We start from the raw sequence: 72,089 nt of genomic DNA on the forward strand, positions 1-72,089 counted from the left end.
CATACACGTACTTACATGCTCCAGTAAGATGTTGAATGATCATGAAGGGGCTCTTGCCTGGTGCAAGCTTCAAGTTCTAACTCCTCTCTTGTGGTCTGATCTTCTTTCTCTCCTCTCTCTTCTTCTTTAATCTTCTCTGTTCTTGTCCTTTTTTTCTTCCCTTTTCCTTCTGGTTGTCTCTTCTCTCTGTGTGGTGTTAATGTGATGTTATATGGTGTGTTTCTGTACTGCTCATTGACAATCATGAACCCACGGCTAAATCATGTAGGTATGCCAAGGTAACCCTTACAATTGTTTTTTGACACATCTCAGCAAACATCCCCTCTGCTTTGAAGCTAGAAGTGTTTATTCTACCAGGTGTCACAAACTTTAAGAGACACTTCCTGATCACCTATAGCTGTAACAATATTTTTAGATATTTTCAGATGAGCTTGCCAGGGTAGGCTCCGGATCCCCCATGACCCTCTATGGGATAAAGTAGCCAGAAAATGGATGGATATGTTCAGACATTCTTAAAAAACCCCGTTGCTTATCCTTTATGTGTAAGTCAGAGTGGCTGAATACACATCAGTTAAAATGGGTAAGGTGTGAAATTCACACATAGAAATGAGTTTGACTAAGACGAGTTTTCACTTTTCTTACGGCCTCTATAATTGCTATTTAAAAATGTTTTCTGCTTTCAGATTTTTTAAGAATGATCAGACAAGATTCAGGCAACCCCATTCAACAGGCCAACGAATAGCTGAACAAAGACATAAAGTCCCTGTTCAATCAGGAGATGTTCTGCACATACCCGACTGCAAAGGAAACTAAAACACAGGATGGGAAGGTACTGTACCATGAAAGAGTATCATGTTCTACATCTTTTACACAGTTGACCTGAGCATTTACAGTACATGATGGTTCAGAATGTTTCTCATCAAGCTTCCAGGGTTTTTCAGAACTAGCAGGGATGTAGAAGCCCAGTAATTTCCTCCAAAGGCTTTTTTTCTAGATGCCCCACATTTCCAGTCAGATGTGCATGTGCATAACTGTAACCAGCCCACACTGTACTTTGGGAGGAAGTGTGCGCATATGCAGCACTTCTCAACATCACAAAGCATTGAGGACAATTGAGACACGTCAGCTATTCCCTTCCCAGGTGAAAAACTACTGCGCTGCTTTCAACTGAACATTGTGGTAGGTCATGACCGTGGCACTGCATGCTTTCAATTGCAAAATCAGTGGCATTCACTTCCTTTACAAAGGAATATATACTTATATCATTTAAAAACAGTGACACAACATTAATTGTGTAAAAATATAATTTGACACCTGAATAATCAGAACAGTGCTATTTACTTTCTTTCTACTGTTTAGTATGATATACTACTGCTATGATTTTCACATTTTACTAGAGTGCTTTTTATCTATAGTGATATAAAAATATTTCAGTACAGACTATTTGAAGTGGCGGGGCTGCACTCAAACCGAGGTGTGCAGGTGTCAGAGGTCTAAGACCAACATGGCCAAAACAGCAGTGTTGAAGTATGTGTGTTAACTTCCCCTTCACTCTCTGTGACAATGGGACTAAGAGAAAAACAACTGTTTGCTTGATTTAATAAAAACACAGGCATCTTTCACACAAACGGGTACAAGAGCAGAAGTGAACAGAATTCACAGTTCGGATGAGCCCTGTTACCTAAAGGCAAAAGAGAACACCTAAGAGCATCTTGGTTAAAGGAGGGAGGCGAGGAATACAGGGGGAATCCTGATAGTCACTTTGAGACCAGCCCTCTACGAATGTCGTCAGACCTTCGCAATCAAAAATGTGTGAAAAGGGAACAAAGCTAGTAGGTGAAATAGGAAATGCTACAACATCCTGCACACAAATGAACAAGTCAACAAGTTTGGAGACAGTGCATTGAGACTCTTAACTCAGGAAGCCTATTGAAGGCAATGCAATGCACATGTAGTGAGACGTCAACAGACACCAGCCTGCGGACAAGATGACCACAGTTGTTGTACTTCACACAGCAGAACCAGCAGTTTATTTTGAAGAAATACAATGCAAATTTCTATTTAGAAAAACTGTAAATATTCTGTGTTACAAATTAAAAAGAGTAAAGCATATGGCTTACCCCAAACATCTCTTCCCAGGTGTGTTAGTCAGTTTATTAAGGCATCTACAGCTTTAGTGTAGTATATTTTTTTAACATCCATCATCCAAGGAAACAAAAAAAAACATGCTACTTTCATACAGTAAGGTGCTTAGTAGGATGTAAACCACATGTCTAAACATCTTTAATATCTTTCTGATCCCACATTGGTGGACTTTCCAATAATCCTCGTTTTCATTCATTCCTGATCACGAAAGGGATGATGGAACACCCCCACATACACAGACATTTTTAAGGCTTCATTTTCAACTGTCTGAAGCCGGTCAGTCTGGAGCTTGTTGCATATCTGCACATTATCAGGGTGAGTTAAACACAGGCTGAACCGTCTTTCTGTTCTGACCCACTTCCTGCTTCTGTGAACTTCGGGTGGCCAAACCTGCCACTGGGATTAAAATTTGAGCACTTCTCTTAAAGGGGAGCTCCAAGTGTCTGAAGCCCTTCATGTTATCTATTATTACTCACGGGGTACACAGATATTCTGAACACAGCCCAGAACTTGTGACGTTACTCCCAAAATACCATACACAATGTTTGGACACCCTTCTCTCCATGAACTCTTGCACTGAATATATAAAAACTATGCAATAAATGTTTGTCATCTGTCAGATCATAATGGCAATATTGTTTTTCTTCAACTCTTAACTGCGTTTAGTGAATGAGATGGAGAGTTGAAGTGCTGTGTGCTGTGCTCTGAGGGTGAGGCAGACACTGTTGTGAGCCAGCTGAACTCAGGCTTCACACATTAGATTTCTTAAGCTTTAAAACTGACCGCTGGCGTGGCACAGGATATCAATACAAAGAAATTAAGATGATATTTAAATGACTACAATACAATGCCTTTTAATTGACCACTTTACTTTTTACCAGAATAAAGTGTGAAATTATTTTAAAAAACGAATACAGTGAGTTTTTAAGTATTTAAGTACAAAACAGCATATAAAGAGCTATGACTCTTTTGTAATGTAATGTATATAATATATACTCTTACTTACATTCCAAACAGCATAAATCCAAAGTCTGATACACAAAATGCAAATAAAAACAAACATACATTCATGATTCCTCATAACTAATCTATCTTCTACATGAGAGTAGAAATAAACAAAAAAATACAAAACACTTCAGATGTAAACTACTAGAAAGTATTTGACATCACTACATGATATTTTAATTCAATTTTAACACATCTAAATATGCTTAATAAATATATGCAAACATTCAAATCCAGACATTGAACCAAATGCATGCTAGTTGCACAAAGATTTATTTAAAGTAAAAGTTTAAATAAAAACAGCAAAGATAAAGGCATAAGGAAATGCCCCACCAAAGCACTTAGCCGAAGAACAAAAAAGTTAGTTTTCTTTGTACGAAATCCAACAAACTGAAATAATAAAATGAGTCAAAATATCATTGAACTAGACATTTTATCGTCATCCAAAAACTGGAATTGGCATTGTGGTAGCCTGGGGTCCGATCTGGAAGATCAGGGTGCATGACTGAAAGGCATCTTGGGCAGGATGTAAGTCCATCACAAAGGGCACGCAGGCGTGTATATTTTGGCATGTGCAGTCCCTAGACCTAAACTCCACTGAATGTGTGTGGGCTGTTGTGGAATGTCTTATCAGATGTGGTTCACTGCTACCCCTGTCTGGTTCAGTGCTTTACCAACTGATGCTGGCTGGGTCCCATAGGATGTTCGAGGACATCTGTGAGACCACAGTTGGAAGCCACGCTACAACATCCCGCAGTTACAAATGCAGCTAGGCTAACTGGACTGGACTATCCTAATTTCCATTTCTAGGAACTGAAAGGGAGCAGTTTTTAAAAACTGGACACTGTGCATCCTGAAAATCTGGTGTTATCAGGTGTTCTTCTAGGATCAGTCCTGAGGCCAGTTATATTTGTTACTTATACTCTGCCAATGGGTCATATTTTTCCTAAGTACAGTAGATCAGATTTCAATGCTGTGCCAGCTGCTTTACCAGGTAGATGCACAGAATACAGGCTTTTGTATTTTCTGAAACTGCTGCAGCACCGTACATTTGTGTTTAAAAACAAAATTTCCTTGCCGAGTTGAATGCGTTCAGAAAGTATCAACCTGAAATTACACCAAAACCATATAACACCAATCTTAGCCCTTTTGCAGAGACAAGCGGTGGAGACCTGCACCAAATTCAGAATGCTGCCTCTGACATGTAAGACTCTGAATGGTTTCACATCAACTTGCATGTGAGACCATCTGTCACCAGGCATCCCTCCAAGTTACTTCAATCACACCCGTGCCTGTACCTCAGTTTGTTTTTACATTTGCACTTACTAATTTTTATTAGTTTCTTTTTTCTCTATTTTTTATTTCATAGTCTAATAATAATAATTAAATAATAATAAATTAAAACCGTGGGGTGATATTTTTTAGTTGTCAGAGTGGGACATCTCGCTGAACCTGTAGAACACACCGATGGAGAGTAAATGGCACCAAGAAAACAGCAGACTGCAGAAGAGAAAACAAATTTGCTATAAAACAATAGGATACAGAAGAAGGAAGCTATTAAATAAATAAAAACAGCACACTATAAAACAGTTTCGGTCAAACAACCCATTCATTTCATCAGGAAAAGCAGAGGTTAATTCTGTGATGATTAGTAGAAAAAGACACAGAACATTCTGGCCTTCTTTAACGTGGGTTTGAAAATTAATTTAATTAGTTCATATACTGTATATTCAACCAGAATAAATGTAGGGTGATTTTGAAAATAAATATTTCTATTTTCATGTCTGAAGCACACATTTTTTCTCCTAGACATTTAAAACTTTTTTGCTTGCGAAAATGTCCAAAGTGCTCATTGTTAAAGCCATCAGCTTCAATGTCATCAGCAGCCTCTTCGTCAGCTTCCTTCTGTATTCATCAGTTAAATCAATCTGAGAAAAAGCAGAGAAGAAATCAAACTAAAAGAAAAGAATTTCTGTTTTACACTAAGACACTGAGCTTTCTGCAATCTGCAAGATGTCAAACCTCATGCTTGGATCAAAAGATTTCTTAACAATTCCTTCCTGGACAGTCCATGAAAAAGATCTTAATTCTTATCAGAACAAACGCATGTCTGGGATCCTTTTAGTCCAAATGCCACCGATTCACCCCTACAATTTTGCCAAAACATTTTCTTCTGTTCATCTGTTTCACATCTGTTTCTTTAAGAAAAACTCAAACATGGAAGGGAAGTGTAAAGGATCACACTAATAATGAGCTTCATCTACAGAAAATGTAATAGCTTTAATATTGTATTATTAAAAATCCATTTTATATTACAAAATATTAAAATATGATAATACTGTCAGCATTAAAAATAATAATTGACACTAGTACTCTATGTATTAAATATACACATTGCATATATGTATCTGGTCTTGCATATTGACTAATTCTTTAAAAAATTAAAAAAATAAAGATAAAATAATTCAGACACTTTTATGTTTGTCTCTGTGTATTTTTTAAGTACTCAAGTACATAAATTATAGTTTCACATTTTTTGAATGTAACTTCCCTGGGGCATGGAGACATGCACTGTTGCAGTAATAATAAATTAACAATATAAATAAAAAATTAGATTGGACTAAAAAGGTTATTTTCGTTTTTTCTAAAATAACAGTAACTTATGCAGAATTTCACCAGGTGTGAATCCAATTTCATTAACGTGTTTCCCCAGTATATAGCTATATATACCTGGCCTATACAACAAAAAAAAGCTTTAACCAAAAAAGAACTTCTCGGTTTCTGTCTTTACAGTTCCATCTTGCTTTATATAGTGTGCTGATTGGTCCTGATGGACTGGCCAATGAGAAGGTGTTATTCCTCACACTCAGTCACATGGGAGAACACTGGGCACATCATAGAAAGTGAACACACTACACTGCGCGGTATTTGAAACGGACTGACAGTGGTCTTGCACACTTTTCTGTTCCATGCAGGGTGAGATTAAATGTAGGCTCACTGCGGAATTTAGCTTGGTCATATTGGTGGTATTCTGGCATCCCTTGATTTAAAATCTATGGCTTTAAATTCATCTCCTAGCATTTGTTTTTCATTTAAATGGCTTCCCAAATTGTCTAGAAGATGTGAATGATGTGTCAATATAAACACATTTTTTGCAACCCACAAAAAACCTGCAGCTGTTTACATACAGCATCAGTGATCTATTTGGTTGACACTTTCATCCTACATAACTTCCATTTGTACCCATTGATACAGCTGGGCATTTGCCTGAATCAACCTGAGTGAAGCAACTGGCTCAAGCACATACCAGCAGAGCATCTAACCTTCACCTAGGAGTTCATCCGGAGTCCTGACCACCACTCCACACTGCTGCAAACACCAGGTCACATGAATAAACCTAGTTACTATGAGAAGTCCTTTGTTCGTGATTTTGCTGAATATCTTTAAAAATCAGACCAGGAAACTTTCACTCCAGGACCTTCAGGACATCAGAGTTCAGAGTGTTTTATGTGCGAAGGCCCTCGGAGCTATGCTGCCACAAGCAAGCATCTTCTGCATTAGGGTGGCAGTGCTGGGATAGCATCCCCTGGTGGTTATCCATAGTAACGCTTACTCATTGACAAATGAAATATCCTTACGCTTATATAGTGCTTTTCTGGACACTTTACAGGTCATGGAGACACTACCATTGCCAATGTGCAGCCCCATCCGGATAACGCTACGGCAGCCATAGTGCACCACTACACTCACCAAACACCAGCTATCAGTGGGGAGGAGGACAGAGTGATGAAGCCAGTTCATAGAGGGGGATTATTAGGGTCCATCAGGAGACTGGGGAAGAAATTTGGCCAGGATACCAGGAGATTTTTCATGAGAGTCAGGAACTTGGTTTTACATCTCTTTCAAAGGACAGCACCTTTTTTACAGCATAATTTCCCCATTACACAGACTGCAGGGTGAGGTCTCATATCCAGGTACTGGCCAGGCTCACACCTGCTTAGCTTCAGTGGGTTGTGAGTTGTGAGTTGCGAGTTGCAGGGTGATATAAAGGTAGCTGCTGGCTATATCCATATGCATCTAAGCCTAATACATATAGACTGTGTTACCGTCAGCTCTTTTCTAAGCACCCCATCATTCTCCCTTTATATTGCTGTATATTTAGCATTTTACCTCTAGACTCCAAATGAATGTTGCTTTCTGAGAAAAGCAACATTCAGTACTGCCTATTGTGCTTTCAATGGAATTTTTAAGGTTAAAGTTCCTGTTAAATCTTTTCCATATACAACACGTAAATTTAAAACTCTCTACAAGCAAGCAGATCGCTAATATATGTAATCCAGATCTGACATGCTAACAACATATTTGCAGTAGGTGAACTTTGTGATAAATGCAGAAGTTGAATGATAAGGAGAACATCCAATCTGACTTTCCCAAGAGGTCCTGTCATGATCCTATGAAACCTGAGATAGAGCCAACTTTTCATCACAAATTCTGAGTCAAAACCAAAATCAAACATATTTAATTTACTGTTTAATGTAAAGACAGCTTCTCAAAAAATCATATTTAATCCTTCTCAGTATAAAACAGTAAATCTGTTGTAAACAACCTGTCTTTCCCAACATAAAAAATGTGTTCAGTGAAGGGGAGATCAAGTCTACATGAGTGTGACCCAGCAATTAAAACATAACAACAATGTTGAGTAAAAAAAAATAGCTTTGTGGTTTGAGGGAGAGTATTGTTTTAAAACACACTGCTTTTGAACATTTTGCACTCTTTCATATTCTCGTTTGTCAGATGTTTCAGGACAATACTTGCAGAATGAGGGACGTTACAATATGACAATATGACATTGTGAAATTAATGTCGATTTCCTGTTCTCTCATCTGTAGATATATTTAGACACTCTCTATGTACAGTAAAAAGCGCAGGTATTGAAGTATACTTAGTGAATTGAAATTGGTCATTTTTGCTGTGTACAGTACTAATGAAATATGAAGTATAGAATTTCAGCTTTTGTTTCTGGGTTTCATTTTGCATACATGTTTAGCCATGATAGAACAATGCCATCTGCTGTATTCAATCCCCCCATTTCAGAAGAGCAAAAGTAATGGCTGTCAGGTGTCTGTAATTGCTCAGGTTTCATTAATACATTAATAATGAAAACCTAAAAGGGCCAAGAGAATGTATAGCCTTAGTTCCAGCTTTTGGAGTGTACATTTTGGATCTTGGGTTAGAAGGCATGAACCCAGATGAAGACGAGAGAGCTGCCTGGGATGGAAAACCAAGCAATTGTGAAGATGAGGACGAGGAAAGTTTCAAACAGAACCACTGCAGGGAGGATAGGCATAGCAAAAATCAACATTACAAAACGTCTTGAAAAAGAAAAAAAACTACCGGAGGAGAATCAGCATTAGGCCATCCAATGAAGACATCTGCAGCTGAAGATATTCAATAAAAATTAGAAACCCCTTAAAATAACAACCAAAAGAGATTGCGATCTCCAGAGCGCAGACTTGACAGTATCTCATTTCACTGTGAGCTGCACTGCAAGATGCCTCTTAACCTTAATCAAAGTAATATGGTCCACTTTTAACAAAAACAAGAGAAAGGGTACCTTAGCAAATTAGTAGCACCTAATGCGGAAGTCAAGCAAGACGTTTCTAAAATGTCCATCTGAGCTGAAGAACCACTTGAGAGCACCAGAAAAATCTTCAGATGCTTGCAGGAGATCTAATCATTTTCTCAAAACGATAAGATGTTCTCAAGCAAAACTCAACAACACTTCAAAAAAAATCCAGAGGTAAATTCCAAGATTATTGGCTATCCAAGATGGTTGGTTGGATGCGCCCCACAAACGGACATACCTGGAGTACTCTCTGAAAGACCAGCCTTGGCAACAACTTCAGCTACGGTCAGAAAATTCCACATGTTACCCCCACCAAGTAAGTATCAATATATTTGGAAGGAGAGAGGAGAATCTAAAAAAAAATTCTTAATTTTAGCATCAAAGACAGGAATATTTGATGGCCTGAACTTGTTTTTGCATTGGAGAGGATCCAATGATTACAGCAAAATCTGAAAAAAATGACTCTTTCATGTGTTACCCAGTGATATAGTGGAAGGATGTTTGCAACTGCAACAGGATTTTTAATATGTCTTTCGGATGCATAATTGGAATTGGAAATCACACTGCGGTCACTGTTTTCACCATGGTCACTGTGGGCTATGCTGGGGAGCTGTGGTGAGGGCTCTGGACTGCCGAGCGGAGGGCTGAATGACATGGTTAATAAAGGATCATAAAACAGTACATTTACAGTTGCCTGATTTTTTCATTTATATTGAATTGTTATTTTTAAAGTATCAGAGTAGGGTCAAGCATAAATCGTTTCTGTCAAAAAATTAAAGATAAAATAAAAGGGATCTAAAAGTATGCAGACACAAGCTCAGACAGCACTCTGGTTGGAAGATGTTTTCCTTTTTTCCTTGGGAAAAAAAAGGATCCTGCAGACAATTTCATACTTGAGTGGCTGCCAGGCTCTTAGAAAGGCAGAGCTGCTTTTCACCTGACATGAGTTATACAGCCATGTGTACAGGAGTGGTGATGCTGATCTACTGAAGAAATCAGACATGTGAACCAAATATTCTGTCGGTTTGTCTAGGATCTGAGGTCTACGGTCTTTTCTATAAAAAATTTTGGATGTATGTTTGGGTATACATACCAGTATTAATGGATATTTTGAGGGAGGTTTTTATTGTATTGGCAATCCTCTACACAATATGGACTGAGAACTTTCAGAACACTCTGGACAGATATCAGGATTCCAAAACCCTCCAAAAACAATCTTTCTACTTTACTAATCTCATAGAACAATAGAAAGTAAATCAGCATTTACAACCATAAGTCTGTGCCTTTAGCCCCCACAGTAAACTTGCCTTAAACAAATATGGGGAAATGGAGACAGCTTTTTGAATTTTGATTACTCACTGACTAAATTTCAGTTAAAAAACATCTCTGGTGCAGGCGATAGTGTATTAGATACTATCACAGTCGACAGTAGTACTGGTAGGCTTGTAATAAGTCCGCAGATGACCACACAATCTTTCAAGCACAGATGTGTGAAAAAGGCAACAGGTCCTGATCTGCCTCTCGTTTAAAAACTTGCACAGAGGAATTAACACCAGCATGGTGCCCTATTTTTCAGAAGTCTCTTGACTCTCACTCTGTTCCAGCGCTGTGGAAAAAAGAAATAATCATCACAGTAACCAAAAAGCCTTGTTCCTCGGATAATAATAACTACAGACCGGTAGCACTGACATCTGTTGTTATGAAATGTTTTGAGAGAATCATGGTATCTGTGCTGTGCTCAGAAGTGAACACTGTACTGGACCCATATCAGTTTGCATATAAACACCGGCGGGGCACCGATAATTCAATTAACATTATTATTATTAATTAACTGGTTCTTAGAGGATCCCAATGCCTATGCTAGGATGCTGTTTGTGGACTTCAGCTCTGCATTTAATATGCTGCAGCCCCATCTATTGATAAGCAAGTTGAAGCAAATGTCTGTTAACCAGAACATTATAAGATGGTACCATTCATTTTTAACAAATCGTACATAGTATGTCAACAAAATTCTTTCTGAGTCACGATCTATTCGCACAGGTGCCCCTCAGGGCTGTATGGGCTCTCCAGTTCTGTTCACACTTTATACAAATGATTGCACAAGCACTAGTCAAAGCAACATCATTTTCAAATTCTCAGATGATACAGCTGTGCTTGGCTTAATGCATAGAGGAAGCAGTTCATCTGTGTACATGTCAGAAATCCAAAGGTTTGTGCAATGGTGCGACAACAATAGCCTAATTTTGTTCATAAAACAAAATAAATCATTTTTGATCCCAGAGCAGTTGACAATCACTCACATGTAGTAATCCACTACCTATCACTCAGGTTGATTCATATAAGTACTTAGTTGTACACATAGACAGTAACCTGTGCTGGACTACTCAAGTTGAGAGTGTTTGCTCCAAAGGTCAGCAGCACTTATATTTCTTGCGAAGATTAAGAGTGTTTGAGGTTCAACAGGAAATAATGATACTCTTTTTCCATACTGTAATTGAGATCATTATCAGATATGGTACTTCAGTGTGGTTTGGTAATTTATCAGTTCAATTGAGATTGCAGATTACCCGCCTCATCCAGACAGCTTCGAAGCTCATGGGAGTGAAACAGCATCCCTCCCTCCAGCCAATCTTTGAAAAAGCATAATCAAACAGGCAGAAAAAATTATATCAGATCCTTCCCACATCCTCAGTTCTGAATACCAAATTCTTCCTTCTGGCAAACGTTTTAGGGTTCCCAAATGTAAGTTAAACAGATACAAACATTCCTTTGTTCCACTATCCATTAAAGCCGTCAATGCAAATGGCAAAGATAAACACAATTTTTACCTTTACCATCCACTTGTGTGCAATATGTTTTGTAATGTGTTATAAATGTTATATGTTGTTATGTGTTATACATGTGCAATAGGGTGATGTGCATTTTTTGGGGTGTGTGTGCATTATATTTAAATGTACAGAAGTGCTGTGTGTCCACAAAAAATTTCCCTCAGGGGACAATAAGACTTATCTTAAAATGTGCTGTCAACATTGACAATGTAAATCAACTGTGCAAAACTAAAGAGAGAGCCTTCAGTGACCAAGTGAATATAAAGAGGTATCTTTTCGTATCTTTCTCTTATTTTGCACATTGGATGTGGGTAACACTGCTGACATTTTTAAATTCAAAACTGAACACTATTTTTAGTTGGCTCTTTTTCTTTATAACATCTTTTACCACTTGTGAGCTACTTATTCTCTATTTGCTTTATGATTTGAGCAATTTTACAATTGCAAAGTGCTTTGGATGTTTTATGAGAGGTAAACTCAAAGTAAAGATGATTTTTTAAACTGTTCTTACTTGAGGAAAACTAAGGGCATCACAAGCTAAATCAAAACTATGACTTATATTCACAAAGGTTATATAAACAATATACAAGACAATAAACAAGATACATTAACTTGACAAACATTTGAAGTCCCAAGAAGAGAGGGAATGAACACAGACTGGTTTTCCTAACAGTAGCTCTTACAAGCTGCAGAGTGTTGTCTAGACTCTCGGTGCTCTTGGCCATACTATAGTGGCTTAAAGGTCTGTTTTCTTTTCTTTTAAAAAAATGATGTTAGTCTGTCTTATTTGTAATTTTGAAAATCTAAACAAACCGAGCGCGTTAAATATAGGACATGGAAGGAATGACCAGAATGCAGATATGGGTTCTCCACACCGCATGCTTCAGGGAAACATATGTTTCTGAGTTGGAGATATATTTAGCTGAATTTACTCATAGTACTTTTCTCCAATTTCTTGTAGCCACTGTGAAAGAACCCAACCTTTAACAAGCTGAAGTCAATAATGTTCAAACAAACCGACTTACTCTTGTGTGAATACAGTGTCTTCCATTTTTACACCAACAGACCCACCAAACCGTCTATGAATATTTTCCTTTTAGATCAGCATAAACACTAGTAATGCAGGGTGCCAGGGCTCTTACAGAAGATGTACTCAACTTGAAATAGGGATGGAGTCCTAATAAGAAAGAGTGGACATCCATACGTCCAGTTTCTAACCACTTTAACAAGTACAGGGTCACAGGGCAGACAGAACTTTTCCCATCAGGCAAGAAGAGTGAGGTTGGATACACTGTGAATGGGAGACCTGTCCATTTCAGGGAACACACAAACATACACTCACACCAGGGCCAGTTCTACAGAAACCAATTAACCTACCAGCTCGTCTGTGGACTGTGGGAGAAAATCAGGCAAAAGTGGACATTACATGGAATAATGGGCAAAGTTTGTGCAGATAATGGATACGCATAAAACAAAAAAAGTTTTTGAGGTTGTTTATATTAAAATACATGGAACACACATCATAAACAATGTTGAATATGTTCCCATAGCAGCCACAAAAACCTTGATCCTAAGAGCACAGCATTGACCTATTTGACTTGTTCATAGTTCAATGTCTGCAGTTACATCTTTCCACCAGCAAGTGCCACTGCAGTGCAAAATGTTTTCATCTAAATCTAACCCGATCTTAAACTTTATTTAGCCAGACTAATCAAATAAAAACAGATTCACAGTGATAACAAAGAGACTCTTTTGTATAGCAGAATATCTACAGTTTCATTGAAACTGTAATTTGAAATTGGAGCAGTTTATTTGAAGTGCTTTTCTCTAGCTGAAGGGTTTGGGTTCAGTCCACAAACTCCTTTCAAAATGGTATGCAACAGTCTTCACATTCAAAAACATTCCTCCAAATAGACAATCTAATGTACAGAGAAAATATCCTTTTCCCCTGAAAGATTTCTAAAAGATCATCCAATATGACTATTCAGTGACAATAATGTGATTTTAAAAGTGCAATCTATCTTCCACTGGGAGAGAGGAAATGACAACTCCCATAACTTCCTAAAGTATAAAAGACAAATGGCTCTAAAAATAAAGTACCATAATCTGTGAAGGAAATTCTTATCTCCTGAGTAGAGCCCAATCATTCTCTTTCTATATTCATCATAACCTTGGAACTTTAAGTGAGATATCCATCAAGGTTTAAGAGATTGCACAATCCACCTCAAGGCAAACTGAGCACATTACAATTTTTTACAATTGTTTTGACATAATTTTCAAAAGATGAGCAAAACTCTTAACACAAAACAAAAAATTAAGATGGCAACTGACTAACACAGTTTACTGTATTTCCATACAAAATGCAGATTTCTGAATCACCTGTTCCGCTGCTTAAATATTACTGATGACACATAAAAACCTATTCCAAATGCTAAGCAAATTCATGAAAAATACAGATTTCAGACTTGCCTTTAATGAAGGAATGAGCCAGGGAGCTGCTGCAGGAGTGAAGATAGAGCAGAGGGTGGGGTGTGAAATGAGATGCGCAAGCCAATCGACGTGATTTTCATACACAGGGGAATAGGGTTTGACCTCTTCCTGAACTTTTACATTATTATATTTAAAGCTCCATATACTGTATTTAAAATAATTTCTTATCATTCGTTTGCTCCTAACAATTTTACTTTGCTAGGAATATTTAGAATTACTTCACATTAGTTTCAATGATTAAAATAGAAGTCTTAAAATATGTATTTTTGGTTCTGTCCTTTGCTTTTGCTTTAATGATAGAGTGACAGTTTAAAGGTTTTTATGATGAAGAGAGTAGTTTAGATTTTTGTGTGAAGAATTTACACTTTAGTAGTTATGCATTACATGTTTCAAAGCAATTGTTGAAATCTGTAAAAATAACGTATTTAGAGCTGAAATAAATTCTAACCTGAGGTACAAGATTTTCTAATATAAGTTTAAGTTTCTATATTATTTTGTTCAGATTCTATCTTTCGTTTATGGAAATATGCAGTGCTGAGCTACAAGTTAGTTCAAAACGGTGTCCCATGTCCTTGCACTGACTGGCAGACTGGCCATGTGGTTAGGTTAACCACAAGGACATTGGTTGACAGATTTGCAGGTCCCACACATACAGCTGGCTTTTCTGTTTTATGAGACCTGTGGTCTCTCTGGCCACCCAGATACAAGTGCTGATGGAAGAAAACACCTGACATAACTTTAAATAAAGGGCATACATTGTTTTTTTATAGGGTCACATTTAAGCCTAGTTGCATTCCACTGCCAGAAACGACATTGTTTTAGTCTCATTGTAACAGACAACTGGTGTGGAAAATCAGTTATCTTACAAATTCAAAGCAGCAGACTTCTTCAGCATCAGCACTAACACAAACCAGAAGACACATAAAATACAGAGACTACGTGGAAGTGTATTTAAAACCACTAAAGGAACAGGAGAGACAGGGCTGTGGGAGTGTGGAAAAGCAACCCAGCCATGTTGTTGAAGTTGGTACTTTGGCTTCCTCTGGATAGTTTGGCGGGTGGAAACGATTCTTGAATCAATGAACATCTGATCACCAATCAGGTCTTCTAATGTTCTTGTGTATTTATAAACCAGGAGAACAGGTGAGGACTGTAAAATATTCTCACTCCTCATCTTTAGTATTCTAAATCAGAGGCGTCCAAACAGATGCCAACAGGGAGTTCCCAGAAACTGTCACTTTGGGCTAATGTCTACAAAGACATTACAGGCAGGTGCTGTCCTTCGAGCCCTGATTTGCTCTTCTTGCCCTTTGATTAATGTGGGTCAATTGTCACTGCACAGCACCGACAGGAATTTCTTCAAGATCTGCGTTTTGCCTCTCAATCCACCCATTATCAGAAAGTCGCTGACTCCTGACGAGGATCATGGGACCTATCCTGGAAGCTCGGAACAAGTTGAGGGCGCAGCCTGGAGTGGAAGTTTATCCATTGTACCGCACACGTAAAACCTAGAGACACCTACTTGCCCAGCCAGAGTGTCTCTCACAAGTGGAAGGAAAGAGAAGCACATAGGGAAAACCCACACAAATCTGGGGAACATGCAAATTCCACATAAAAGGTCAAATCCAGGACCTTGGAGCTCTGCGGTAGAAGCGATGTCTCACCATTCTCATAAACTGAATAATCAGATTAATAACCAGCTGCTTTCTAATGTCCAAAAAACACCTGTATAACTAAAGTCTTATCTTAATGACAACATGCCACTCAGGCAGAAAACAACATCATCATAATTCCTTATACTTTCAGCAGCAATAGTGCACCAGTTCTCTCACCCCACACCAGCTATCAGTGGGGAGGAGGACAGAGTGATGAAGCCAGTTCATAGATGTGGATTATTAGGAGACCATGATTGGTAAAGGCCAATGGGAAATTTCGAGAAATTCAAGAAACACCCTGGGATTTTTAAATGACCACAGAAAGTCAGGACCTCGGTTTGACATCTCATTCGAAGGACAGCACCTTATTTACAGTATAGTGTCCCCATTACTATACTGGGGCATTATGACCCACACACACTGAAGGGTGAGCGCCCCCTACTTTCCCCACTAACACCTCTTCCAGCAGAAACCTTAGTTTTTCCCAGGCTCACACCTGCTGAGCTTCAGTGAGTTACCAGCTGTGAGTTGCAGGGTGATATGGCTGCTGGCGCCAACAGGAACAAGAATATAACATTTCTATGCACACAAACTGTAAATTTATCCCATGAATGGTAAAGTTTAACAAATGGTACCAACGTGTTATTGTTCCGTTTACTAAAAAGAAATGCACACGCAAGTGCACAAAAAAATCTTCAGTTCTTCTAGGCCACATTTACTAAACAACCTTTACTTCCTCTTCCTTTCATAAGTCCGTTTGTTCATTCTGTTCATTAACCGTAACGCATAACATATTTAACATAAACCGGAGGGGAAAAAAAGTATTTTTGAGGTTTTTTTATGGCAAGGTATACTTTTAACTTCAATCCACCTGTAAATTAACAGCCTGCACAAGACTTGAAGATGTGTCTCCACAGGATTCCATGCATGCAGTTTGCGAGTCTTCACGTAATCTGGACTTCAATAGCATAATGATAGCTCTTGAAACTGCAATGTTTGTTTTACCCTGTCTTCTAATTAAATTAAAAAAACCCAAAAGGATTGAAACCTAAATATTTGTTTTACCATTTCTTTCGTCTGCTGAAATTAAAAAAACAAAAGAGAAAATGTGAAATCAAGTCTTGAGAATTCAAAAGTAAACTCTAAATGTGGTGGATGTTAGTCAGTGGGTCTTTTGTCAATGCAAGTGTACATTTTCCCATATTTCTGTGATTACAAAGTTCACTGTGCGGTAAGATCAGTCAACATTGCCACTCCTTTTCTATTTTGGAAGTGTGTAACATCTCCAGCTACTGGAAAGGGCTCCACTGAGAAAGTGAAGAATAGAGACTCTTAAAACTAGACATAAACCTGGAAGGTTGTGGGTTTGAAACCTGCGGTTGAGCACTGTTGTTGTACCTTTGAGCAATCTTCTTCACCTCAACTGCTCTAGAAAAACGATAAATTGCTATGTAAGTTCTGCTGAATAACATAATCAGACAGGTAATCATAATAATGAATACTGGGATCCATTGAGAAGGCTGTTTGAGCAGACTTTTAAGATGCACATCACTGAATCACTCAAAGGATTTCAGGTGTCGAGAAGACATGTAGCCTGAGCTGATCCACTCTCCCCTTTTTGCTCTGCCTCTGGCAGCTTCCACGCAATTCCTTTTAAGGAATAAAGCCGAGCATCAAACACAGAGAGGAAGACTGGCGTGTCTGTTTGAGTCAGACTACTGCGGGTGGCAGACTCCCTCTTTTCTGCCCCTCACTGTTGCTTTTATTGTTCATCAGGTTTTTACCCAAAACTGACTTCATCCTGAGCAGCTTCCTGCCAGCTCACTTACTAACAGACGTTCACTAGAAAATAGAAGAAACAGGATCCAGGAATATCTCAATCCCTTACCTGAAAGGGCCATTTGGGATTAACATTGATATTAATGTTGAATCTTGAATAACTTTGGAAATTTAGAAAACTAATTATGACTTGCATACATACAAACACTGTGTGTGCTGTCTGTAAATATAGATTATTGTAAAGAAAAGGTATAATTATATTGCCAAACAGGGGTAAACTTTGTCAGAACTTGTTAAGACTTAGTAGTAAAACATTTCAAGGGCTTTTGAAAAACTGCGCTTCAGTCTTGTTGGACGTGGACCTACACCCTGTGCTCATCGAGCTCTGTGTGGCAGCCTCTTCCAGTGGCACTGTGTGAGAAACAAAGGTACGCAGTCCTTTATGACAGGAGCCTGTTCTTCAGTCTCAGGCAACGTTTCTTTTCAGCTAACAGTGGGCTTTAGAACTACCTGTGCCCCAGACCTACTGTGCTCTGTCACGAAGGACAGACTCCACATGTGGGCATGAAAACGTCAGCACTGTGGATGTGGAAAATAACCCTTTGAACAGCAACATTTGAAGCTTATTTATTACTAAATAATAAATTCACTGAGTGAAGCTGATTTAAAAATAAATGGCAACAATAATAATAATTATTATAACTCAGGGATATTTTAAGGATTTCCTGTGTTTTCAATTACAAGAAGCCTTTGAAAGCTACTCCAGTAAATGTGCTTTTCTGTGGTAGCCGCCTGAGGAGATAGAAGCACTCAACACTGTGTTGAACCACAAAACACTTCAAATTAGAGTGCTGTGATTAGCTCACGTCTGTGCTCCTTCACCTAATTTCATAAGCAGCAATTATCACTAATTCATATTTGATGCCTTTACTTCAGTGGTAAGAAAGGTGGCCCTGAGCCAGTTTAAACACATTGTAGACAAATCCATAAAATCACAGCTGTTTCCTAATAAGAACATTCATGTTTGCTGTTATAACCACTTTCTAAGAAATGTGTTAATGAAAGAGTCTCAATTCATATTAGCCAACAAGACTCCAGTATAAATTAATTTGTGCACCTGATTTTGTGTGGTCTTTGTATCACTGGAGAGTACAGAAGGCCTGCAAGTCTTCACTGCAGAAATGGATTTGTCTGTCATTGATTTGTATAGTAATGTCTGGTATAGTAACAGGCTTAATTAAGTAAGCATCTTACTCTTTTCACTACAGATCCACACTTATTTCTATTTCATCAATGAAACATTGCTTACTCTTTCGAGTCAGGTTCAATTGTTTTAATTCAGCAGAATGTCAAAAAGAGAGAATATGAGGCACTACAACATCTCACTTGGTAAAAAAAAAGGCAGAAAGCTAAAAACACAATTTTCAAAAAAGTGCCCACAAAAGTGCCCTCTGCATGTAAGAAAATAAAAAAAAACAATTGTCTAAAAACTCGAATTCACCCAAAATCAATCATTACAATTCATCACATATAGACAATACCCCATATCCCTAATCTGTATATTAGTGGTGGATCAGTAGCTATGAGAAGAATTCAGTCATTCCTTGGCTTTGATGCTTGGCTGTGCAAGGTGCAGGTCAGTCAGCACTCCCTCATGAGGGCGTGACAGCACAAGGGTGGGCTGCAGGAGGTGAAGGGAAGTGAGCAATGCATCCTGGGAAGGAAGAGCTCATCACCCAGCTGTGCACATAAAGAAAAGAAATGACATGAGCTGGGAGTTGTCCTGTTTCCCAAGTGTTTATTCCTAATTCAGGCCTTTCCAGGAGGTTCAGTGATGGCTGATTGTGGGGAAAGAGGTGTGTCCTTCACCAGCAGCACCACAAGGGCGGCGTTGCCTGCAGGAGTTGCTGCGTCTCCAGTAACCCAGAGAGCCCTGCCTCCTAATTCCAACGCATCTCCCAAAGTCAGCAGAGGGCAGCCAGCGGGAGAATCCAGGTCATGGCTCGGCAGCACTGTGACCACGGCCCGGACCTGCAATATCTCGATCACGGATCCCAGTTTGTGCTCCAGAACATTCCCTTATTTTCCTGTTGAATTGCTGTTTTTTGTTGTCATTACCTAATTTATATTGGTTGCTCGAGAAAGAGACCTGAAGGTTTCACACTCACTACGTAAAAAAAGACTAAAGATTAAAAAGGTGCCCATGAGCTGCAATGGGTGTTCCTGCGGCAGTGTTTTCTTTATCAGTCCCATTCAAAACATAGAGAAGGGTGAAGATGGAGCAACAAATCATTAAGACAGGCAAAGGAACTGGGCTGGAGTTTCTGTTTCCTGCTTCTACCCCTTTCACTACATGTTTACTGCTTCACAGGTCAGGCCTTTTGGCCTCACGTTCTTGTAGCCAAGGGGTTTCCTGTCTCTGTGGAGCTTGATTTCTCTGACCGGAGGCAGATTACCTTTTTGTTATATGGCATGAAAATGAAGGATGTGAATTCCTTCTAAGCCATTTCAAATCGTTTTTTTTTCCAAATCAGTTACACCCTTTGTTATTGGTGATGTTCTCGACACATAGCAACAAAGATAAAAGGCTTTAAATCCCACATGGATTGTTGATGGAAATTCACTGAAGCGGTATGTGTCTTAAAGAGGAAGTGATGAAGACCTGCCAAGAGCTAATAAACTAAGTTAATGTATTTCTTTTGATGGAAATTCAAATTTATGATTCTCAAAGTCTTTACAAAGAGTAGGTAAACTGCAACACAACATTCCCCTGCATAAAGCCAAGATAAGTGGATAAAGGAAACAATTATTTACAACTTTCACTAATATCATTTCTTTCACTAATATAATTTCTTATTTATACTTACTCAATCATGAACCATCAACTGAATCCTTCAAAGTATGAGCTCCTTAAGCAGTTGCAACTACTCCATCTTTATAAATGCTATTTTGAGTCCCAGGATAGCATATTTTATTCAACACAATGTAAAAGTAATTAAACAGAAAACCTGAAAACACAGTGTGATGAAATATCTAGACAGACAAAATATAAATGTGTTTTTTTATGAATCTGTGCTTTTAACAATTAGTTTGCTATATAACCATCTAATCTGAAACTGCTTAGATTTTAAGTCTTAACTTATGGCACCTTTTAAGCCAATCAAATGTTGACACGTCACATTTGTGTGTGCTGTCTGTAAATACAGGATGTGCCACTTACAGAACCCACGTCACTGCCGGGTAGTGATGTGACCCAGGCTCGAGCCTGCCATTACTGGATAATAGAGCTCAATCTTCACTGAGAGCGAGTGCCTTTAATGGGTGAAGCCTCTCAAAACACCAAAAATGTGGTTCTTTGTCAAAAGAATTTAGTTACCAATCAGCCTGGTTTATTCCTATGATATTTTACTGCTGCTGGAGAAATAATCACAGCATACACCTTCCTCTGAAACAAGCACTACCGAGCCTCCTGCTGCATTGCCAAATAGATACAATAAAAAAGGACACTTAAAACCTGCAACATTTCAGATCAAGACCTAATGACCTGAAAAAGAAAATCTCAGACAGGCACTTACCTTCGTCTTTGCGTAGGAAGCATCTCCACAGACATATGCACAGGCACAGAACAAGTAGGGCTGCCACTGCCGTAACTGTGATGAGAATCGTCAGAGCTGTCCCAACTGTAACAGAAGCACACAAGACATGGACTGTGACAGCCTGTGACAGTGTGAGATGGGCATCACTGCAGAGCAATAGATGTACTTCCAAACACTTCCTTTCCACGTCCAGCAGATTCAAACAAGAGACTGTTTCCCTGGCAGTTTTGGGTGTTTCACTTCCCACATTTGAACCTGTGTCCATTTATGGCAAGAGAAGAATCTATGTAACAACTTTAATCAATAAAACATCACATGCCATACTGTAATGGTAGTATCCCAATGTCTAAAAAAACCTCTCCAAGAGTAGTTAATCAAAACAGCATTCTGTATTGCAGTCACAACTATCTGAAGTCCTGCTCCAACGATAACAACCAGAAAGATACAAATTTCGGAATATGTCTAATATCGTAACAATTAAACATTTTGTAGAATGCAGAGTATACAACAATGATGTGAATTTTACAATATTTAGACAGGCCCCAGATTATCAGTCAATATTTAAAACTTAGATGTGCTTGGAAGTACAAAAATGATAAGAGTCATGTCCCACGAAGGACACAACAGAGCACCAGTGGGCTCTTGGTACCTATATACCAGCCCAAGGATTCAGCTGTTGAATATTCTGATACACACCTCTGTCGCCAGGCTGATAATAGTTAATCATATCACCCATTGAACGTTCCACTGTGTGTGGGTTGTTAGCTACTATATTAATTAAAGCTACTATATTAATTAAACCACCTGAACTAGAACCACTTTCTTATTTGAATTGAATGTGTAAAATACGTATTCTTTAAGCAAAAGTTTAATGTTTATACCATTTTAGACAAGAGTATTAAATAATACTACATTACTAAGCGTGTATTACCATTAAAAAACTCTTTGCCATTTTACCGTGAATATCAACATCTGGAAAAATGAAACACGTGTTTCTTGGCGTTTGTTTTACTTTTTTGGGTTTTTTAACATTTGGGAAAAACAATATAGTATATTTCCGTCTTTTTAAGTACTTCATATATAAACCCTTTAGTCACATAATTGTATGTGACTGAAATAACTCTTGGCAACAAACCAGGAAAAACAAGAGTTGCCCCTGACATGTTTTTTTCGTCAAAGCAAATTATCTGTACAAATCCTTAGAAGACAACACTACAGACACCAAGCAATGGCTTAGCAAAACTGCCATCATAATCAAGCATGATTAGAGATTGCAGAAGGCTCGCAATATATACTTTGCAGAGTAAAGACTCTTTACTCTAGTTGACAGCTCATTTTAATATGTGTTATTCAAAAATTAGGCCTTTAATTAAAAAATGGAGATGTTTCTAATTTTGTAACAGTGTAGTTGATATTCATTAAGGAAACCGTTATTGACTAACATGGTCACAACTCACTGACTGGACATACACTAAAAATAATCATTAATATAGTCTACAAAGGCATATATTTCACCTCTGGTGATCACTGCCTAGTGTACAAAAAACATGGGTACTTTGGCAACACAATCTAAATAATTTTTATGATTTCCACAGCCATGCAGACTCTGAGAAAATCTTCAAGTACTATTTAAGCGGTACTCCATATTCTAATAATGTTGAACCAAAACTGGAATTGATTTTTAAAAATATTTTACGGATTCTCCTTAAAGGGAAACTGCAACCCTATTTTTATATTTCAGGGTTCGAAAGAATCAGCATTGATGAGTGAATTTCAAACTACAATAAAGTAAAATGTACACTTTCACTTGTAAAACCTCAATTTTCATCACAAAATAGACAAAATGTCAGGGTATGCACAGCACCATGCTCTGTGATTCAGAACGAGGCAACAAAACTTCCAGAGACGTGAAGCAGCCCTTTTACACTGTAAACAAGCAGTCTTGTGAATACATCTCTTTCAATCCAATAGAAATATTGCTCTCAACTTTGAGATGTTTTTGCTGATAAATAAAACTTACTTGTTACCTCTGCATCAAGATCATGTTGGAACATTTCTGTGGTGAAATGTATGGAAGCCCGTTTCCGCCAGGGAGTAAAAAGAAAGACACGCTATGGGCCAATGCAGTGAGGCACAAACTAGGGTGGGAACGTCGAGGGCACAAAACCTGGAACCCGAATCCGTTACAATAACAAAAGGACAGACAATGAAATGTGGGCTATTTCTAAGTCGCAAATGTGAGATAAAAAGTCGCAATTGCAAGATATAAAGTCGGAATTCTGAGTTTCTAAGTCGGAATTCTGAGATACGAAGTTGAAGTCGCGATTGTGAGATACGAAGTCGCAATTCTGAGAAACTAAGTCACAATTGTGAGATACCATAGCGTGTTTTTTTTACTCCCTGGCGGAAACGGGCTTCCACAGAAATGTCTGCTGCACAACCCATACTTATTTGCTCATTCATCCCATTACATTATTCATTACAGTGACAAGTGTGAGACCAGGGGTTCACGACAACATGGTGACTTACAGTACTTTCAAAAAGTTCCTGATTTTGTGCTTAATTTGAAATTTGTTCATTTTTTCTATACCGTCAATGAATTTATTTTGTTACCAAGATTTCATAACCAGTCTGAGAAATTGGGACTGGAGATCCCCTTCAAAAAGTTTGGTGGACTGAGGGTCGGTACAGTTTTATTTATGCACATTAACATTATTTGAACATTAGGAACATTATTTTATTTAAGTATAACGTCCCACTAATTACATTATACTCAGACACAAACCACATGACAAGTGGTGAAGAAACTTCTTCTACAGATCTGGAAAACCAAAAATACAAAGTATTGTTAATTTAAGATTAAGATTTAATGCCAAGATACAAACAAATCATTATAGCCTAGAAGTTAATCATATTACAAGGAAAACATAAAGAAATTCCCACCAGGAAATGAAATGACAAGTGATAATCGGATTCATCTGTGAAAGTATTTTCCCACTTAGCTTGCCATGTTTAATTTGAGTTTATACTGCTGATAAAGTTCAAGAGCTTTTGTCATGAGAATCTTTATCTGACTGTCAGAATTTTTATTTTTAGAGTTTCCTGGCTTGGAGTAGCTGTGTTAAATTCGCTAAAAAAATCCAGATGAAAAATTAAGAGTTCAGCCAGGAGGAACAGACAAAAGTCCCATCAGAGCCAGCGCGCTCAGTTCCTAATGCATCAAAGTTGCACTTTTGAGTGCTTAAGCCAACAAATGAAAAAAAAATCAATCTGAAATTGCCATTAACTAAGCCTGTTGTGATATTCTGCTAGATCTGTGAACATAAACTGCAATTCTCAGGTCCTTTAAACAATAAAGAGAAGACAACCATAAATCAGGAATTCACTGAATGTTACAGAAAAATTTCTGTATCAGAAACAACATTAACAACATTAAAGTTCAATGTTAATACATAAAAATATCCATATAAACAATCTCTCTTCATCAAATGTACTGATTTTTTGGTTTTCATCTGGAATATTGTAAATCCCTATTAGCTGGAGATTCTGCAACCTGATCGATTTTAAAATTAGTTTCTGCTAAATAAAATGTTTCCACCACTTGACAAAACACACATCCCCATACATGAAGACCTGTACTAAATTGCACTCAAAAAAGTAACAGTCTTCTAAACTTTAGCTTATCTATATCAAACAAGCAAAAAAACCTTACTGCCCACTGTCTTTTCAACCTCCACTGTTTATAGACCTATTCCAATGTTAGTTATTTGAATAATATTAAATATCAATCAAAATGATAAGCTGGTGGGAGCTTACAGAAGCTGCTTAAAAAAGGGATGAAAAAGTACATACACATCTTTCTAAACTGACAAATTGGAATTTGAGATTAGTATTTTCTTACATTTCCAAACTGTTATGTTAACACTGTCGAACCAGTGATATGAAAAACTGAATTCTTGATTTCGGCAATCATGGACTGCATGTTAAAAATGGTTTGAAATAACAGGGAGGAACAGCAAAGACAACTCTAAGTGGCACAGCATGATTTCAATTCATAAGAACGTAAGATACTTATGATTTCTTAATTAGTTGGCCTTGCTGCCATGAGGCCAGGGTCTGAGTGGGAGAACCAAAGACTTGTTCATACAATACACAGGCCACTAGGGGCACAAATCTGTGTTTTTTCACCTCTGACTGATGTGCCAGCCTGCACCAGACACTACCACAGAGATTTTATTTTGCCAGACTCTTGAGCGGCTGTGGGGAAGAGATAATGGCTGGAATAAGAAACAACAAAATTGTCTTGTTTTCTGTGGCACAGCATATGTGTTTTCACAGAGAGTAGGGAAATAGGACTGTATCGCTTGAACTGTAAAAGTAACTCAGTTTGATCCATTCAGCCAACGCACAGTAACTTTGTGGAAAGGCTGTATGTGTTTATTTTCAAGAAAGACCTTTCAGGGTGGTACAATGTTGACACAGATGGGATCCGAAAAACAAATGTGATGGCGCTTACCGCTGGTGAGCACAAAAAAGGCTTTTTTTCCCCCCAACAAATATCACGTGGCTCTTTTACTTCTTAGCGGGGGCACTTTTATGATGAAAAGGACCTTTAAAGGCCTGTCCACATACATCCATGCTATGGAAGAGATTAATAATTTTTTCTTCCTTATTTTAAAATAACTACTGAACTGCTACATTCGGTCATAACATCTGTCTCTGTCAGGAATCATTCTACCAAGAATCACTGCATGGCCTTACAGAGAACATCAGCAGCAGCTTTATAACTTCTCTAAGGGTTTTATATTGCTGTTCAAAGGCTAATAGAGATGGTACATATGGTTTTAAATGCAAAACTCAAACAAGATAATGTTTGCTCCATCTGATTATAACAACTTGACAAATTATATTACATGACATTGAATTTCCAGGATGGAAAAAAAAAATTCTTGCAGATTGTGATAAATACTATCACACAGGGGAAAACTAAAAACTGTGACCTGATATGTCACTAACACACTCATTATTATCTTTGTTCTTCTGTTGGCTGTTCTGGACGACAGACTGTGTATTCATGGTATAAATTAATTATGCCTTTTATGAGCAAAATATTGCATCACAAACTTTAATTTTAGGGCCAGATATTCAGGAAGCAGATGTGACCTTCTCTCTTGATGCCACTGGAAATGCTGACAAACAAAACCGGTTAATGAGGGCGAGTCAAGAAAAAGCACTGGGGATCTGTGGATGCCACTGGACATTTGATCAACGTCAGCCTGCCTTTGCACAATGTCTTACCCACTGCGTTCTCACGGACACCTCCCTCCTAGGACTTCCAGGTGCGGAAGGGAAACAAGAAACCTGAAGTCTCTGGTGGCATGCGAACACCACCTCACGGCTTGAATAACAAGTATAATTGGATCTACTTCCATCTTTAAACTCTGTGAAAAACTGTCAACGGCGCACAGCAGTCTACTGCATTCGGTGCTACTGAGTACATACTGTAGCACTTGTCCGGAACATGAGCAAGCAAGAAGGAGGAAGGTGGATGTTCTGCCTTCCAATGGTCCAGTGCTCAAATCAATCAAGATGTTTTTGGCACCGAAATAACTTAATACAATCTGTGAATATTGAAGAGAAATGAATCACAGGAAGAAAGACGGGCAGCTTCACCAATTATTTCTATCACTCTTGAGAGTTAACAGTCGCTCCCAAAAACTCAAGACAGTGCAGAATTTTCCAGCAGCAGGCTGGAGGAGCCAAGGCTGGAGCCTTGCGGAGCAGCAGCATTTGCTACCGTCTAGAGAGTGTGTTTTCTCTCAGCCTGCCAGCAGCCACGGTCAGGGGCGGAGCACAGCCCCACCATCTCAGAGATGGTAAGAATAAGCCAGTGATGCCTGTTATCTTTCTACAGGCAAGATTCAGCATTTTCACATAGTGAAACCTTTCAGTGAGCTACCATGATAAAAGCAGAAAAAGGGTACTTTTAATGACAATAAACTTGTCATTTGCAATAAAGCCTGTTCAAGCCACGGCAATGGGGAAAGATAAGTAAATCAAGGTTAACACCACAAAAATATCATGGCAAATTACCGTGGCAAACTTTTTAAGGAGTTTGCCATAGTACACACATTACACAATGAGGACAGAGTGGATGAGTGTTACTCCCCGCCATTCTGAGAACTGAATTATGATACAAAGTATACACTGATAGCTGGCATGTGGTGAGTGGACTGGTGCACTTTGACTGCCATCGCATCATCCAGGTGGGGGCTGAACATTGGTGGGAGGGGAGTTCAAGGGAGTCCCCAATACCTGTAAAGCACTTTGAGTGGAGTGTTCAGAAAAGTGCTATGTAAGTGTAAGGAGAGGCACCTGTATTTAAAACCAATTCATCTGATAATACACTGTTGATGTGAATTCTCTGAGGCTGATCTGTGTTCTGTTAGAAAGTCCCTAATCCAGTGTATAATACACACACATATATTGTATAATACAATATAATATTCACATGCAAGAAATTATCATTATTATTTACTTCTGAGGACCCCAAACAGACACACCAGTATACAACACAACCTGAACTTTTTAGCAGCTCTTTAGGATGGTTGTGCTAAAGAATCCTTCAACAGCTGAATCCGGAGGCTTAAATAAATAGAAAATGACTCACTTTTGGTGTTCAGAGTAACTGCAATAGGCGATTCTAGGCCTCGGTGGTGGACTATGCATTTGACGGATTTCTCGTCCAATAAACTGGCTTGCACAAATAAAGTGCTTATGACCAGTGTGGTCCCATCTGCACGGTCTTTTGAGGAATGGCTAACATTAAACGTCCTGTTGTCGGTCTCTACATTCCATAAAATCTCCGGAGCTGGTTTCCCGACAGCAGAACAGTTGGCTCCAATGATTCCAGGTCCTAGAGATCTGTAATCCAACTGAGGCTTTGGCAAAACTGAAACACAGAGAATGAATAACATTAAACATTCATATTGCAAAACATAAAGCAACACTTTTCCCCCAGGTGTGTAAACAGATACTTCACCTTCCTTTTTATCCATATGCTAGGTGCTCTAAAATAAAATACCTGCGTGTTTTATACTGTTGGTTTCATCAGAGTTCAGGTATAATTGTCAAAATAGAAGTGGACATATGGAACCTAGATTATGAGTCTCTACTATTTAAGGATGCTTTACACATCTTAAAATATCAGAATTACACTGCTGGCTACAAGGGTCATTATGGAAGCACTGTCTCCTGTTCCTTTTCTCAAGAAACAGAATTGTCATTGTCATGATTTTTACATGGAACTTGCGGATGAGGCTAATTAAAAAGTCCCCATTGGCAGCACACTACACTGCTACACTTTTCAATACCACTTTGCTAATGAGAGAATATTCAGGCAGCATTACTTTCAAACTAACCTTCGTATAATGCTCAAATGAAAACAAATTGTCTTTTACACCATCTTTAGCTCTGGACAGGCCATGTTTGTGCTTGAGGTGGGAACTGGTACCTGATTCTCCAGTTGTCAACAACAGGTTGGTATTCTGTCTCTCTACAATATTAAGAGGTACACCAACACCAACCATTTTGTAGTTTTTTGACTAGTTGTCCAAAAAACTACAAAGTGGTTATAAATGCAATATATTTCATTATAGTTATAAATTATAAATTGCAATAGTAGACAGTTTTGCTATAGACACAACTGGGTCTCTGCAGTTGCAATACTGTTGGCAGGGCCTGTTTAGACTAACAGGCTAGTCTGGTTTCAATATTAATGAACCATTACAAAACACAGGAGTCAAAATGGATGAAATAAAAGATGATGTTGAACTGTTTGAAAACAACAGTACAACTGCTCATGCCTTTGGTGTTTGAAGTGTTAAATTGGAAGAAGATGAATCATGTGGAAACAGAAGAATAGCTGTTTACCAAGAGCACAACTGAAAGACCCTGTAGTTTGTGAACAGAAACAGGATACATTCACTCTGTAGGCTGTGATCTGAATTAATTAAATTGCTACAATAGCTTCTTTCATGGTTTGTTAGAATTCCTTTTTCTAAATGTCTTATTTGCTTTTCAGCTGACATCTGACAGTTCCATGATAAATAAAAGAGATTCTTTAGCACACATTTCTGTGTGGCTGAAATTACAATTGTTAAGACAAAATCACATGAACCAATTAGTAGAATGATTTTTAAAGCCTTTTGTTACAGAGCAAAGACTTTGTGGATCAATTTTGCTGCAAATAATCTTGCAAGACATCTAGAGAAGAGATAAATGAAATATTTTATCTAAATGTTATTTTGGAATTTTCAGTGAATTTCACATGATTATGAATAAAGAACATTTTGCAAAAGTCTTTGAATGTTCGAACATTCTAATTGCTAGGTAATCCAAGGACCAAGGACTCTCATCCAGCCATTTCTGAAAGAAACCAGCTTATCATTTTCTTCAACATGACCAGCGTGTTTCAGACACCCACAACCCTTTGTGTAAAAATGTCTTCTACTGTGTCAACAAACTTCATATAAACATAACAGCAATTAAACACTAAATAAGGCACATAAAGTACCAGTGCTTTGATTTTTCGTTAGGCAGATTTAAAACTTTAATGCACAACAGTTGTAATGATGAAAACTATGTGGCACTACAGCACCTTTGTTATTATACATTGATCAAACCTCTCATACTGGGAGACAATGGTTGAGAACAACAGGCACTGGAATCTGCTCTTACATTTGTTAGCTTCTAACAAATTATCTGACTGACTGAAACAATGTTAATGTCTTCCCTGGTCTAAAGCTGCTGATTTTAAAAGACCTATTAAAGCTGCTGAATTGTGATACTTCCTAAAAGCAGTTGTGCAGCTTGGCTATGAGGGGTCACTTGCAACTAGCAATTTTGTTCAATAGATATATGTACAATATATGTGCCCTAAGACATAGCACATTTCAGATCTCAGGGACAGAAGTTCTTTAGGATCTTTAATCCAGTGAATTACAACAATCAAGCAACTAATTGCTGTAACTATCATTTCCTTTAGCTCATCGCCTTTCCTAGTAAGATGAGGATCTACAAATGACTTTAGTTTCCTGAAAAGTATGGGTATCACCCATAGGTGACACTACAACAAACAGGGAGTAGTATCTGTATCACCAAGAAGGGCTGAGAGCCTTGCAGAGGTTATTAACTCAAGTTCTGCATGCTGAGGAACATACTGTAGCTGTGCATATTCTGGGACCCACCAACGAGACGCTTTGTGCACTCCTAGGGAGTCTGGCCAAAAGGAACAGTGAACGCTGTATGACCTATAATTAGGCAAATTCCTCTGTCTGTAAGGGTCGAAAGGGTACTATAGAGGGAAAAAAATATAGCTTTGCTATGATTAGAAGCAAGAGTGGTGGCTGCTTTGAACAAGCTATAGTCAACACATAGTCATGTTTAGTAAAAATGCCTTTGTAAGGACATATGATGTTCCTCAAAATAGTTCTTGCATCACCAAATAATGTTAATTATTGTTTGCCCACTATCAGCTCTTTTAGACTGTAATTTAATGTGCCCACTTCCTGACAGGGCCGATATTTATTATTTTTATTTTAAATAACACAAGCCTCCAGCATCTTCTGACCCTGAGTCCCATTACAGGAAATACAGCTAAAGGAAAACATTGAGGCCACTGTTGTCAGGTTCTATTAAAACCTTCTGAAAGAGAACAGCGTGTTAAGTCAAGCACACTTGCCATAGACAGTGAGGCAAGTGACTCCTTTCTTGGTCCCGTATGGGTAGGTGTTGAACTCGCATGAGAAGCAGGCGTCATCTTCTGGTTTCACTGGCGAGATGGAGATCCTGGTTTCTTGCAGCCCGTGGCTAATCGAAAAGCGGTCTTTGAAGAGGTCCTTGACACTGCCTTTGTCCATCGTGCTGTAAGAGGCAATGTCCACCTTGGAGCCTGGAGTGATTTTTCTCCACAGGACCTGCTGGACGTGCTTGACGACCCCATAGCTGCACTTCAAGTCTGTGGATTTCCCGCTCACCACAGTCTTGTTGCTGCCTGGTTTCACCTCAGCTGGAAGAACAGAACAGGAGAAATCCTGGCATCAGTGCTGTAGAATCCGACCTGACTTGGGTTCATTCCAAACTTACTCCTTGCAGAAAGAGACACCTGTAGTGTGTGACATTTCAGGAATAACTGAAAGGCAGGGATGGCCTTGTCAAAAAATAGTCATTGAGCCATGTTTGGAAATATTCTGTACAGTTCTAACACATTAAGTATTCTGGCACATTAGGACCCACATAGACCACAGGGTGAGCACCACCTACTGGCTCCACTAACATCTCTTCCAGCAGCAACCTTAGTTTTTCCCAGGAGGACTCCCATCTAGATACTGACCAGGCTCACACCTGCTGAGCTTCAACAGGGCTGCCAGTTGTGTGTTGAAGGGTGATATGCCTATTGGCAAGCCATTTTCTTTTTATCGACACAAATAACACCTCTGGGAATACCAGACTTTTCCTGGGTTGTGAAACATGTGAATTACACAAATTCAGCTTTATTTAAAAGCACAGGAAATCAGACCAATGTGTTCCGATTTGAGTGCTTTTTGTTATTTCACAGAGATACTAGATATCTCTGTGATAACACCTGTGATAACATAAGATAACACCCCCTGCCCCATGCTAGACTAGCATGCTAGACGATACTCTGTGTATATAATGGAATATCTTATTCCAACAGAAAGAATATTTGCTGATAACACAGAAATTTTGTTTTTTTTTTGGTCAATGAAAGATACATATTTGTTAACCAATATCTATTCTTCTGGTGAAGAAGTCATTTCGCTGTTACTTCCAGGAGTGGGTTGTGGTGAACAGTTTGCCCCTTAACACTTCAGTCTGTATGGAAAATATCTTCTTTTCACCACAAACCTCAGTTACTGGTTTGTCAGGCTACTGGGCCTCCGCATTGCTAAAGCAGTGATAGTTAGCCCAGGCCCTGAACTGTCACAGGCTTCACACTTCGCAAAAACTTGAAATCCTTGTGGTCATTCAGGTGAAGTAAGGGAATGACTCAATTCAGGAATCAAGAGATCCAATTCTGATACATTCAAAGCCTTTTTCCTTAGCTTTTCTAAATCAGCAAGGTGCATCACTGCGCGAAGGTACTCTGGTCAGTTTAACTCTTGCCCCATTGCCTAGCGCCTGTAACTTGAGAATGTGAGAAAGTATCAAAACAGATAGTTTCACAATCTATTGCAAAATCAAAAAAAATCCAAAGCTATTAAATGCCAGGATTTTTTTCCACTCTGTCCTTATCATAGGCAATGTGTTTGAATTTGGATGATTCTCAATGCTTTATGTCTGGTTATGTGGACACACCAGATGCATACATTTCAGACTTGAAAGACCACGGCCCACAAAAGGGAAAACACATGTGAAAAACTGAAAATACTGTACATACATCCTTGCAGAATTATCATTTTTATGCCTTTTCAATTTACCACGAAAACATTGATAAAATTGCCTAATAAAGACCAGCAAGTGCAAAGACCAGCTGTGGAAGTGAGGTTTAGTATATTCAGCAGTAACCGCTGCAGAAAGGGGACGCAGAAGAAGTTTCTTATGTGAGACTTTCCAGCTGGCAAGGGCTCCTGCCTGGAGCTGTGCCACAGATCATGGGCTCTTTTTGTGGCCAAACAGGAAAACAACTTCTCAATCTGTTTATGAGGCCTGCCATCATTTAAAGACTTTGGTTTTCAATTGCTAACATAACTTCTTTAGGTAAAAAAAAATAAACATGTAAGACACTGCTATTTCTGCCATTCCACAACTTTTGGGGCTATATTGAAAATGCCAAAATATTCAATATTCAAGCATCTTATTCTCTCACAATCATAATGGGAAAAAAACATTTTCTTCCTGCATCTACTTCACAAGACAAGGAAAACACAATATAGTCACAATTGTATAGTAATATATGGTATTATTTATTGCAGCATACTAAGTATAATGCACATTATAAACACTACACTAACAGAATTTAAACCAATAAAATACCTAGCTAATTATTATGCAAATTATATTATTAAAAACTAACACGGAGATTGTTTCCAGATCACAAGCACACTTAGAAAATCAAGCTCCACATTTTCACAATAAACAAGAATCAAGAGTTTGATACGCAGCTAAAAAATCAAAACATTAACAGAATGGTATTGATCTGTGTCATCTACTCTATGCAGTTACATTGTCAGTCTGCTTGCAGAATCGTCACTTGTTTTAAGTGTTAACATAATGCTCGCCAGCTTTCTCAATAAAAATGGAGGGATTTCTGAAGGAGCTGAATAATCATGATCTAGTACCGAGGAAATAGATTTTTCTAATAAATTTAACCACTCGCAGAAAAGATGTTGCATCTGATACAAATGTGAATATAGAGGGAAGAGCCAACTCTTAAGGCTGTTGTGAAAATCAGATAAATGGGCAGGTTAATATTGATAAACTGACAGCTTTGAATGTTGGCATACCCTTTAGCTGTAACAGCACTTTATAAAAAATTCTCTGTTTATTTAGATATTTTCCTCCACAGTCAAATTGCTTTCTTTGCATAAAAAACAGAAACAGGTCAGGACACTTTCTGTGAATGACTTACCAATGACTGTTATGCATGTTGTTCCTTCTTGTAGTCCACTAGGGTACACATCAAAGGCACACCTGTGACAACCATCGTCTTTTACGGATAGAGAGCTGAATGTAATGGCACTCGCATCGGGCCGAGATAAATTTACAAACACTCGACCCTCCATTTCAGTTTTGTGTTCATTTATGGTGTATGAAAGCAGAGTCTTATTTTGCACATCCAGCCACCTGACCTGCATCACTGACTCCCCAGGTTGTAAGCTGATGTTGCATTGGATGGTAAACTGTTCTCCCAAAATGCCTTTTACAGATTGATGACTTGTGACTTCACCTGGAACAGGTAAGCAGACAAGAGTTACAATTATGCATCACAAGCCGTACTTTGAGGTACCTCCCAAACACACATTTCCAGATTTACTGAAGACTTGTAAGTAAGCTTGTAATTCTGGCTTTCTCCTTAACAAGGTCACCCCTGTTGTGCAAAAAGGAGCCTCTTTACTTTATGGAAGAGTAAAGCTAAGCAACATCTGCCAATAAGTCAGATGTGATTGATAAACAAAGCCTGCTAATTAGTCATAAAATTAGAAAGGTTTCAAAACATTTGGCCCAGTTAGCTCACTGATATGAGGATCTCAACAAGCCATTTATTGAAAGAAGTCATGTTACCGGTTTTAGTGACATGGATTGGTAGCCTGTTCCAGACACTCATAACACATACTGTACTCTCCAACCTAATGAGTGAAGCAAGTAGTAAAAGTACTCACTTGAGTACAGGCTGTGCTTAGAGTCTGGATCACAAAATGGCAGATAATAACAGGGATTCCTGGTGCACAAATGGCTAAGCACTGCTGAGGGCAGAGTGGGATTCATTTTTTTAATAGAATTTCTAAATTCCTGTAATTACAATTTCCGTTTTACAATGGATCATATAGTTGCTACAGCATCTATATTTTAAATTCAATTGTGAAAATTAATCGAAGCATTTTTCTATGCTATATGCTGCATTACAACAGATAGAACCACTCTGTTTCACCACAGTTAATTTGCATTCGAGGTGACTTAATAATAATTTGTCAGTGTCCCAGTTTTTTAGGACACAAAGCATTTGTGCCACTAGGACAGAATATAGAGCACAAGCAGAAGATCTGGAAGATCTCTTCATAAAAAGAGGACACAGTAAGTAAGAGTTTGGTTAACAAGGCATGGAGATTGGTCTGTGGCTTTGGTCTAAGTTAGCTAAGAGGAAAGGTATTCTTGTTAAAGAGGACAGTCACCTGCAGCGTGGTGAGACTTGCATGCACATTGCATCACAGCAAGGCTCAAATGAAATAGAAAGAATTCTGTTACACTGGCTGAAGGGCAAGCCAGCGATCAGCTCTGTTAATGCCCCAAAGTGTTGAGTGGTTAATGCTGTCTGGCAAAGGTAGACTTGTTCTAACAACAGAGCTTTTTACACCTTTGTGTTGGTAATTGAGTCATCAGCTCCGACTGCTTGCCTCTGGTCTGCCACACTCCTCAACCGCGGGGAAGCCTAGAGCAGTGATGGGCAACCAGGCCCTTCAGGGTCAGGTGGCTTCTATTCCACTTGAGCTCCCACAAGTTTAACTGAGCCTGTCATTTGCCAAATAAATGCAATGTATTGTTTCAAGATACAAGCAGGCCACTGATTTAAGATCATCCTCTAGGATTTTGGCTCTCTAGGACTAGGGCTGCTCACAACTGGATTGGACTGGATTGGACCAACAAATTCATATATGCATAAACAAATTTCTTAAAAACTCATTGAAAATGTAAAAAAAAGCTGCAGCATACCTTGTAGTCTGGACGGCAGCATCAGTGATACACAGAAAAGTAGGCACCGGTGAAGCACAGCATCATACATTGTAGTCTGTTGAGCAAAAGGGAAGTACAAATTCACTCAGTTTTTTCTGATTCTACTTAAGCTGCAGTTGGAAGTAAATTAACTGCTTGTAACCTCCCTTCACTTACTGGCCAGAATATGAATGGTTTTGTGGCACAAAGCTGGCAGAAAACACACAATTCACCCTAATTGTTATTACTAATTTAAAGACACCGGTACAACACTTACGTCACAATAAGAAAACACACAGCAAAGGTTATGAGGTTTTGAAGTTAATTCTCCACTGTAGCCATCGGGATGAGAGAAGAAGTGGGCACTTCCTAAATATCCAGTCTTTTACACATTTCACATTTTCTTCAAAACTGAGAAGTTGCCCAAGTATGACTACATGTGGAAATTCATGGAAATTGTAGCAGTGTTGTATCCTAAATATGAAGACCATATAATCCAGCCCATTTTATTTGTGCCAAAAGTCAAAGACTTTGGCAAGGTACCATACACTTACATGGGTCATAATATACAACAAGGCAAACCCGTTAAGTGTGTGACTCCACCTTTGGTACGAACAGGCATATCCATTGCCCCTCACAGCCTGCTGGGATACCTTTTCTGAGAATGGTGATGTTCTTGGCCCCCTCATCAGGGCACCAGGAGATGCAGCCTACATATTCAGAGATGTCTAGGATCCAGCTCATGGACTTTCAGACTCAGAGTCTCCAGCTCGCTCACACCACCGTCCTCTACAGCTCTCTCTTCCCTCGCTGAGCCCTTCGCTCGCGGACTCCCAGGCTGAACAAGCTTCACCTCCAACCCTTGATGACACTCCTCAGCTAGGAGCCTCCCTCCTCCTAGATGACACAGAGCCTCCTACTCTCTCGCTGTTGCACCCCCACAAGGGCTACGGGCTCTTCCCCTCAGATAACCTCAGACTTCCAGGGTCCATCTCCAGCCATTGCCGACCTTGTGACGCCACCAGGCTGGGTCTCACACACTCATAGACCAACAGTGCCTCACTGTCACGCCGAGACCTCGCTCACCAGAAACACCCAAGTCTCTCTTTAACAGATCCCACTCGTGCCGAGACTCAGCACACTTTCCCTAAGCTCTCACATGACCTCTCTGGTGTGTCACCCTCATGCCCTGGACTGTGCCCTCCCAGCCGATGGTACACCTTCCACCCGTGGCTGGCCCCCACTGCTTTATCACACACACTGCTGCCGGCGCACCTTGTCCTGTGCCTAACCACCAGTGCATTTCTATTCGCTCCCAGCATGCTCTCAGCTCTGACACACACTCAACTAATGTACTCCAGCCGTCTGACCCTCTGGATAGCTCTGTTCTTACACACTATAACAGGCTGCCGTCCCTTTAAATCTCCGGATCGTCTACAGTTTAAGGCTCCGATTGCACAGTTACACAGTCCCCTCTGCGACTGTCGCTCTTCCCAGTTCCTTTCAGGATTAAAGCTCCACAGTTACACTTGGGTCCCACTGGAACCTCTTACTCCATTCACCCTCTCATTGGAGTTCTGCTCTACAATCTCCTCTGGGACTGTTGCTCATACTCTCGCCCCTTATCGGGCAAAACCCCTTTCACAGTTGTGTTCACAGTCTCCTCAGAGACTGTCACCATCATATCTCTCCCCCTTATCGGGGTTCCTTCACTTTGCTCTCCTGCTTCTCCCCTTATCGAGAGAGCCAGGCCGAAGCCCCTCACACCCGTTGCCATCCTGCATCGGCCTGCCTCCCTCACTGCTGAGCCTCCGCATACGGGAGACCTGATCTCCTGCCCGCTCTCGCCTGTGGCTAGCTCGGGACTGAGGTCTCAGCCTGGCTCAGCTCAGGGAAGTGTTCAGCTTGTACTTAAAGCCCTCCCACAACTGAGGCTCATCAGCTCTCAAACTCTGTTCAGCTGTGGTTAGCAACATCACTCTCCATTGACAGCTCTGCCACCCCAGGAAACACACCCACTATAACACCACAAGTGTTAAAGATTAAACTCTGAGACTTAATGTAGGGGCATTTCAGGCTGACATGAAGAACCGACATTTATATACTAACAACCCGACCCTTCGTCAGCCTTTACTTGGAATCTCTACAATTTAAAGCTTCAGTTCTCAGAAAAATTATAGCATGGCACCACTTTCATGTCTAGACTTCACGATGTGATGGAGCAAGCCTGTGCTGTATACTGTCACGTTAATTTTGATTTGCAGTCACAGGCGCTTAATCAGTGTTTGTAATAATTAAAATCACACATGTGCATGACACAAGGCTTACAGAAATGCCTGTGGTTAGCTACAGTACCTGCACGGCTGGAGCTCAGTTTAAGAACGAAAAGCCAATTACACATGTTCTAACAGCTACCAGGTCAATGCTCTTACAGACCCATACCAATAGACCCGCAACAAACACTTTCAGGTAGTTTTTTATGGAGGGTTTTATGACATTTGTCATCTGGATTTAAACACAACAGCTTCCAAGAGCGCTCCAGTGGAAGTTCCTCTCTCCAAAGCCCCTTAGAAAGTTAATGCTGGCCTGGCACTCTCCATCGGGATCCTGGCCTGCTCATTAACACATCATCGCTGGTGCAGGGAAGTCCTGCAGCTGCTCCATGGCAAACTGTCACTTCTGTCAATATGTGCAACAGCACAGATTTACCTTGCTAGAAGATCATCTAGGCCTCTTCTGAATAGTTAAAGAAAATGTCTGGTGGAGCACTATTAAAACAGAAAGGCAGCTGTGTACCTTTAGAGTCAAAAACTAAAGTGTTTGAACCTCGAGCACAGGGGTTCCCAACCCTGGACCTTGCCTGGTTTCATTCCAGCTGAGCTCTGAGTACCTCACCGATCCCTTGTTTAACCGAATAATAGGACTAACATCCAATCAGTTCCTAAACGTGTGAAGGGTTACCTTTTAACGAGTGTGTTTCATAAGTAACTTAATATCATAAAGATTATGAATAGAAACAAACGTTTTGTGTCAATTGAGGAATCAGTAAATGTATAAAGATTAATTTGAACAGAACTCAGCAGTGTCCCCAGGGTCAGGACTGGGAACCCCTGCGTTAATACATCCTACAAAACATGGAATAAAAAAATGCCATGAAAAGACCTGACTCCTCACGCTTTACTTTACTGTTTTAGAAAGTTTTACAAACATTAACCTGTGTGGGGTAAACTAGTTGCCCCTGCATCTGGAAAATAAGAGTTTCAAAACTGCATTAGAAACTTTAATTTTTTTTAATTGCCACAACAAATAAATGCATAGAACTTGCCAGGTGTACATACAAGGTATAATTTAACAAATTATTACACTGGGTTTATTTCTTATGACCTTGGTACATACTGTATCTTGTGCAGTTTCCTCTATGTCTCATCCTCATGATAATTAGGCTTCAAAGTTGGAAACCCATATAGTGATACAGTTGTAGGATTTCTTTTCATAACACTTTTAAAATGTTTGTGTTTGAAGACAGCGAACACGTGTAGCAAAATGGCATTCCTGATTAAACCACAATGGATGCCTGACCGCAACCTAGTGTGAAAAGTTCAGGCTACTTTTGTTTTGGGAACTGTAGCAGATTGACTTGATCCCATTCAGGATTGCTAAAGAAACCTCACATGTTGCAAGCCTTTTTATACCCAGAATGCATCATCACCTGACTAGTACAATGCCCTTGGTACCATTATCCACTCCTCCTCAAAAGGTATGGGCTGATAAATTCTGAACTTGGAAAGTAATCTGGTTCACTTCACAGTTCACACACAGTGCATTCATACTATGAATGCGTAGGAGCAAGTGCAGCATGGAGTGATGAATATTTAGAGCTCTAAATCCGAGGACTGTGGGTGCATGTCCCAGATGGGACACAGCTAGTGTACTCTTGAGCAAGGTACTTCACTTGGTAAATACCCAGCTTTATAAATAAAAGGATTTATAAATAAAAGGATTAAAAAATCCTGAATTAAAGCCTGCTCAACTCAAGTGGAATTGTCTTTTGATAGCTGAGACAGGGGACCATCTCGAACCAGCAATGTCTGGACACCTCCTGAACCAGCACCCTCACTGACTGAGCCTCCTGACCATCTGTTCTGACCCGAGCTGCCCCACAGCATACGAGCTCTTTGTTAGGGAAGAAAACTCTGAGGCACACCAAGACTCAGCTTCCTCCTACGGATCTGCTTGAAAATGGGAGGAAATGATTAAATTGGTTGTATTTTTACATCTTATTAAAAGGATATTTTCATACCCAGTATCAACCTGATATATACCAAGTTCCACACAAAGCAGGAAAAGTCTCAGAGTGTCCTTGACATCATGGGTAATTAAGAATTAATTGTTATGAGGTAGGATAACCTTGTGCTGTGATGTGTTCTCAGTAAAAACAACCAGTAGTTAGTGCCCTGACAATCATGTATTACAAATGCTCAATATGAATTTGCTTAATAGGCTTAACTTTCACTCTTTGGTTCTGGGTATAGCAACATTGAAAGGTCTCTTCAGGTACTACTGTACATAAACGTCCTACAGAAAAGATCTACTCACAAATGTCAGACATAAAAATGTCCTACAGAAAAGATCAGATGAAAGACAGGAGCCTAATTTACACTAAAAGGACTTAAAATTGAATAAATCCCAGTGATCGGGTATGTTGTGATGCTAAATAATATGAAGAAATACCCGACAATAAGGCTCTAGAGATGGGATTCCTGACCCAAGTCCTAGGGGGACCCCAGTCTCTGCCAGTTTTCACTCAAGCCAAGTTCTGAAATCTGAGGCATGTCTTAAATGTGATCTCCACTCTGAAAAAGCTGGACTGGATTTGTAAACAGGATCATCCCTGTACCATTCTGAGTTACAGAACTACTGTTATTCTTGTGGGTTCAGTTGAAATGCAATCTCTCCAAGAAGAAAAAAAGGCCACTGTGGAAGAGTCTGATGGATTTTCATTTCCATCTGTCTCTTCTAAATTGACTATTAACAGCAGTTTCAACAGACATAATAATGCACACTCCTGTATCCCCAAGTTGTCAGAACAGTATACGTGAAGTAAAAACCAGAAACAAGTCAACAGGCAAACAGATTAATCAAGAGCATCAATTAGCAGCACCAGCAATTACCAGCTGAGAGAAAACAGATCCAGCAGACACAGAGTTGGCACAAGACCAGGGTGAACTGTGCATTATTCCCTTTTTTTGTTCAGATTTTGAGAGACAGAGGACTGCAGGAATAAACGTGTTGTGCTCTGAACATGTATTTTTGTCAGACAAAATATTTCAGGCATTATCGACGCCGATATTGTTTGGATATACTGTAAAAACGAAGACTACAGTTCTAGCAAAGGTCTGACGTCAGAGTTGAAACACTGGCCCCTGTGAAAGGATACTTTGTTCGGGGAAAGCTTGTGCAGAATAAATAAAGGGATTTACAAAGAAAAAAATGCAAAACAAATCTTGAAAGACAACTTGTGTAATCATCGCAATTGTGTATAATAAAACTTGATTGTGGGTCAGTATTTATGTTCTTAATATGATGATTAATTGTGCAACAAACTATAATTTTTAATATGAGCAATTACATAAATTAATTAGAATCCTTTACAAGTTGTTCCTTACTTTATGTGTAAACCTACCATGATTTTGTCATTTCTACATTTTGATCAGATACTTATACATATATATTATTTTCAAATAGGGTTAGGCTATCTCATGACATACCTCAAATTGTGATATTTGTCCTCACAATATTAATTGACGTCCAATTGAAGTTACAAGCATAGCCACAGTAGTAATGGACAGAAAGAAACAACAACTGAAGCCAGTCTACTGCCTTGTGGAGAAAGAAAGAAATGTTATTAACCGTTTTGTTCTATACTTCTGCGCTGGTAATTCTATCAGTGCTTTGATTGTCCTGAATTAATAACAGCGACAGGCAGCAGCAGCATTAGGAGGGTAAAAGTCAATGCCAAACTGAAAAAGAGAAAGACAAGCAGTTTCAGCTGTGGAGCTTTCTTCAGGTGTGAGTGCGTGAGAGAGGAAAGTGGCAGGAATATGAAACACAGGAGAACAGAAGACGGAGCAGGTGAGAATGGGCACACAGAAAGAGTGGAGTAAACAGCCAAAATCCGTGGCCACAGATGTCCCTTTTAATTCCAGCTACTGTACCTAACCCTCTCTCCTTCACGCCTGAATAAGATTCAACAGCAGAAATGTTGAAATTTCTTCTTTGGAATTACACGGACAAATGTAGTAAAAGCTGCTGAGGAGGCGCAGATTGCAGCAGACAACACATTTGACCAGAGGATCAATTTCCTATTCAAAAATATAACAAAGGTTTCGCAACATCCATCGCAATATTAGTCTTTTAAAGACATGAAGGGGAAACCTAGCCTACGTTACTCTTTTCCAGAGACATCTTGCTTGAATAATACAATGCAAAACTGTTTCTGCAGCTTTAAAACCCAGATACTCGAAACCGCGCTGTGTTTAGGAGTGTAGACTGAATTTAACAAAACTCAAGTCGAGCTCATTCTCATTCATGAAGCGGGCATTTACGTGAGTCTTGGCAGGGTCCGCAGAAGATCATGCAGTTTGAGAAAGAGTCTATTCTAGGAAAAACTGGCAATATCATTTAACTTGGTGTCGCACAATTTAGAGTTCGCCGGACACAAGTTTACAGGTTCGGTTTTCGCAGATCCTTCTCGATTTTGTGAACGTTTGTATTGAAGTGCGCAGAGGCCTCTTCAATAAACAATATTGACGCCTACGGCGTATTGGATTAGTATTGGAAAACAGTATTGGAGACTGTTGCATCGACAGTAGCACACAACACCAATGAAATACATTAATGATTTTACAAGATAATACTGAAATGTTCAGTGTAACCACGAGTCATTAATCATTATCGGGATCATAATAAAAAGAAACCTACAACAAGAAAATAACATTTACTAGTTAATCAAATCTATTATTAAAACGGGGATGGAAAATGTCCTATGAAATATAAATTACGTTTATTATATAATGTTTTCAAATTATCTGATTTTTATTTTCAGTAAAAAGTTATTTAGACAGACTGACTGAAAGTTAATCGAACTGGATTTATTATATAGTATTATTCTGAGAAATTAATCTGAAAATTACTTTTTTCGAATTTAAATGGATATAGCATAATCCGTTTAATGGATATAAACATAATCCGCAAGGACACTAGTTTTCCAACATCCGCAGCACCGTGTTATTGACCAATTTTTTTTTACAAACTACTACTGAGTTCGTGGCTTTAAAAAGCAAATTTGCTTTATTTGCATTTTTATTTCTGGCATATTTTGCTTCTGTCCTTATTTCTCTTATGTCTGCAATGCACTCTGATAGCAAACCAGAAAAAGCGATTTGTTTTCAAACGCATAGAATATTATCATAGCTACTTTTAAAACCGATAACAATTAGATGAAATTGTCATGACTTACCTGCGTAAAAGTTCTGTGCTAGCTTCAGACACGAATTACTATGAAAACCGACCAAAACCATGTTGCTGGGCTCCTATAACAAACCAGTGTTTAAAATGTCCCGCCCCTAGTTTGTTGGGCTGAAGCGAAAAGTAAACATCTACCGCCTCCCCGCCCCCCCGAAAACACAAAATGAAGTGTGCACATATACTTTAAAACAAAGCTTCTTTAATTTTATTAATAGCATTTAACAAGATATATTAAATTTGTTTTCTTTCAATTTTGCTAATGTATTTTAATGCTAAAAGTGGTACCTTTATATTTTAACAACACCCTTGTATCACAGTACAATAATAATTTCGAATTATAATAATATAAATATTAATAGTTAAAATAATAATACTTTACACTTATATAAGGCTTTTCTGGACACTTCACTCAAAGCGCTTTACAGGTAATGGGGACTCCCCTCCACCACCACAAGTGTGTAGCCCCACCTGGATGACACAACGGCAGCCATAATGCGCCAGAACACTCACTACACATCAGCTACTGTATCAGTGGAGAGGAGAGCAGAGTGATGAAGCCAATTCATACATGGGGATTATTAAGAGGCCATGATTGGTAAAGGCCAATGGACCAAGACACCGGGGTAACACCCCTACTCTTTTTGAGAAATGCCCTGTGAGTTTTAATGATCACAGAGGGTCAAGACCTTGGTATAACATCTCATCTTAAGGACAGCGCTTTTTTACAGTATGGCGTCCCCATCGCTATACTGGGGCATTAGGACATATAGACCACAAGGTGAGTGCCCCCTACTGGTCCCACTAACACGTCTTCCAGCAGAAACCTTAGCTTTCCCAGGAGGCCTCCCATCCAGGTACTGGCCAGGATCATGTCTTCTTACCTTCAGTGGCCTGCCAGTTGTAAGTTGCAGGATGATATATCCATAAATATGCTCTGTAGTTTTGAACAATCTTGTTTTTCATCTAACTACATTGCACACTGACAAGTTGGCAAGCTAGCAACTGATATTGTTTTGCACGTACTCTATTGTGCTTTCCATATCTGAGTCAAATTTTAAACTAAAAGCACAAACACTGAGCTTAGTGGACATTCAGGAATATATAAAGTTGGTCCAAAACTTTTAACAAATGCTGAATTTTCAGGTATGTCCGGTATATGAATGACTTTTTATTAAATATAGTAGGCATTCAGTGGTAGTTACTAAAAACTATATATAGTCACTTGTTTTTCAAGGTCAACATTACAGTCCCTAAAATACCATGCTATGTAATCCTTTTTCCTTTAGTAATTATACATGTATAATTATACTCTAGATTTACCACAGTAAGAAATAATAACAGACAAAAGATAAATGATACAATTCAGATAAGTTCACTACAATAAAACACTGCATTTCCAAAAACAATGTGTATTTTTCCTTTTCTATCGCTAGTAGTCTCATTTCATTCCAGTACATCAGTCACAGGAACCTTGTAACCTGCTTAACAATACACCAGTGAAAACAGTACACTTTTCACAGCATGTTGTTGTGCACTACAGTGACATAACCCTCATTCTGGAAGGGCTACAGTGCAGCACCCATGAATCATCAATTTGTAAAGGTTTGAAAAATGGAAATTTTGACCCATTTACTTTAATTAAATCAGGCATGGCCAACAAAGGTTCAGAAAATCTACATGATGTAAACATTTAATTTCATTTCACTTCACATCATCTCACTTTGAATTACTAAATGGAACAAAGCACCTGCTTTGGTGACCAGACTAGAAATGTGTCAAACTGAGAGTTTAAAGGTGACTTATAAACCCTGATGGACAATGAATCTCCAGGAGCAGAGTTGCCCTCGCCATTATCACCTATTTACTCTCCCCAAACCCCAAAAAACGTGTGCATGAAAAGGCCAAATGAGAATTTCCTTACATAAGATGTAGGTCTTCATTTAAATTACAAAACCCACAATGAATGAAACATTCCCAAGGCATTGCACATACCACAATCATGCAAATTGTTGTTCCAAACTCCAAAACTCCAGTCCTCAAGATCTAAAGGATTTCTAGGGGACTTGAAATCATGACAGACCTTTGACGAGTGTTGAACTGGTCCAGTTAAGTTAAAGATGACCTCTACCAGGTAATTAAGAGCAGAGTGGGAATGAAAACCAGCAGAAATTGAGATCCGTCTGGACTGGAGTTCTGCACCTTTGTATACTGCAGTGATCTCTAACCACTGACCTGGAGAGACCCAGTCCAGCAGGCTTTGTGCGTCATCGTAAAATAGATGAAGTAGACAATCTCTGAAGACATGGAATAATTTTCTGATTGATGACATCAAAATCTAAGTATCCAGGGTGGTGTGGTGGCACAGTGGTTAGCATTGCTGCCTCACAATGCTGGGGCCCTGTGTTCATTTCCAGACTTGGGGCTCTGTGTGTGTGGAGTTTGTATGTTCTCCCATGTTTTCGCATGGATTTCCTCTGTGTGGTCCAGTTTCCCCCCACAGTTCAAAAACGTCCTGATAGGTTAATTGGCTTCTAGGAAAACTGGGCCTAGGTGTGAGCATGTGTGTGTCTCTGTGTGCGCGTTTAGCCTGTGATGGACTAGCAACCCCTCAAGGGTCCCTCTCTTGTGCCTGTTGCTTGCTAGGATATTATCCAGCTCTAAATTGAAAGGAGTTAGAAAATGGACAGATGGATCTGAGAATACTTCACCACGCAAAGACACATGGTCTATTAACTGAGCTCATTACTTGTTTAGTTTATTAACATTGTACGCCTGTTATCAAGAAAACCTTACAAACAGGTGAAGAATGAAGAGATAAGAGAAGTTGGATAATAATATCATTTTTATGTTTTTGTATGTTTTTTGCAAACTATGCAGTTTAGTGGCTTGACGTAGGCTTTGTGCTCAAATGTATATAAAGATGCTGCCTGTCCTTGGTCAGTAAGATAAGGGGCATGTATTTGGTAAGCTGGCTGTACGCCCAGAATATGAAAAGAACTAACTGTTGTCTAGTCTGCAACTTAGATATAATTAATTGGCAGGTGTTGCTTTTTCATCATTTATTTAGAATATGTCATAGTAACTCTTTGTGTTTTAAGGTATAAAGGACCATCTTCAGCTACTTATTTTAAGTCTGGTGGTTGCAAGCCAGACTTCCATATGCATATGAATAAAGGGACTTCTGCTTCACAGATATCTGAACTTTGTCATTTGTTTGACACTACACTGGTGACCAATAAGCACAACTGGATTGGGGCTTCCCAGGACCAGGGTCAGAGATCCCTGTTTCACAGGACTGGGACATTCTAACTGGAAACATACACATCCTGTCATTTTAGGAAAATCCTGACATCATCAAGTATAGGACAGAGACGTCCTTTCTGGGATGTCATGGTTGCTTGACATGTTTTCTTCATGTCTTAATTTCCTTTTATGTTTTTACTTACTGTCCAGCTACCACCTGTTCCAATGAATAAATGTGCATTTTACTCATGAAATTGAAGGAGTTGGTGACATCACACTTGGATGTGGTCTTTCTGTCGTTTGTTGCACAGTATAGTGTGAACCACAAACATTAAGTGGATGACATGAGTATACATGTGACATACTTGCCATACACAGCAGCAGGTCTGCATACAGACATGTGCTCCGATTAAACACCGTTATGATTTTGTGCTTGGCAGGGCTTTGATAAAATGTGGGCTATAGGAAACCTGATATTTGTAAGATACTTCTTTTTGAAAGGTGATACTTTAACAGTGAAATCATGGAATTAAGCACTGTGACAATACTGTACTTCAACAATTACCTCAGAACAATTGTATTATATCTATTTATAAATATAAACCTGAGAATGATCACTAATTCAATCTTGATTTAGACATAATCTAACTCAGGTTCAGCTCAATCAGTTATTATACTATGCTGATCTCTAGTGGGCTCTTCAAAAATTGCATCTAAAATGTATTTATGTTAAGTATACATAACTTTTACTATCAAATTAAACATAAAAACTGTAAGACACAAGAAACATTCAGTCCTGTTCCTCCAGGCTCTGTAACTGAAGTTTTGAGATAAAAAACATATACAAAGCTGAACATAAAGGACACAGAAATAAAAGTATTACATTGTCTTAGGCTGTAGTGCATAATCATTTTTTTAAGAAACTGTCCTTCAAGATCTAGGTAGAAGAATGTGACAGAAATGACACATTTGAGCCCATTTAAGAAAACACGATCATTTAAACATTTAAACAAAGACATAATCAATAAAAAAACAACATAGAAAACACACTCTCAGTTCCCATTCTAATTTACAAAGATCTGTCTTGACAAAGACTTTCTGTGTAGAAACCTTCACAGTTGAATAAATTACAACGGAGTTGAGATCCTGTTTGCATCCATTGATTTTCAATGGAAAGCACCTCATTCATCTTGGGTTTGACTTATTTTTTAAACAATGAAAATCACAAGATAGAGTACATTAGCACATTAACATGCACAGAAGCCAGACTCAAAGGTGGAAATATTTTTTTTTACAAGAAGAAGTAATGTGTCACCAGAAACAAAGTGCCATTCTCCTCTGCAATGCAAGCTATCCGATCAGATGAAGTTAAGCTTTTGTTCCCTCTCAGCTGCTGATTAAGGAAATCTACAGTATTTTAGTTGTCTTCAGATGTTGAGTGGTGTCTCGTCCTTTAGAAAATCCAAACTAAATTTCGAAACAAAAGAAAAATATTAGTTTGAAGACAGATATTACATTAACAAAGCCACATCTCTGTGTTTTGTTGATAATTACAATAATAATTCCTTGCATTCTCCTTAAAGCAGTTTTCATACAGGAAGGAACCCACTTCATCCACCACATCGGATGTGTGCTTTACTGATGAGGACTGCATTGAAATTTGTGTTTAAAATACTTAATTATGCAAGAACACACCTAGTTTGATTCAAACAAACTTGCTGTTATAGTTTTCTTGTACTATTATAATTCTTTATTATAATAATTATGATCAGGATCCTGCAATCATCTTACCGTTTACAACTGGTTTTCTTCCCCGAAGGACTTCTGGACAACACCAGAAAAAACACAACAGAAATTAAATTGTTATTTTAAGTTCAGGTCATCTTAGGACATTTGTCAATGCATTTTGGGAATTTGGGATCCTTTGGAATAATGTTGTAAACCCACATAAAAATGTACAGTAATAAAGAAAGCAATTCAAGTATTTATTTCTGGAGTAATGCCTGTATTTAAATGCTTTCTGCTAAAAATTCCAAATCAAGATTTCCACTGTTTTTCTTTAAAACATCCAACTATAATCTAAATAAAAAAAAAGAGTTAATTTGTCAGTTTTTCCAAGAATATAATAAGAATTGATTAATTGATTATTAATAAGTAGTGATTCCTTAAATTGATAAAGCATCAGAGCCCTGGATGTATAGGAGGTGACCCTCTTCGTCCCCTACTGAAGTAACTCCTCTATGTTACTCAGATCAGTCCCACTGCACAGCAGGTCAGGGAGAGGAGAGAAAAACTGCTTCACCAGTTGAATTAAAGGGGACATTTGGGAGTCCCAATCATACAAAACCAGGGGGAAATTCAACCATTTTTTATCATGTTAACACATTTCTTGTTGGATCTGGAATGCAAATTCAATTCTAATGCAGTTTGTGTGCTGTGATCAAAATTCAGATAAGAGTCTGAGGCATTTTCATTGCTGAACATGTCGTTGATACTACTGTTTAAAATATTAAATCAATGCCAGAAAACAAAATTTCACTTCTCACGATCCACCTTAAAGAGAAAGTCCTGTATTTTTTCCACAATTTTTTACAATGTTAATTGTGATATGTCACACAACTGACAGGTAAAACACCCATTAATTGGCAGTTTGAAATAAGAATATTGAAATAACATACTGTCATAGTCTCCTGTACTATAACAGAACTGAGCTACAGTATACTCAAATCCTCTTACCTTTTAGAATTGGTCTTCTTCCCAGATGGACGATTGGACAGGCTGCAAAAAACATGGAATTCTTACTTTTAAGTTCTGTTTGTCTGTGTATTTTGAGCACTTGGAAGGTATCATTTTCAAAACATATGTGCACATGCACAAAGCTTTAAATGTTGTAAATTAATGCACTATAGTAATAATGTAACTACAGTATGTACATAAATAGTGAGAGGAATTCACTAATTTTCCAAATCACAAAAAAATCAAAATACATTAAATTTAAGCCTCATTAAAAAACTGAGAGCTAGTTTGTTAGATTCTCCAATGATAAGAATTGATTATACGGTTAGTAAAAACTGATAGAACAAATTACTTCACCAGCTGGATTAAGGGCAAGAATACCCCTAATCTCAACACCGTTAACAGGGAAGCAAGCAGTCAGGATCTCAGATCAACATTTCACCTGCAGGATATCCTGCAGCACAATGCCCCCATTTACCTTGGGACTTTACCATGCTCCTGAGGACAGAGTGCCACCTGATGGTCAAACAGTGCCACTTCAAGCTGGGTTTAATTAGAGGTCTCCCTTTCAAGTACCTCCTCCCAGCTAGTTTTAGCTTCCAAGATCTGATGAAATCGGGTTAGGAGCTGATGCTGTTGGCATTAGACCAGACTGTTCACACTTATTGGTTTCCTCAGATGACCTGACCTAATTGCTCCCGTTGTATAAAAACAGCAGAATTTTGCAGAAAATTGCAGATTGGTTTAAAACAGTTTTCTTGTGATTTGTACATAAAAAGGTGGTCATTCATTGCAATCAAGTACTGATGTTTCTTGTTAAGTGGGTTATTTTTAAAATGAGGTGGTTTTCTTTCACACTCCAGATATCTTGAGTTTAGTGTGATATCTTGGCTAAATGACAATGTATCTTACAGATGTAAGTTTTTTTCACAGCAGCCTACTTTTTTGGTCAAGGGCATTACTTATTTTCTTAAAACAGCTATGGATTACTGTTAAAAAGCTCAGGAAGCAATGAAGTAGTGTAATCAGGAATCTACCTCTTACTTCTACATAGTATCACATACCTGCAAGTATTGGAACTTAAAGACTCTTTGCCAGCGAATTGATTCCTGAAGAATCAAGAAAAGAAAAATGAGATGGCATTTAATAAAGTTTATTTCTTCTTGTCCTTAGCCCTTGACAATGCACTTCAATGTACCCCAAATGTACTAATTGCAGTGGATGCAGAGTTATTTCTGATAGAAAAAGAGGGTCCAGATAAGGGATTGTGAAATTAATGGAGCCTTTGCAGGGATCCATAATAGGAACCTCGCAATGCTTTCAAATTAGGAGGACTGGCAAACACTGCAGAAGGGACAAAGGTAATTCAAAATGGCTTGGAAAAAAACCAAGACTGGGCAAACACCTGGCAGATGATATTTAATGTAGACAAGTGCAGTGTATTGCATGCAGGTGGTAAAAAACTAACTAGGTACAAAATGGGAAATACTGAGCAAGAAGAAGCTACTTATGAAAAGGACTTCAGGTGTTATATTGATACATAATTGACATCTTCAAGATAATATGGAGAAGAAGTTAAAAAGGCAATCAGCCTTATTTAGAATACTGTATGTAATTTTGGTCACCACTGTATAGAACAGATACTTGTAGTTTCGTATCAGTCCAGTGAAGATCAACCAGATACATTCCTGGGCTTAAGCAAATGTCTTTCTCAACCAAGCAGACGTCTTCCGAATCAGTGAAACCCATTCTTGACGACACAAGTAGAAACTACATGGAAGTGCATTAAAAACTGAGAACTGGAGACTCTTCCTTACCCAAAGCATTTATGGGAGCAACCCAGCCATGTGTTTGAAGCTGGTACCCTTGCTTCTTTTAAGAAACAGCTGGATGAGATACTTAGATCTCCTATCTACCTAATGGATTAGATGGGCCCGTTCTTATGCCTTAGCAAGTATGACTGTTTGATTTTGATGAAACAGATGTATTTGCAGTTTTTGAATGAAAAATTTAAGATGCACCAAAAGTAGTGAGACCACTTAGCCAACAGAGGCTTTTTCTAAGGAAGCTTTGTTTCTTCAAGGTGGGCTACACATTTTTTAAAAATCTTTAATTGAAAGTGTCAATTAAATAAAAAAAAACTTTTTTGTTGTAACTTCAGCAATGCAAATATTGATAGGTTGAGGATTACAGTGAACATAATCTGCAGAATTTTGGGGGGAAAATCAGATCAATCCAAAGTTCTTTAAAAGTTAAGGGTTCGAGTAGAGCCTAAGAGCACCCTCTCCACAGTGAATTTACCCTCCTTGCATCTGGGAGACATCTCTGTGCCCCAAATATTAATGGACATACCATGAAAACCTGTCCACTCTGTAATATGAATCTGCATAATAATAAAAAATATTTTATTCTAGTTTTCATGGGATACATTCCTGAAATGTTTTTTGTCCTGACCTTTTTGTTGGTTATTTTATTGTATGGTTGTGTTGGACACCACACAAATTTCCCCTAGAAGATAGTAATAAAGTGTGAAACTGAAGTGATTTAAAGTAAAATTTACAAGTGTACCTACTCGTAAAGAAACCAGAATACTTACATAATGTTTTTAAATGGAGTCCTTTTCCTTATAGAACTGGTAGTGAAAGATTCTTGTCTTGGAGAACTGGGATCCTTCAGTTCTTCATTCAATAAACTCTGGTCTTCAGAACTGAAATATTAAAATGAGCTGCGGTTACTGATTTGAATCAGAATAAATGTCCTTCATGTTTTATTCTGATATAATGTACTCTTTGTGTAATATTTACTAAGGACTTGATTTTTTTTATTTATTGTCATTATCTTGTAACTCGTTACACATTCAAAACACTCTCAATGCCTACATTTGGTGAAGGTTTATTTTAAATGGTTAAAAAGCATGATATCCTATTCTTACTAATAATACTTGTTTTTTGTCAGGATATTGGTTGTAGTATTAAGTAGGCTGAATTGCTGGTACTTTATCTCATGAGACAAGGAATTCTGGTTTAATTTAAGAAAATGTTAACACTACCAATAAAAATTGTGTTCATATAACATTATAAACAACACCCCTATCACCTTTGGGCAATCGTATCTCCTTCATAGAGACTCAACAGAGCCAGCTGTAAGGTCAATGAGAGAACATTGTGACAGAGACAGGAAAAGGAGAAGAGATCACTTCAGCTGATCTTGAATGGACATCACTGCATTTCTGTGACTGTTCCTAAATTTATTATCGAAATTAACAACATATTACGTTTTTTTTTTTAAATTTCATAAATCAAAGCTAATTCTTAAATATTTCCTAATTGCTTGAGTAGCATTTTTAATACAATTCTAAAATAAGTTTTCTCTAGAACAAGTGTTAAATTATAAAAATTGATTGCATTGTAATTCATTCTAAAGTAAAAATGACAAATGTGATTATTTGTAAAGCTACAAAAGGTCTTACATCTTTTCTTTGAATGGAGTTCCCTTCCTTAGGGAACTGAGATTCACAGATGTCTTTCCCTGTGAACTGGGTGCTGCAGATTGTGAATTCAATAAAACACTCTCTTCAAGAAAACTGAAATGATATGAGAAATTAAATGTAAATGATACAGAAGTAATATACTGTAGAATTTTATTTTTTCACGGAACGTTTTAAGTTACAGCATTTTGAGACCATCAGAAACTTGATTCAGATGGTCTTTCTCAAGAAGAGGGCATTCTGTCCCAGAGCTCCTCAATTCTAATGCAGAAGAAAGCTTAAAAGGAACTAAAAGCTTTAAAGGGAACTCAAAGTCTTCATTCTCCAGTTTCAGACCAATTAAGTCCATTTTTGATTCAACTAAATAATTAAGAGTGCAGAAGCAATGAAACCAGATGATCTGTGCTACTGCCAGACCAGGACTGAGGAGCGTTGGTCTAGAAGAATGATATAGTATTGAGATCAAATCCAGCTCTCTCTTCAAACCAGTTCCCAGTTTCCACTGTCTTTTACATTCTCCATCTGCAACTGAGCATTACGATTGAAAAATTGCTGTTATGCTGTTACGACATCTGCAAAGACAAAGGGTGGTGCTCAGGTCTTACCTTTTGTATGGTGTCCCTTTATGGGGTGAAATACTTGCAGCTTCAAAGTCTTTGCCTTTGGGTGATTTCATACTGAAATTAGAAGCAACATAACAAGATTGGCATTATTTCTGTCTCCTTTATTTCTTTGATACTACTGTACCTCTATGGTAATTTCCAACTGTAAAGTGGGACTTCCCACAAAACAAAAAGAAGGCATGGTAGACAATACACCCTTTCATTTCCAGAGGAGAATGGGGTGAGACACTGCCAGGGCTACTCGTTGCTCAGAGCTGCAGTAGGTTGACACAGTTATTAATAGCGGTATGTACAGTACAGTATATAGCTTATTTGCATTGAATTCTTTTTGAATTAAGTAAATTCAAAACATGTGTTTTGTAATTCCCCAAAGATTTTCTTTTGGTGAATGGCAGTAGGTTGAATGACAGTACACTTTTGAGGTGTAATGCTGAATGGCAGTACTCTGTAATGATATGATGTTGAATGGCAGTGTTCTTCTGAGGTATGAAATTGAATAGTAGTATTCTGTTGTGGTATGATATTGAATGGTAGTATTCTGTTGTGGAACAATGTTGAATGGTAATACTCTGTCATGGTACTCCACATGAGTGTATAGTTAATAACAGCAGTAAAAGAGTTACCTGCTCTCTCCAGAGGTTCTTTTCCTGTGTCTCAGAATTCCAGTTCCACAGATTATTACAACCAAAAAAAAAACCACTATCACACAAGCAACTGAAACTGCAAAGAAAAAACAAGAAACAGCAGTGATTTTTAAAAAGTTTCTCAATAATCGATGAATCAGAGAAAGCTTTTTGCAGTGATATCAAGCTCTGACATGCTTTCAAACTCTTTAGAATTCTTTAGGATGAAAAGCGTTATATACTGTACATTCAAATTATTAACTATTAGAAACGATTTGCTGCGAATGGTAAGTAATGTAGCTCCAAGTTGTTCATTGCCCTCATGCAGAAGGAAAACCTGCTGTTGCTCAGCAAAAGCAGGAATTTCACTGTCCCATGTTCAGCAATAGGCTTCTGCTATAAACATGTTAATTATGAGCCTGAGCAGCAGGTCACTAATGTGTGAGGCAAGGAGACAGGCTAATAAAACCATGAGAGACATGGCTACACTGTGATAACCAGGCGTATACGGGGTGACAGAGCCCCAGGTATCAGTCTGGTATCAGTGAGGTGAGACACTGCAAGAGTGACACATCAGGGTCACTCATCGTGAGGGATCAAGGAGGATCTGTACGTCCAGGTGGACATTATTGAACCATCTCCACTTTCTCAGTTCCAGAGCCAAAAGTACTGGTCTGGGAGGGCTGGTGTATGTCCCAGCCACAGGGAAGACTTCTGTAAGCACTTGACCTGGATTTTTTTCAGCCGTGAAACAATCATGTTAGACTGATTGCAGACTTTCTGATCTGCAGGCCAGTACAGTGACACAGGCACTATGCATGGAGGAGTGTATTAAATCCTGAAGGGCACAATCATTGATCAGTAATATCTCAGCTATTGGACTGTGTCAGACCCAGCTACTTCCAACTTCAACCACGGACGGGCTCTTCTCATTTGTAACTTCTCTTTCATTCTTTCAATTTGCAGGTGTTGTAGGCTTACATACCCGCGGGATGTTTTAGTCTGACTTCTTTTTGGACTTTCTATACAAATTTTCTTCCTTGAAAAGCTAATCTAATGACAGATTAGCTAATGACAGTTTGTAAAGAATTGAATCTGAAGACGTACTTAACACAATCTATCATCTCCCAGCCGCTTTAATTTCAAGTAGAGTTTTATGAACTGCTCAGCGACAACCAGTTGTTTTGTCATGTGCTTGGTTTCACAGAAAGCCTTGAAGTCATAACCCAATTTCGGAATAATTGCTATTAACAAGATGATGTGTGTGGTAGCGGCATGATTCTTTGGACAATTTATAATAATACAAAAAATTTATCCTACTTATTTCAGGATACAGAAGATACATTAGTGCCCAACTGGATCATTGAAAAGTGTAACCCTGATTGAATTATGTCAATCCAGAAAGAGGATCTGTAACAATTTTCTGGATTACTCAAGCTCCACAGCTGCATCATGAGACCATATTCACAGGCCCAGGATTCCTGTTTTCAGATAATAATGGAAGAACGTCATTTTGGAACAGCTCTAGACTGCCAGGGTAACTCAACTGATATAAAGCCAGCCAAGTACCCTCTCAATGCGCCAGCTGAATGTCTGAAAGTGGCAGGGCGGTGTGCAGGGAGGCCACCCGTGGTGTTGTTCAGTAGAGATGTGTTCAGTGCTCTGTACCCTCACAGAAAGGGCTGCTTTAGCTGTGCTACGGTCTGCTACCTTTTGTCTTCTTGGAATCAGCAGAGTGACAAATAACCCAAGGGAGATCAAGATGCTCAAATTCATTGTGAGAGAGATACAAAATGAATCTGAAAATGGTATGCAATGATTTCTTGGTAGGCTTACATACCCACGGGATGTTTTAGTCAGACTTCTTTTTGGACTTTCTATACAAATTTTCTTCCCTGAAAAGCTAATCATTCCTGACAGTTTGTAAAGAATTGAATCTGAAGACATACTTAACACAAGCTTGCTTTAAAGACCTTTAGTGCCTGTCTGACACAACAGCTGGAATCTTATTCCTTATTAAGGTGCTCACCTCGCTGTGTGGTGACACTGTCATTCTGTGTCATCCTAAGGGACTTGCCTGAAAAAAGCACAAGAGCGGTTTATTCTTTCATTGCAATAACTGTAGCGTATCTTCCAATAACACGGAACATGAAAACAGCAAATATTATTTAATATTATATTATTATATAATATATTATTATTATATTATATTATTTAAATCTGCTATGCTTGAATGAAATGTGCAGCCAAGTATCCTCCTATCAAGAGGAACACTAACTCTGGGGGTCTCAGATGAGACAGACATGAATTAGAGTGCAGACAGGAAAGGCTGGCAGTGCTGTACATTAACTGCACACCATGGTAGTTCTTACCAGTTCTAATCAGCTGGGAAAGCTCCATCTCGTTTTCCCAACCTGGGTGACCCACAGTGCAGTTAATCAGTATCTGTGTGGCAGAAAGCCTAGATATGTCAACTGTGGCATTTCTAGTTACAGTGATGGTGCCATTAGGATTAGTGACACTGTATTCCTCAGGGTTTTCAAGAATATCCTCTTCCTTAATATTCCAGGAGATTTCTGGTGCTGGAGCACCAGTAGCTGAGCATGTGAGTGAGAGTATTTCACCGGCATCAGCTTCCAATGTCCTGACTTCAAATCTGGGCTCATAGATCTCTGGAAAGCATTGAAAAATTAGAAGGTAATTTTAAAGAGTGGAGATTCAATATCATTTACAATATGAAAAAAAATCATAAAGAAATCAAACACTTACTGCTATGTGTGGGAATAAGTGTGCACCTTGTTCAGAGGTTAATGTGTATGAAGCAAATCATGTGGTTTGTGTTTCTCATAAAGGAAAATTGGTCAACTGAAAATCAATCACATGTGCACACACTCAGACGTATATATTATTTTTAGTAGGAGTTTACCGTAGACAGAAAGGCAGGTTTTTCCTGCAATGGCTCCTTCAGGAAATGAATTGAATAAACAGCTATAACACGTCTCATCTTCTTTTGTTACTCCTTTGATGGCTACTGAGCATTTCTGCAGCCCTGTCTGTAGAAAACCCAAGCGCCCACTCAAGGAGTTGATGATCCTTGCTCCTGAATGCTTATTGTAAGTGGCAATATTTTCAGGTTTATGTGCTGTCAGCTTCTGCCAGGTCACTTGTAAGACATCCTTGGGCTGTGTGAGCTCACAGCAGAAACTCACATCCTGTCCCAACACTGCTGAGACAATCCGCTGTGTCCTCACCAGCTCTGATGACCCTGCAAGTTGGGAAGAAATATCACAAACAGTAACTTTGGAATCATCTTGGTTGTTGCTGTGATGAAGGGAACTGAGCCAGAAGTAAAGGCCCACTGTCTGAAAAATGTCGATTTCACCAGCAAAGCAAACATTCAAGCTATGGCTCCTGCTGTGTCACCAAGTCTCTGCATCCTCAGAAATAACTCAAAAGCTTTTAATCCAATTTAATTCTTTAAGTCATTATTTAATTTGTAATTCCGGGGACCGTTGGAATAAGTAGATATGAATCATTAACCCATAATAGCAAATAAATAATCTATAATCAATCAGCAGAAAGCACTCAATCAGTAATCTATAATCAATAATCAATGGTCAATTAGCAAAATGCCCTTTTGGCAACCGAGTGAAGCAGAGTTTAAACTGCACTGAGCTCATGAAAAATACAAAAGACGGTGAATCATAGCACTGTGGGCAAAATATACACAAGCTGAAAGGTTTGAAAAGATAATGCTTCTATAAACATTTAGGAGGCTCGAAGAGTAACTTGCAGGATTCTAGTGATCTTTGATTAGTAGTGAAAAGCTTGGTGTATCTGCTGTGTGTCAGCCTGGCTCCAAATCTGTAGATCTTCACGACTGGTATGAAGTTAATGATGAGGTCATGAAGAACAGAGCTGGAATGAAAACCAGAAGACACCGTGGCCCTCCTGGGCCCTGCATTACAGGGGTACCCAGTTCTGGTTCAGAAGGGCTGCGGTATCTGTGTTTTCAGTCCTGCTGGCATTTAAAGGCCTGAATGAGCTCAGTATTGGCTTAAATGGTCCAACCTAATGGCTTCTTCCAGCTCTTTGGGTGCTGCTGTTTTAAAGAGATCTGGACAACCAGCAATTCAGGGTTTCTAGATCATGCCCCTGAAGGCTGGCTGACTTCCCAGGGTGATGCAGTGGCTCTGTGGCTAAGGATCTGCCTGTAGCTGGAAGGCTGCTGGTTCGTATCTTGTGGCTGGCAGAGGAATCCTACTCCATTGGGCCCCTGAACAAGACCCTTAACCCCAACTGGTCCAGGGGTGTTGTATAAATGGCTGTCCCTGTGCTCTGACCCCAAGCTTCTCTCCCTGTCTGTGTGTCTCATGGAGAGCAAGCTGGGGTATGTGAAAAGACAAATTCCTAATATAAGAAATTGTATATGACCAATATAGTGATCTTATTTTAAATTGGCTTAATTGCAGTCTTAACTGAACTAATAATTTGTTTTTATCTTCTCAAATGTTTGTAATTGTATGATACTAATATAAGGCAATTGTTAAAAGACAACCTCCAACATGTTTAAAAGCTGAAAACTGTCAAACCATTAAAATCAATTGTATTATTCAGTCAATCAAAGGTTCGATTGTGTAACTGACAGCAGAGCTAAAACAAAAGCCAGCAGGAATGTGATCGAAACTCCAGTCCAGTTTTACATTCAAATTTGAACTGTGATTTAGCAAAGTTGTAAACTTAATCATAGACATCTAATAAAATACAGCGATGAATATTTCAGGTTTTCCTAACATGAGCTCTTGAGTGAGAAACACAATAATGAATCAGGTCCAGACTGTGTTTCATTCAGTAGATGTTGAAACCCATAGTCAAAAGTGAGAAATCTGCAGTCTATGGAATGAAAAATTTCAATCAAAATGGCATATGCATTTCTTATTTATTATTCGGTTCATATTTATTGTTGCTGGCAAAAAAAAATAAAGTAGTTTCACTGCCAGGTTTATTTCTGTCGCTAAATCATGCTCTCGGATTAATTAACAAATTTCTCTTTCAGTGTCTTAAGGACAAACCAGACGAAACTCAGATTAAACTGGTTGAATTTAAAAAACAGGATCAGACGTTTCACAAGAGGCAGACTTGTTTTCTGACACTTTCAGACACTTCCATGAGAATGGTAGCTTCTTAAAATATTGAAAAAAGCTTGAAAACTTACCAGTAGCAGCAACTGCTGAGAACCAAAACAAATATTTAACCAAAGAAATCATGACTAAAACGTTAAAAGAAAAATAAAGGTTGCACGAGATGAGAAGGAATATAACTGAGTCTTAGCTGTTTCAAACTAGGCTGTAAAACGGCAGACCGCGCATTTATGAATATTTCTTTCTGATTGGGGAGTTTGAAAAAATCTTTTCACCTATCTGCTTCAAGCTTTTAGTTTACGTTGGTGTTTCATTAAAGGAGACTTCACTAAATGAAAGTGAAACTGGTTACTCCTGTCATCTCGATTCGAATATCGTATTTTGAAAAGAAACAGGAAGTTCATTCCAACCTGCAGTGAGCCTGAACTATGCATTGTTGTAATAAAAGATCTCAATACAGAAGTTAGAGCTCTGAATTACAGATCCCAAGAGGGGCACTGCTGTTGTATCCTTGTGCAAGAAACTGCACTCCAGTTGTTTTAATTAGTGCCTTTATATGTCGCCTGGTTGTCATTAAAATCACCATTTTATTCTCAGTTAATATTCCTGGAAAAAAGGAATAAAAAAAGCATTTATTTGAAATATAGATTTGAAAAATTGAAATAAGAAAGCTGAGGGAAGTAATTTCAATTGCCAAATGAATACAACAACTCTCTAGTTCAGCCATCATGTACTTCAACACTTTACCCATAAGCACATTTTTATGTCAAATATTGATTTGCAACATTTCAGGCTGTTGCAGAAAACAGGGCAATGTGGTGCATGAGGGACCACAAGGTGTGGTATGGCAGTGACTGAAGAGCATGCTTAAGACAACTGAAAGACTGTACAGAGTTTCTTCTCTGCAGTGGAAGGAGGCATGCCAAGTCACTGACTGGAGCTATTCCAGAAAAACAGGGACACAACACTGGTCCTTTGGGACATTGGTGTTTTGGTGCCTGGGGTCCATGGTGTTCAGCGTCCTGTGAGTGAGAGTATCCTTTGAGTGTCCTATGTGTCTCAGTGTCGTGTAACTACAAGATTGATAGGCTGTAATAAAAGGGGACTTCTGTTTGTCTAGTCTGTAAATGAATTGGTAGTACTGGGAGATATAAAGAACCTGTAGCAGTGAAAAGGGACAAAGCACCCTTAGAACTGCTAGGTGGCGTAATTGGCTACAAAGCAAAGAAAAGTTCCTGCACTTTGGGAACACGATCCATACTATATCCTTGGTAAATTCATTGTATCATATTTTGTAGCTTTAAACAAAAAGGAGCAAAATTAACTACATCAAGTATTAATTATCACATCTTAGTTCTATAATTAGGAGATTCTGAAAAACACTTTGAAAAAAAGACTGATTTTGGGGGCAAACATGGTATCAGTGACAGAAGGAACACAGCATTCAAAGCCACAGGACTTATTTTCGCTAGTATAAAAAAACATTTTTTTCAAAACAATTACCATAAAGTGTATTTGTCCTAAAAGAATACGTACAATACAAAGCTCTAAGCAGCTTCCCACTCATGTCAAACAAACTCAAGTCACATAAAGGAGCTTTGTAAACTACAATCAGTAAAATGATTTTTTTTGGTCTCCCACTACTTGATTGTAGTCCGTTTAGTAAATAATACTTTATCTCTGTACTTTGAAAAAAAAAAGACAAAAAACAGAAAACTCTCGCTCTTTGGTCTGCTTAAGCTTGTAAAAAGAAAACTTCCGTCCATGCAACTGCTTTTTGCGTTTGCATTGGTTATGCAATACTTTTAAAGACAGAAAATGTCATCTGACTCTGCCTCTACTATTGCAGAGGACTACGACCTCCCGATTCTACAGTCTGCATGTTCCTAAGATACCAGGTTCCACAGGAACCACAGTGTCCATGACAAAAAGGACATAGCATTGAAACCCACAAGGTTTATTTCAATAGTCAGACTATCATAACTCAACCAATAAAGGCAAAAAGGATTCACAGTTTGCAGTTTACAGGGGTTACAAATAAATGCATAATTGTGAATTGACACATACACAAATCTCACGGAACAAATATGGAAACAAGACTTCCATGTACTTACATGAAGTAAAGCACTTTGCAGGGCAGGAAGTGGAATCATGATGATCTTCAATATTAACACCAGACTTACCCTAAACAAAGCCAGAACAAGACAGAAAAAAGATACCTCCCTCTTGGATTCATGCACCACTCAACGGAAATCTGTAATACCAAAGTAGCTTATCTCAGGAAATGAAAATACAGCTAACATATGTGCCCACTTCCTGGCTTGCAAAGGATCTACAAGAATATCTCTCTCTATCTCTTTTCTCTATGGCAACTCCTTGTATTTAGGAGCTCTCGCGTTCTTATTTAACCAGCCCAATAGTAGCTGATGGTGAAGCAATTGCTTGTGTTCCCCCACCATCATGGAGGAGATGTCGGGTTGGACCTGGAAATTCAATTAGGACAACAACAATCATCGTTGCATCGTTGTTGTTTTTTTCTAGGCACCCATCAGTTAACACAGCCTGGGTTTGATGACTCTGGGGTATCGACTAGAAATGAGAGGCAGAAGAAGAAAAAAAACACACCCTGATAAATAAAAGCCCTCTGAATCATTATTCAATCTGTTTAGCTGTTCAGCTGTAGCCATAAGCCTTTCTGGAAGGGAAGGACAAAAGACAGAGGAAGACAAAGACACACCCTGATACTTGCTAATTATCATTTGCCGTCCTTCGGATGAGATGTAAAACCGAGGTCCTGACTCTGTGGTCATTAAACAGCCCAAGGTCTTTGTCAAAAAGAGTAGGGGTGTAACCCCAGTCCTGGCTAAACTTCCCATTGGCCTTTACCGATCATGGCCTCCTATTGATTCCCCATCTATGAACTGGCTCCATCACTCTGTTCTCCTCCCCACTGTTAGCTGGTGTGTGTACTGGCACACTATGAGTATGTACTGGCACACTATGGCTGCTGTCATATCATCCAGGTGGGGCTGCACATTGGTGCTGGAGGGGAGTCCCCATTACCTGTAAAGTGTTTTGAGTGCAGTGTCCAGAAAAGTGCTAATTAAGTGTAAGGAATTATTATTAGTATCGTCCTTGTTGCATCATCTCTTTCCTATAAACTAAGACTGTTAAAGCCAGAGGGCACTGTATCGACTCAGTGAGGTCTCCACTTGTTTCCATGGCAGTGTGAATGTATGGAGAAACACTGTACACATTAGTATCCTTGCAAGTGCATTCATTAATCCAAATTGTATACATACCCATTCATAAAGATCCCATGGAGTAATGAATGCTGTGAAATGTGTGGACTTCTCATCCATGAATCCTTCATGATAAGCATGACCCTGGTCTAATGTGGGGATACAAGGAAAAGCCACTTAGGCAGTCTAAAATGTCCTGAATTTGCGGGAGTGGGTGTCTATCAGGAATTGTCTTTTTATTTAATTCTCTATAATTTACACTGAGATGCAGGCTTCCACCTTTTTCCTGACACAGACTACAGGAGAGAAATAACAACTTTTTGTTTTTGTGACCCAGTATTTAGCCAGCAAGTCCTGCACAGATTTTTGACTTCCTTTAGCAATGGCTTTGGTATAGACGTGTAGTTCTCCTGCACTTGTATTCCGTCTGCAAGGATAATTTTCAGTTTTAATTCAGGGATACACCTTATGTCATCTTCAGTCTTTGCAAAGACATCACATTGCTCTTGCAGTATTTTGTTTATGATTCTCTCTTGGTCTAAGCTGAGATGGCTCAGATTCACAGGAGTGCTCCATTGCTCTGGTTTTCCGTCACTGGAGAGACCTTCAAGCATGTTCACAGGGTTGGGTTTGGCAACCACTACTCCAAGCATTGAACTTTTCTCTCCAGTTTTGGTGTTCCTATGAGTGAATCCTGACTGAGATAATGGAAACATTGTTTTAATGCTTTGAAGACTCCCAAGAGAGTAGGACTTGGAAGTACAGTGTTGTGTGTGTTGAATTCCACTCTGGGATTTAATTACACAGGAAGAACCTTTGGAAATTTTAAAAACTCCTTTGTACACATTAAGTCCAACAGGAATTTGACTTGGTCCTATTTGTTCGACTAAAGTGATAGTGTTATTTTGAGATCTTCCCACATCCTACTTGACACCTAACATCTGTCGTCTGTAGACTCTAATACATATGGGCTTCTTACCACTTCTCACTATGAGGCTATCTTCACATGGCTGTATTGACCCTTTTTGAATTGTATTTACCAATGCCTCAATTTTATATTTCTTAATTGGTAGCCTCACTCAACAAATCAATCAGTGTTTTTCGACTGTTTTCCTCTTGGTCCATGTGACTGTTGATGATTTCTTCTATCACCCATTATTGGGTGTTTCCTTGCTAGAAAAGGAACTCGAATTGTTTGAAGGCTTTCCCCATCTAGCTTCAGGTCGACATCAACTTCAGCTCACCCCTCAAATGGAATTGTGGTGCTGGTCACTGAAATAACATTGATGCTTTCTTCTGGTCTGATCAGTTCATCTAAAGGCCTCAGTTGTAGGTCAGGTAATTTCTGTTGCATCCACATTCTTTCCATCAGGCTAACTTGAGCTCCTGTATCAAGCAGAACTGTACTTGGCACGTCATTCAGAAGGCAATTGAAAAAACATTTCCTTCCAATTAGTTTGACAATGTGTTGAGGACACCTAGGTTGAGATTGTGTAATTCATTTAACAGGTATGGTAAAAGATATGGTTGTTGTTCTGTCTTGAGTATCAACTGACTTGCATTTCATACATACTTTCTTGTTTGTTTTCTGTTTTCAATTTACATAAGCCAGGGACATCGGTGTTCCCTCGGTCACTGGTTGTCCCTTTGCTGTGACCATATCCCGTGTCCCGATGACTGTGGATGAGTCAAACAACCTATTGCCTTGTGTCCAGCAATTCCACACTTAAAGCAATGCTGAATTCCTCGTTGGGTGCATTCAGGACAGACCTTGATGTTTTCTGTATGAGGAGATGATATGCTGCTTTTGGAGTTGTGCTGATGTGTATCAGTTCTCTCAGCATCCCTCAGCTTTTCAAGGTACTTAGTCAGCATCTACAGTTGTGAACTCAGTTCCTGTATAGCTACCTGATTGAGCAATCAATCCAGGCTGAAGTTTAGGCTAGTCACTGTTTGTAAGATGTCCTTTTTTTGTCTGTGGTACATTAACATTTGAAATTTTGTAGTGAGGATATTTACCTAAGTGTTTCAGTCTCTCCGCTTCATCCTCTGAGGCTTCTATGGTTTCCTCTAGCAAAATTTCATCTTTAATGTTGGGATCACATAAGTATGGTTTCATATCCCACCTTATATTCTCATATTTATCGTTTAGTCCTTTATAGATTGAATGTAGAAACACTCCCTGTACTAATTGCTTATCATACTTGATTCTAGATTCCACTTGTGATGACAGTAAAACCTTTTGTTTAAGTCCCATCACGCAGTAGAGAAACTGCTTTCCTTCTCATGCTGCTTGGCATTAATCAACTCTTGAAATACTTCTGTTGCAGCTCTTTCCCTCAGGTGGACTCTCAAAAAGTTTTTCAGTCGAGTAAGGGTTAAATCTTCCTTATTCCAAAGCATTTCTTTGAATATCCCAAGTCTGATAATTCTCAGAACAGCCCTTACTATCCATGATTCACTGGGTTTTTCTTTTATACCTTTATTAAACCTGTTTAACGATGTTATTGGGCCACTATTAATTTTGAATTCTTTGTGTTGCAAGAGAGCTGTCTTTTCTCTTACTGGCAATGTGGCAAAGACTAGTTGGATCATCAGTATCATTACTGGGTACTTTATCTGTTTTCTTCTCAACCATTTCTCAACCTTAGCTGTTCAATCTTTTTGCAATATTTTTACTTTCTTCTGAACTGAATGCATGTTAATTTAAACTGAGAACGCCACCTAACAACCGTATATCCACTCACTCCCAGCTGAAAGCTTCCCGTCTTGCGCCACTCTGCAGCAGATAAAGAACTGGACATTTGGCACTTCCATATCATGAATCAGATCTTATTTATCTACCCCTTACATTATAGAATACTGGGCACTTTTTTGTTACCTGTAACGTAATCTGATGTATTACTGTCAGAAAAGTAATGTATAAATCAGAAAATGTCGCTGACTAGCAATTTTAAGAGTGTTAGGACCCTTTTACCCTGCAGCATATACTTTATGAATCACGATTGTAGCTAAAGACCAGCACTATCATACCTGCACAGGCTGTAGTACTGCTAACCACACTAGAAACACAACCAATGACAGACCTGTCAATCAGACCATTGCCTTGACAGTGACATCATAATTAATACCTGCAAATATTTAAGACTTGCCCTTGCAATACTACATCTCTCAGTCTTAGATGCCAGAGCTTTTCTCAACTGCTCTCTGTCAAGTCCTCTCCTGTGTTCAGTACTGCAAACTGTGTCCCCTAAATTCTCCCTTGTCAGTTTTTTTTACCTCTGAATCCTAAAAAGAGGGGCATAGAGTCCTCCTAGCCAGGGCTCAGACCTTGTTATAGGGGTTGATGGGGGTGGAAAAATGGTTATGATGTCTTGGGTGTTGGCAGAACTTCCTGCATGCACATGACCAGGTGCCATGGAGCTCTGTCCCTCTACCTGCCCCCTCTGGCCCAGGTCCTATCAGCACTGGCTCAGTACCACCACACACCTTAACATGCCATCCCATACTGTGCAGGAACTGAGTGGTCTCTAAGCAACCAGTGTGTCCTTTAATCCTTGTTGATTGACAGCTGTCCCACTGTCTCCACTAGAAGGACCTTTGGTTGATGGGAAACTCAATGCACAAAGAAAGACAAATGCACAGCCCTTACAGAGACACTGGCCATTTCATGAAATGTTAAAGTCAGTGTGGTTCCTGACAGTTATTGCCTCACACCCAAATATTTCACTCCATGACACAAATAATCAAGATTAGTTTTGGAACAGAATTTGTATTTATAAAAACCATACAAGTTGAGTGAAAAAAGTCAATTTAATTGTAAATATTCTCTACATTTTCTATAATACTTGAAACTTGATTGGGTTAAAGTTTATTTACCTATGTACTCCTAAATTATGATAAATCAGTTTTTATGAATCTTGCATATTTGCATAATTTGTTGTTCCCAGCATGAATTTCAAACATTTGAAACTGGAATTTGATTAACATTTGATAATGATTAACATTTGAAGTTAAGCAGGAGTCACAGAAAGCAGGGCATTTTTTTGCAATTGCATTCGTAATGTAAAAATATACAATAGTATAGAAAATTGTAGTTACAGACATCATTAATATCCAACCAAATTTTTTCCAACATGCTAGTGTGTCCCGAAGCATAAAGCTATTTTAATTAAACATTAAACATTTGAAATCTACAGTACATTGTTCAGGGATGTGCCTTATATGTAATTTTGATATGAACATGACACTTCTACTACACTTCAATTCTACTACTACTACTACTACTACAATTCATTACTCGACTGCGCCAGGTTTGAGTCAATGGCACTACTGTACGTAGAAGAACTGTCATGACCATGGATCAAACCACCAGAGGACGCCAAAGAAAATAATTTCTAAGTATGTAAACAGCCTCACCTGAATTCACGGATTAGGTGATTGAAGAACTGAAATGTGTACAGTCTCACATGGTTTTGACTGTGTGGTTAGCTGTGTATAAAAGAGTGTCTCACGGTGTAGTTGGGGAGATATTGATATTTATGCACTAGTATTGATGTACTGCTTTCTAAGGCAGTTTTTGTTCATTGTATCATAAGAGTCCTTTGTTTACACTTTTTAAAAGACATAATAAGTCTAGGAAATCACCTGGGCTTTTAAAAAACCTGTCTTTGGAGTGGTTTATGTGCAAATGTCCCTTGAGCCACTTTACCAAAAGCAGGGATCTTCCACACATGAGAAGTAAGAACTGTGAATGTGAATCACCAGACATGTAGGCGATTTCTGATAACTCATTTCTCAAAGGCTACATCGATTTATGGCTGACTTGCTTTTAGATACACAGCAGGGCATGAAAACAATGTCATAAAGTACTAGTCTTTACAAATACCTTACACTTAAACATTTTCCTGGAAATTACAGAGCAATTGTGCAAGTTATATTTTGAAGAATTGGTAATCATAATACTCATCTGATATGAGTAACTGTGCTAATAAAAATGTAACCTGAATGTCATGATGTTACCAATAGTCACTGTACAACATGCTATGGGTGTAAGAAAAGGATGTTATATACAGTGGACATATACAGTGTTATAAACAGTGGATATAAAAAGTCTACACTCTTATTGAAAATTTTTATTTCAATTATTTTTCCTAATAATTATCTATTTGTTTTTCTCTTGACTTTTGTTGGTTGCAAGGTCACATTAAAGATGGAAAAATGTCTGACATGATTTATCTTGATTTCTGGCTTTTTTTTCCTGGAAACCTGCAATTTCAAAAAGGGTGTGTAGACTTTTTATATCCACTGTAGTTCACAAGATTTAAATAATATTTCAGGATGTTTGCTTATAAAGAAATGAAACCAAAATGCAGTGATCTTGTTTAATACTTCTGAATTACATAATTTGAAGTTTTAAATTACAGAATTTTTAAACATGATTTGTGCACTGTGGTTTTATTTCTTTCCAACTACCCACATTCATCTAGAAAAAAAGGTCAAAACCCAAGATAATGTAGTTAATTTTATAGATGATACATGCAGTATATTCTTACCTTATATACTGTAGCTCTTTTGAAAGCAATCAGTGCCTGAAATTGGATTATTCTGCCTGCAGGACTGTGCGATTTGCAATCTAGGGTCTTCAAGATATATAGCTGCAAATACATACTGTATGTTCCTCTGACTGTTCACATCAAGTTTTAACTTCAGCTTGTAACATCAGAAAAGAAAGCATGCTTTTTGTGATGTGTCTTCAATCACCAAGCAAAAATAAGTCATGAAGAAGAAATGGGGTTAGTCATTGTTAATGTGGCACAGCAGATGTCACAGCTGACCCAGCACAAGCTGCCTATCCTCCATACATTTATGAAACCTACAACTGTGTGTACACATTACGTTAACCCTAATGAAAATACACCTGACAAGTCAGCTACCACCTGAGTCCCAAAAATCCTGATAATCAGAGACTTCTGTGACCCTGCTGCAAATGAGGAGCAATAGACCAAAATGTAATGTATGCCAGGATTCATTTATCAATTTTCTTCCAATATTTTGTGCTATCCTAAATTCCAAAGAAACACCATACATTTGGACAAGCCCTGGTAATTGCTGGTCATATTACACTTCCTGCGAAACTGGCACAGAGTAGAGACTCTGAAAAGCCACTCTGCTCATGGTGAGATAATGAGATAGTAAAGCCAGGCATCTTCTTCATGAGGGACAATTCATCTGACCTGCTGGACCTTAGCAGAAGAGAACATGCAAACTCCACACAGACAAAATTAAGTGCAAGACTTGAACCCTGGATTCTGGAACTGCAGCAATTCTGTTTTTTTTTTTTGTCAACACTTATCACCATCCCCTAAGGTACCAGTACAGAGACTGTCCAGTTTCAAAACATTTTATTTCACAGCATACTTTTAAACACATAATTTTATTTTACAGCTCTTTCTCTTTTATTTCTCCAACTTCCTGATTCAGTATCAATATAACAACTGGCTACATATTACATTTCAACATACAATTTACAACCTTAACTGACAATAGAGGAAGGAGGGAAATCTGTATTGCTGAGATACAGGTAGTCAAGGTAACAAGGTTACTGTCATCTGAAGATGGGAAAATGACTTGAGGAGAAACAAAGAGAAGAGTTGTGTTTAGGTCTCAGGAAAGAGCAGGAAAGGACCTAAACAGTAAATAGTGGAATATTCCAGGGAGTTTGTGTCCACAGGATTAAAGTTAAAATTTATTTGTTTGTTTTTACATTCTTATATTGTATCCACCTCTCCCATAATAAAAAGGCATAAGAAGAGAAACTGTGACTAGGCTGTGCATTGACTCTGCATTTTTGGAAAAACAGTGCAAGCAATGAAAAAAGAACACATTGTACATAATACAATTTAGGAAACAGCTTGCCTCAACACATACCTATTAATACTGAAAACATGTAGTTACCAAAGGGATATTTCTTCTAACATCTTTCATTACTTATAACACTATTACATATATAAACCATTTTGTACTGTAGTTAACTTAAAATATAACATTAAATACATTTCATACATATATACAAAAAAGTGCAACAGTACACATGGAATAAACAGTTACAGAGGTAGAACACTGACAGTGTGGTTTTCATGACTTTTTAAAATCTTAACATGTGAGCCCTGAATTGGACAAGACATTTAATCTCTAAAAAAAATACATCTCATCGCAGCAAAAATTAATTATATTCCTATTGCTTTTGATCTATTGTTCTCTGTTAAGTTTTTTTTTATTTTGGTTTAATTTTTGTTGTGAATTTATAACTGCAAAATCCTGATAGGCTTTACCCTACGCACAATAACAATCAGACAAAACAATATAAAGACACCCCTGACATTTTCCCCCAGCCACACAACTCCATTGCTACAAATTTGTATTTTAAACATTTTATCTCCTTATCTAACATTTAAGTGCTGTTTTGAGTTTCTTCTACGATTTTTAAAATGCTCTTGGCCTTTTTATGTTGCCGACACTCGCCTATAAGACACTCAGTATACATTTATGTCATAACATCAGTTCAAAACAGACACGTTGATTAAAGGTTTATGACTTCAGTCTGTTCCCAAAGCTGCAGGATTTGGTTTGGTTTTGGCACTAGAAAGGCAATAAGAAACGCTTCCTACAGCTGATGCTGTCTTGTAAGACACATCCTCATATCATTGCAGATCTCCTTCTCCAATTCCGGTAATCAAATAAGGCAGAGGTCTCTTGCAAATGCATCACAAGAAGGTGACAAGATGCTTTTTCTAGCAGCCATAAAGAAACTCATCTGAAGCAACTCTGCACAAACATGTTAGCAATTGTAGTGTTTCAGAAAAACGCAGCAAATTTGACATCCTTATTGTCTTTTAACATCATTCATACATTGTTTGTGCAACAAATATGAAGTTTGTTTCATTCTGTGAAATCATTTTGTTCAAAAAAAAAAATCATGGACTCTATGCCTTTCCACTGAGATCACAAAATCTGGTCACCTGCGACAGGCTGTTGTGAGCCAGCTTCAGTTGCACATATAAAAAAAGGGCATCTCTCTCCAATCCACTGCCTTCCATTTGAGGCTAATTCCATACAAGGCCCTTATGAAACAAACAAAGAAGACAAGTCACACCTTTAACATGATAATACTTTCATGAGACTCCTTGTCTTCTTCAGGTTTGAGCTTTTGTTTCCTGATGACACCTAACAAAGAAAATATTACAGAATCAATACCATTTCCTCAATTTTGAACCTCTCACTTTTACAGTTTCCAGTACATGGTAACTGTGAAGGCAATGCCTACCATATAGCTAATGATTCTGAAGTATTACAGCAGAAATAAAGCTAATTCAATGGCTTTGGTCTGAACTTCATTTGAAATTAATCAAAAGTACTTACCAGTGCGTTTTGCTTTCCTCATGACCAGAATGACAGCCACAGCGGTTATTAGAACTACCGCAATGACGATGCCCATGACTTCAAAAGAATGGCCCATAGGAGGCTCTGCAAAAGAATCAGTAAAAATGTTAAGCTTTTTCTTTCATTTGTAAAGACACCATCCTGTGCTTTTCCCTGTTACGTTCCTGAACATTAGGGACCACTTTCAGAGCCTCTGTTTTCAATCCATGAGAATGCTAATGTAAGACTGAGTTTTTGTGACTTTTTCCATTTGAATAAATAGAGCCTGTAAGCATGCAAACACTGTATGAGCACAACTCTTCACTATCTCATCATTTGACCCCTAAAGGAAGAGATTGGTGCACCTGATGTGTCATTCACGCAGATCCACTCTGACATCGTCTTATGACAGAAATGTGAAAAAACACCTTAAGGAAAGTACCTCAGTAAACCTTTCCCTTCTAAAGCTCTGAAGTGCCCAAGATTTTTCAAAACCTCGTCAGCCCCTTCCACTGCTTACTTCTTACAGTCAAACTCATGTTGTTCTGCAGGATTTACGGGAATGGATTTATATTGGAAAACACCAAGTACTTCTTTTACTTTCATTTTGTTTAGACAGTATTAATCTGAAGTGGCTCCAATTTCAAGGTTTGTGTTAATCACCCCTGCTGCTCTTAAGAAGTCACACAGCTCACTTCACACATGAGAAGTGGTAAGTCCCAGGAAGGAAACTTGTCTTGCGTCTTCTCGACAAAAGTGGTAAACCCCTTTTATAAAAGCAAGTTTCCTAGGTACTATCTCAAATACAGTAACAACATCAGAGTGAGTCATCCAGAGAACATATTTTTGAAAACAATGTGAAAGGAAAACACAGGCGCAATGTACAGTATATACTGTACCAGCATTAAGAAATAAGACTAGTCTGTAAAGTGAATACTAGAATGTACGGGTATAGATCTACTGTAGACTTCAGCGCTACAGTCCTCTTAGAAAAATATCAGTTAAGCACATTTCATTAGCTCATATACCAACATGGCAGACTGATCTGTATGATGCCATTACTTTTACAGATTTAGTGATTATTATGAGCTGAAAGGAAAATGTTATGTGACATATAACTGCTATGATTTTAGTTTTGGAGCTGGAAGATCAATGCTTCATTTTTGCAGTTTACTTCCATCCATTTTCTAATCACTTAACCCAATACAAGGTTGCAGGGGAGGCAGCACGAACACAGCAGTGTACACCCTGGACTGTCCAGCTCAGGGCACACACAGACATAAACATGCACACACTCACACTAGGGCCACTTTTCCCAGACACCAATTAACTTTCTAGTATGTCTGAGGACTGTGGGGGGAAACCACAGCACCTAGATAAAAAACACACAAATACAGGGAGAACATACAAACTCTTGTACAGATAGCACTGTAGTAACTGAATTGAGGGCCCCAGCGCTGCCAGGCAGCGA

At 38.5% G+C, this 72,089-nt stretch overlaps 2 protein-coding genes across 4 annotated transcripts in view; both read right to left on the reverse strand.

Annotated features, from left to right (window-relative positions):
* Positions 1-2,997: 2,997 nt before the first annotated feature.
* LOC148836130 (OX-2 membrane glycoprotein) lies at positions 2,998-43,148 on the reverse strand. 3 transcript variants are annotated; one of them, XM_088914866.1, is made up of 8 exons: positions 43,095-43,141; positions 41,344-41,455; positions 35,576-35,651; positions 33,777-34,094; positions 30,867-31,193; positions 27,795-28,076; positions 21,104-21,208; positions 18,850-19,268 (listed from the first exon to the last, which is right to left on the reverse strand). In XM_088914866.1, the coding sequence occupies exons 3-8, from the start codon at positions 35,643-35,645 to the stop codon at positions 19,261-19,263; spliced, it is 1,110 nt and encodes a 369-aa protein (XP_088770992.1). In that variant the 5' UTR covers positions 35,646-35,651; positions 41,344-41,455; positions 43,095-43,141; the 3' UTR covers positions 18,850-19,260. The 3 variants fall into 3 exon arrangements, with proteins under 3 accessions (XP_088770993.1, XP_088770992.1, XP_088770991.1); XM_088914867.1 differs by lacking the exons at positions 18,850-19,268; positions 41,344-41,455 and adding an exon at positions 2,998-5,078 and having other exon boundaries at positions 43,095-43,148; XM_088914865.1 differs by lacking the exon at positions 41,344-41,455 and having other exon boundaries at positions 43,095-43,143.
* Positions 43,149-47,078: 3,930 nt separating this feature from the next.
* Positions 47,079-72,089, reverse strand: part of LOC148836131 (uncharacterized) — a 27,492-nt gene continuing 2,481 nt past the window's right edge. The window contains exons 4-18 of the mRNA XM_088914126.1: positions 70,619-70,723; positions 70,206-70,320; positions 65,231-65,259; positions 59,030-59,140; positions 56,741-57,079; positions 56,187-56,486; positions 55,844-55,891; positions 53,815-53,911; positions 53,174-53,245; positions 52,551-52,664; positions 51,678-51,788; positions 50,146-50,190; positions 49,082-49,123; positions 48,137-48,169; positions 47,079-47,812 (exon numbers count right to left, since the gene is read on the reverse strand). Coding sequence (XP_088770252.1) covers positions 47,773-47,812; positions 48,137-48,169; positions 49,082-49,123; positions 50,146-50,190; positions 51,678-51,788; positions 52,551-52,664; positions 53,174-53,245; positions 53,815-53,911; positions 55,844-55,891; positions 56,187-56,486; positions 56,741-57,079; positions 59,030-59,140; positions 65,231-65,259; positions 70,206-70,320; positions 70,619-70,723 — 1,601 coding nt within the window. The 3' untranslated portion in view covers positions 47,079-47,772. The remainder of the gene's footprint in view (positions 47,813-48,136; positions 48,170-49,081; positions 49,124-50,145; positions 50,191-51,677; positions 51,789-52,550; positions 52,665-53,173; positions 53,246-53,814; positions 53,912-55,843; positions 55,892-56,186; positions 56,487-56,740; positions 57,080-59,029; positions 59,141-65,230; positions 65,260-70,205; positions 70,321-70,618; positions 70,724-72,089) is intronic.

The sequence above is a fragment of the Atractosteus spatula genome, chromosome 4 (genome assembly GCF_055471065.1).
Source record: "Atractosteus spatula isolate fAtrSpa1 chromosome 4, fAtrSpa1.hap1, whole genome shotgun sequence".
In the NCBI taxonomy this organism is placed as follows: Eukaryota; Metazoa; Chordata; class Actinopteri; order Semionotiformes; family Lepisosteidae; genus Atractosteus; species Atractosteus spatula.

What these genes read in the sequence shown, in the direction of transcription:
- LOC148836130 (XM_088914865.1), bottom strand. Translation starts at nt 35,645, where the DNA reads ATGTATGATGCTGTGCTTCACCGGTGCCTACTTTTCTGTGTATCACTG. An exon ending in GCTGCCGTCCAGACTACAAG is followed by an intron (nt 34,095 to 35,575) that starts GTATGCTGCAGC and finishes TACCTGTTCCAG; the next exon opens with GTGAAGTCACAAGTCATCAA. An exon ending in AGTTACTCTGAACACCAAAA is followed by an intron (nt 21,209 to 27,794) that starts GTGAGTCATTTT and finishes CTTCTGTTACAG; the next exon opens with TTGGGACAGCTCTGACGATT.